At 29.6% G+C, this 72089-nt stretch overlaps 3 protein-coding genes across 3 annotated transcripts; all 3 read left to right on the top strand.

Annotated features, from left to right (window-relative positions):
* The first annotated feature begins 583 nt into the window (after positions 1-583).
* On the top strand, positions 584-16569 carry LOC113511695 (protein yellow). The gene is made up of 8 exons (XM_026895391.3): positions 584-664; positions 8271-8707; positions 9075-9196; positions 10330-10556; positions 11965-12079; positions 12570-12650; positions 14368-14478; positions 15909-16569. Exons 2-8 carry the CDS (start codon positions 8278-8280, stop codon positions 16047-16049), a joined length of 1227 nt encoding a protein of 408 aa, XP_026751192.1. The 5' UTR covers positions 584-664; positions 8271-8277; the 3' UTR covers positions 16050-16569.
* A 2816-nt stretch (positions 16570-19385) lies between these two features.
* LOC113511731 (lambda-crystallin) lies at positions 19386-26872 on the top strand. Its single transcript, XM_026895439.2, has 6 exons — positions 19386-19892; positions 22991-23178; positions 24721-24911; positions 25316-25491; positions 26224-26388; positions 26615-26872. Exons 1-6 carry the CDS (start codon positions 19849-19851, stop codon positions 26817-26819), a joined length of 969 nt encoding a protein of 322 aa, XP_026751240.1. The 5' UTR covers positions 19386-19848; the 3' UTR covers positions 26820-26872.
* Positions 26873-29258: 2386 nt separating this feature from the next.
* Positions 29259-40970, top strand: LOC113511600 (serine/threonine-protein kinase STK11). Its single transcript, XM_026895251.3, has 6 exons — positions 29259-30052; positions 30756-30941; positions 31521-31657; positions 32491-32679; positions 34481-34641; positions 37233-40970. The coding sequence occupies exons 1-6, from the start codon at positions 29507-29509 to the stop codon at positions 37352-37354; spliced, it is 1341 nt and encodes a 446-aa protein (XP_026751052.2). The 5' UTR covers positions 29259-29506; the 3' UTR covers positions 37355-40970.
* Positions 40971-72089: the final 31119 nt, after the last annotated feature.

Below are 72089 nucleotides of genomic sequence, written 5' to 3' on the forward strand. Positions count from 1 at the left end.
GAAAAATTGAAGGCCTGTTATTAATTCAGTAGACATCAAAGCCATAACTAGAGGTGAAAGACGAGTTTTTATACAATTTAGATTGTCAAACGTTATAACAATTTAATGGTTTGATATCAAATTTGAAAATTTGAACTGAATACCTATTACTTATTGTCAGCACTCAATATGTAGTATTAATGTAAATTTAAGTAAGTAAATAGTAAAATAGAATAGAAGTGCCTATCCTAATAAAAGTTATTAACATTAATTAAAAAAAAAACCACAAGAGACATTTAGGCAATCTTTATAAAAGTCATCACTATCAGGTAATTGATATTAATAGAATATTATTTAATTGAAAGTAACAAACTTCAATCATTAATGCAACTAAGTAGATTCATGAATATAACAGTGTCTTGTATAATCCGTTGACTGTACAAATAAATTTGGTTTTGATCTGTGACAAACAGATAGATAATTTTTTTTGACAATTTATATAGTCTATATATATTTAGTATTTTGTTTTTCTGTGAATTTAGGCAAAAGCGGGCACGCAACGCGTTTTTTCAAAGTATTATGTATACACATATAAAAGCTGCCAAGACCTCGAACTGTTTAGTCTGAGAGCGCGGCCCCGTAGAACCGGTCGCCCGATCCATTGGTTGACTCTCAATCACTGCACGTAAGTCGTAACTTATGTAGTGCATGCATTAAACCTCGCTTTCAACACCTAGGAGCGTCCATTCAATAGAACTTGTGATTACAAAACTTTTTAAACGTGATGAAGGTGATTCACGTCACTTATCTTTATATTTATGTCAATCTTTTCAATCGTGACAGAGTGTAGAGTCGATTGCAATCGATAAATTGTCCTTTGTGATTATTTCATTGTAATATACATTTGTACGGAGGCTTTTATCGCCTTTAGTTCCGTTATGTACTCCATAATTACAGGTTTTTACTGTTTGATTATCGATTAGTTTAATAGTCGTATAAATGTATATAAAATAATATATTTTAATTAAATAATGTGTTTCCTGTGTTGATGTTTATATAACTAATTGGGTACCCTTGTCCTTGAATGGGCTTCTTGTGACTATAATAATAACTTTTGCAGTAAATATCCTTGAAAATATATTTATAGAAATTGCATAAATTTTGTTTTGGTCAATGTCTCTGTAATTAATCGTGAATGAACAGAGAGAAATATTATATGGTTCAGGTATTAATTTTATATTTGCATGATTGTCAATGATAACGGTAGACGAGAAATCTAGCAATCAGACAAAAAGTCTTGTCGCCAATCTGATCACTATAATACAAAAGTACGACATATTTTTATATCTACCAACATTGTGGTTTCATAAATTATCTTACCTTTAATAGTTTCAAGTTATTGAGGAAAACTTAACTTCTTTATTGTATGAGGCAAACCAAATTTTAAAAAAGAACAGTTTAACCGTTATCAACCAGTAAGATATTTATAGGAATGTCCTCGCCTGCACTTATTTATCAAAAAATTACGTGGGATGTTAAAAAAAAGACGGTCAAGTGCAACTCGGACTTGCACAATGAGGGTTTCGTACAAAATCATAGTTTTTTTTTTTGGGAAATAATTACTAATTAACTGTTTTCGGGCTTTTCCCATTGCTTGTGCTACATGATATTGTCTCTTGCCAAATTTCATGATTCTAGGTCAACGGGAAGTACCCTATAGGTTTTGATTCCTTTTGCGAATGTCAAAATATACGATAGAAATGGAACATAAACGATTATATTTTTTCATTGCTTTAAGATATTGCAGACTTAAGTATATGATATTAATTTCAACTCGATATCTTCACGCGTTCCTAAGAAAAAGGGTCTTCACAGACGGACGGACGGACAACGAAGTGATCCTATAAGGGTTCCGTTTTTTCTTTTGGAAGTCCGGAATCCTAAAAATACGCGGCACGAGTTGTATAAGTCCCTAAAGTATATAATAATTATTTTTTTAAAATAAATATAAACATTACAAAATAATTAAACAAATATATACAAACAACATTATAATAATTATTGATTTATTAGAGATTAATATATTACATACATAAAATGAGTAAGTAGATACAAATAGTTTGTTAAATTTATAATATTAACTAGTAGAAATATATAGTACAAATAACTAATTATATATCTAGATTAACTATCTCTTCTATTTAGATATTTATAGTTTATGATTATTATGCAATTAGTTCATATTAATTAAAAATTTATTGAGAAACATAGATGGAATTACATTGTTAAAATACTAAGTACATAAGTCCGTTTATTTTTAGTTTACTTTTATATTTTTATACTAAAAAAATATACTTTTAGATTCAACAAATTACTGTAAACCCAACAACAAATTACATCATACTATATTAAATAAATATAAATAACGTATTATTTATTTAAAAGTCTTTTTTAAATTACACTCTTCATGATCATTAAGTATATTGTTTTCTATCGATCCCATTTTTTGTCTATAGGTATCAAATAAATTTGAGACCTATGGGAGGATTTAATGTTTTCATGGCAAGACACATTTCATATAAAAAGCATGTATATCCAACAAAGTTTATTGTTATAAAAATAAGGATTGTCGGAACTCTAAAAAATGAGAAACGTACTACCTAGAAAATAAGTTGGTTCAACTGATTATCCAAATAAAGCTTTCGACGAATTCGTGCATGTCAATTTTTCTACGAATTTTATTAAGGATCATTCTCACACAGTCAATTGAAGTAAAGTAAATTTTTTGTTAGTACTTTATATATTTGTTTATACTGAATTGATATTGATGATTATTTTAGACGAGAAGATATACACCGGTACTGTATAACTTTTCGACAAAATCTTAAATTTTTGTCTTGATGTTGTATTTTTAGGTATATTGTAACGCAAAAGATGTATTAATTACTGTAGAAAGAGAATAAAACATCTGTTTAATCTGACTCACTTACGATATAGGTATTTATAACAATTAGCTCAATATTTGTTTTCTTGTAGGTAACAGTAAAGTAAATGTATTAAATACCAGTTAAATATGTAGTCTATAATGTTGTAATATATCCCCTAGCTTAATATTAGGTTTAAAGATAGCAATATATATTTGTGCACGCTCTTTAAACATTATTTACTTCATTTATTTGCACTTATAGTAAGTAATCCAGATTTTACATTAAACACATTGATAAACAAACTTATTAAAATCTATAATTTTAATTTAGTAAATAAAAGTTACATTTATAAGTTTAGGTATTAATCTCTAATATTATTTATTGAATGAAAAATTTGAATTGGGTGGGAATTAAACCGCTTGAGTATTGGCTTATTTAAGAGAATTTTCTAGGAGTGGGGTGGGAGATTTATGAATAGATACGTATGTATATGTAATAGACATTTAGACATGTCTTTCTGACTTGTCTGAAAGCTCCGCTCCTGATTCTGATTCCTCGTGAGCACGACCAGCATTCCCCTCTTTATATCTATGCGGTTGAACTATTATTTCATCGACAAAACCGAGTAATTTTATTAATTTATTTAATATATAATTAAGATATTTGTGTATTTATCCTTAGATTCAATTACAATAGGTATTTCAATGCTCAGAATTTTTACTTACAGTTTAAGTAATTATTTTTAATAAAGACATCCAGTAGGTACATCTCGTGATGTTGTAACATGGTAATGACAGTATTGTGAAGCAGAGTATCTCAAACTGCATTATAATAGTTTGCTCACGTTTTTGCGGATGACTTGTGATCTTTTTATGGAGAAACAGGCTGGGGTGCAGCTCAAAGATAGTAGCTAGTAACAAACTCTTCCTTATCTCAGATCAGACTCGTTATGCAGGTACTCGGATTGCTTGGGAACTATGACAATGAATGTTATACAACACATTACAATTATTAAAGGCCGTTTGTAAGTCAAAGCAGAGATTTCATGCCTAATTTAAAATAAACACTCAGTCCAGTTTTTAATTTTAAAACCGATTACTAATCACTGTCCAAAGGTCTTTGAGTGTCTTACCTTTAAAAATTGACAACATTTACCTACTTATTTGCTCTTTTAATATTTTTGGGTCATATTATGATCAAAAGAAAGATACTTTTAGTAAAGCATAAATATAGCTAGATTACTAAAACGTGTATCATTATCATTACTTTTAAAAGAAAAATGAGATTAGTAAAATAGGCACACAAGTGATTACATAGATTTTATTGAATGTGTTCATTTTTTATTCAAAGTGAATGGTAAGCAAGGACTCGTTTAGTCTCGAATTAAATTTGATTTCTCCTTCACATACCTACTTGTAACTATTTTCTATTAACAATACATTTAATTAATAATAGTAACTTTTATTAAATTATATTTTTAAAAATTTAATTTGACGATGTATAAAACCATTTCGTTGTAACCTTTAATTTACTTATCGGATTGCAATAAAACTTAACCATTATTGTTTTGTATATGGAGCATGTCTAAAATATTTTGTTTTGTTTTCATAGTGTTAATAGGTAGTTAAACTATGCGTATGATATTGCCTTAAATTTTTTTATACATATGTATATGTTCGATAACCACACTAAAACAATTTGAATAAAAAAAATATAATCGATCTATAATTATCGTGATAATAGCATTTTAATTACAACTTACTGTATAAACTATTCATTGTTAATTTTAGTTTTAAAATAGTGTAGTGAGCGTATTAGCTATATTAATTAATGAGCGATTCTTAAATAATGAATGACTAGATAAAGAATAGGTGTGATTTTTTTTTCAATTTTCGAAATTATTTGGTCATTTTCTTTTAATTTTAAGAACAATATCAAATATTAGGTGTACTCTATCTTTAGGTATTCTATATTTAGGTATTTATTTCAACTGTTTTTAGTCATTTTTAGGTTATTAATCTTAATAAATTTCTAAAGTTATTACTGACCACTTTTTTGCCCGCTACTTCGTACACACTTTTTAATGAATTTATATTACAATGAATTAACATGAATAGATACAAAAAGTGACAAAATATTATTGAAAATGTATATGTTATTATGATGGAATTATTTTAATTTTTTGTTTAATAAGGATTAATATTTGCACGCCTACAGCGTGGCAGAATAAAATTGGACTATTTGTCTTGTAAAGCTAACAATTTTTTTCTAAACCTATAAAAATGTACCTTATTCCAGCAAATAAATGATTTCAATTTCAATTTCACATTAAAAGTAAAAAAAAATAATGAAATATACCACTTCTAGAAGATATATCAAGATAAATTATATCACTTTTTAAATTAGAACTTCAGGAATACAATTACCAGAGTGGGAGTGGCAGTGAATTTACAGTGTACAGAGGAATAACACCTTAGTCCTCAGCAATGGCAATGCATTGGAGCATCATGAGAGAAATAGTATACTCTGTTATGTCCATAGTACTGCTCATGTCTATAGGCGACGGTTACCACTTTCTTTAGATGGGTCGTCAGCTTACTTGACATTCTAAGGTGCATAAAAAAAAAATACAACTGTGAACTGCATTCAATTTCGTGCAGTAGTCGTTGCATAATGTCTTGAACAGATACATAGACAGACAAACAATATTTCTAAAAAATATTGATTTGGCTTCTATTGTTCTTTTTAAGACTCCTTAGACCATTTTTTCTTAAACATCTTTCATATACAGACATCGTCTAGTTACAATTTTATTACATTAGTAAAATACACAGCTAAAAATAATTTTAATTAACCTACTATTAAACAAAAATACCCATTAGTATTGTAGGATCGATCTATTCGATTTAGAAGTACAAACGTTATATAAATAAACATGGAACAAAAAATTGATGACCTCCTTATTGTTTTTTTTTTGTGGTCGTTTAACTACGGCATCGTGAGAAGTAAATCTTAAAAGACAAATTTGTTCTAATAATCAACCTGATATCCGTATATACAATACTTGTAAGTACATTATTGAATTAGGTATATATTTTCAAGGATAATTATAAACATGAGTAACATTGCATGACAACACAAAATAATGTGACGCCTATGGTACTCTTTATGCTTTTTCATTTTTGAAGATCAAAGTTTTATAAGCTTCTATATGACCCATTCATTTAATTGCTAGAAAGCAGTAGATCTAAACCTATTTCTCAACCTAATATTTAATTTGATAGTTTCGTGAAATTACTGTTTTATGGATAGTCATAAACTAAATTTATAACAATTTTGGTTTAAATATATTAAAAATTTAGTTCGTTATAAAATTGAAATTTTAAGTTTAGAGATTGATTTAGAAAAGAAAGAAATAGCGATCTATAGCCGAATTCAACGTTTGGCGGTAAAAATACAAATGTAAAAGAAGTGCCTAATTCAAAGCTTTATAACAATATAAGTATAAATATGAAAGTGTTCTGTCTGTTTGACTTTTATTTTTATGCATAAAATTTTAGAAAAAAGTTATTTACATATAAAGGATTTGGTTCGTCAGTACGCCAAATTAAATTATATCTGTTATATAAGCTTTTGAAATTTTATTTCTGAATAAAAGGAAATTTCGCAAAAGCATACTAATTGATGAGTTACGTGTATTATTAACAATTATTATATATAAACTCTTATCTTGTTTACCTCGAAATGACTCTAAAATCAATGTACTCTATAGTACGCAGAAATACTTGTACTTATATTAAACATTGTTTCTGAAAAAGAATAGTAATTACTTTTTTAATTCTCTATAAAGTTGTTGCAATAATTAGCTATGTGCAAAAGTATTCAAAATTTTTTATTATTGTGTATATTTATTCACATTTTATTGCCGACATTAATTTATAAATTAGGTACTCAATTTATAATTAAAAAGTTACAAAACAGCACCGAAGTTTTTAGGCGTAACGAAAACAATTTATTCAGGTACTTAACAAATTTTGTAATACAAAATTTTATTTTATATCTAATTGAATGAAAGTAAAAATGTTAATTAAATGCATCCGAAGTGTGTAGAGCGGCAAGGGTAGAGACTGTGGCAAGTCACGAGTTATGCCGCAATTCAAGGCCCCCCGGTATTGAAATGTGTCAATTCGTAGATCTTATAGTAAATACTCTATTAATAATCCCAGTATCCCAATGAGAATTTCAAGAATTTAAAATTAGCATATTTTACATATACATTAGGTATCTTTGCTGCTACTTAATGGAACCGTTACGTTTCGACTTTATTCTATTCTGCGCTATGTCTTGAATTAACTAGTAACGTTATCGATTTGAAATTTAGAGCAGTTTTAGTATTATTATTTATTACAAAAGACTGCAGTAAAGAAAGGAGTCTTTCTTGCAAAAGAAATAATATATATATATATATATATATATATATATATATATATATATATATATATATATATATATATATATATATATATATATATATATTCGAAATTTCAAAATAGGCCTCCGAGTGGGCTCTTTAAGTGGATATGCATTCAGCAACGTTTAAAAATGTATTTAAGTAATATTTACTAATCTGTATAAAGATTCTATTTCTAGAAGTAACTTAACGTGACAAAAAACAAGACATTAGTATTTTAATTAACCAGTCAGTTATTATTATTATTGCATAAATATAGTTAGCCTTTGTTGACAAAAAAATCTAAGTTTGAAATAGTGCCTATTTATCTTTGGGTTTTCCTAAATAGTTTCTGATTTGATAGAAGCCCGAAATTAGCCAGGCAATCTTGAATATAAATACATGAATAAAGCTGATATAAAATTACTATAATTTGGAATGATTCACTCATGTAGGTTTAATACGGTTTGAAATAACGTCACACTTCAGTAATAGGTTTCTTAATAAACTTTACTTGGAGAATCACTATAGGTACTAGGAGAATTATAACCATACTTATACTACAAGTACCACGCGAGCTAATGGGCTCAGATCAGAAGGGAGAAGGAATCATTAGTTTATTAACAATTCAACAAACATCCTATCAGGTTGACCTCCACGCGGTTCCTCCTGGAAACCGTCATGATTAATTATTTTTGAATTCGTTACGTTGCGCTAACTGACCTGCTTTTATCTTTAGCTATTATCCTTCACTGATACTTCGCCAGTGTGTTATCATTCCATTATCACCTATAATTTTTATTTTTTTCTCCTGCTCTGCATTATGCCTCTAAACTCGATTCTTGTGAAATCCATTATGCCACGGATAATATCTCATCTTTAGATTTTATTATAATTCAATATTTTTATTTTAGATTCGAAATGAGGGCATTAAGTGTTATCGTCGTCCTTGCATTGGCATCAGTATGTAAAGCAGCTCTTCCACAACTGCGATTTGCATGGAAACAAGTAGATTACGCTTGGGAAACGCCCGCCGATCGTGATAAAGCTATTAAAGATGGCACATTCGTACAGTACAACAACTTTCCAGTAGGGTTAGCCCGTTGGAAAAACAAGCTGTTCATTACAGTTCCAAGATGGAAGAATGGTGTAGCTTCTTCCTTAAACTATGTAGATCTGGACGGCCCCACAGACCAGCCGCTGAAGCCATATCCATCGTTCAAAGATAATTTGGTTCCTGACAATGCAAAGATGCTGCCATCGAATAGTTCCGTGATCTCAGTATTCAGAGTGCATGTAGATCCGTGCGATAGACTTTGGGTTATGGATACAGGACTTGCCGAAATAGCAGGTGAGAGAGATATATAAATTTTGTATAACATTTGTCGAAGTATTTATACGAAAAGGTTATACATACTGAATGTATAACCTTTTCGTATATTTACTACTCCTCTTGTTCTAGCCAGAAAATAAAAACAAAAAACTCACATAAAAAATAAAATCTTTTATTTTGTTGTTTTTATTGTTTTCTTAATGCTTTGCTAAATTTACCTAAAATGCAAAAAAAAATAGTCTATAATATAAGCTAAGTGTTTTAAAATTAGTGTGAAACTTTAGTATCCTATCATATCGTTTTGTGGCTTGAACCCACATGTTCGTAATTTCTACGCCATAAAATGAAATAGTGATTTCAAATAATAATAACTATTATTTTTTAGGTTCAGCAAATCAGATTGTCGGACCATCTATCATGATATTCGATTTGAACACTGATCAACTGCTACATCGGTACTTCCTCAAGTTGTCTGATATGAAAGAGGATACCTTTTTTGCCAATATTGTAAGTACATAATTCTATTTTAATATGAAAACTAATTATAAGTTTATTTATTTTTATTTATGTACTTTTTAGTGCGCCAATTAAAGAACAATACAAAGATATATATATATATATATAGAGGTTTTGGTAATAATTATTATATTAATAGAGGTAGTGATATAAATATGTATCTCTACTTACATCGCATTTAACGTTTATGGTGCAGTTTATATTTAAATATTAACGGTTACCACTTTATATCAGGTGAGCGGTCAGTATGTAGCCATTTAATACTGCTCAAAAAACTTGATTTCACCCTTTGCTAATTGTTTTGTTAGTTAAGACAGTTATGTAAGAATATATCTAGATATTTATAAAACGTTCTAATAGCATTATGTATAAAATAATTAAATTCATAGAACGTGCAATCCAATTTGCTGGATAAGTACATAAATTTAAGACATTGCCTGTCCAACATAAATTGTAATTATAATTAAAATATTTATCGCATAACATTGTTCTTCCAATATTACATTACTCTACGGTCTATATATTAACATTACTCTACGGTCCAAGTAACGTAAGACTGATTTAAATGCCATATAAGCAAATAACTTTGGGCCAAATATTTTTTGTCATGTTTTTACTTTAATTTCTAATTTTTTATGTCATGTTTTTACTTTAATTTTAATTCATTATATTATAGTTACATTCGTTTTATTATTACATTAAAAAGTTATATATCTATAAAAAAAATTTAGATTTTTCTCTATAAACTTAAAATAAAAAATAGGAACCATTTACCAATCTTAAGACATAGTAAATGTTAAAGATTAATGTGATTTTTATTATTTTAATTATTATGATTCTATTTATTAAAAATTACTGTTTAGTAATTATAATAAAGATAAATAAAAACTTTATTTCAAGAAGTCGTCCGAGAAAGGACAGACAAAAATGTATATGGACATATATAAAATTAATATACATAGGTATCTATAAATGTATTAATTTTATAGATGGCCATAATTTTTTATTTATATATATATACTATATGTAATATACTAATTTTAGCAGTTTGATTTAACAAAATGACCAGTTATTAAATATTTAGTGTAATACCTTAGAAAAAACAACTTATTTTCTATTTTCAGGTTGTAGACGTAGACAAAGATACGTGTGACAATGCATTCGCATATTTGTCTGACTTGGGAGGTTACGGAGTGGTCGTCTACAGTCTGAAACAGGATGACTCATGGCGTGTGTCCCATCATTACTTCTTCTTCGAGCCATTATTTGGTTCTTATAATGTAGCTGGCATCAAGTTCCATTGGACCGATGGTGTGTTTAGTGTGGCATTGTCAGAACCTAGGGAGAACGGGTGAGTGAACGAATGACCTTAGTTACTCAGCCTTTATTAGAACACGTACGATCGGAGATAAAAAATAACTGTGGGCTTGCAAAAACGTACATTTAGTCGATTTGAGCTATTATTATAACGGGCCTTCTATTTTATTATAGGTATCAAACTATAACATAATATTTAATGTGGGAGTCGTAGTTATTTCTTTGAAATGATAAAACTTACCTACTACAACCTCTGGCCATATTTTAAACTTATTACCGTATATAACTTTTCCTGAAGGGTGTTGTAGCATAAAGAGTATTGAAATATAGATTTATTACTACAAAGAAAAAATAATAGACGTACTTACCTTATTATATAGTAAAATCATAGCTCTCTAATCTGTTTCGTTAACGGTCAAATAATTTGTAATCATATATTTACATATTACATTATTGGAATATTAAATAGAGTTTAACCTAATAGACTTGGCAAGAGCTATATTATTATGATGAAGCTAACGAAATTATATAAACAAGAAATATTCATTGACCCACAAACAAGACGACGTCGTGAGTGAACATTCATCCTCCTTAAAGTTCCAACATGATTTTTAACTTACTTTATTATGATTATTATATTTACATATAAAAGAAATAATATTTTTTTTTTATTTCGCGAGTTATTAGTGTTCTGGCATGGATAGTACCATTCATTTACTTTTAACTTTTAAGAACAATGACAGATTGATAAACTGTATTACAGAAACTTGGGGGTTTGCGACAATTATATAATCTTGTTGCATCATAGTAGAATAATAATATGTCACGTTCGATTTTTATACAGACTGAGATGTAGCTATATTCATCAATAAAAGTTAATTGCGACATAGCGTTCCTAAAATTTAATTGATTTTTAATATTATATAAATAATAAAAAAAATATTAAATATTTACATAGTAATTTATGGAAAAATAATCTTAAAATTTTGCTCTACACTTTGTTATACGAATAGCACAAATCGGTTAAATGTTTGAACTTCAATTAACCAGAATTATTAAATTTGCTTATTATTTTCATTCAAATAATTATTTTAAGCGGGAATATGAATATTTTTTACAACCATATACAGATTCACGGAAAATGTTGTTAGTAGACAATCGCATTTTCAAGGATTTTAGATCACTCGAAAGGTAACGAATACGGCTACTACCTATATAACGATATAAATGTATTAATAGCTCAAGTCAACCTTCTACAGTATAGATTAAGGATAGTACTCTCCCTTATATGGTGACCTATGTATATATTTTTGATAGCAATCCATTGAATGTTATTTTACCCTGTTAATTAATGTCAAAAATCCAATTTAAATTGGATTGAGCTTAGATATTGTTGTAAATATTTGATTGAGTATAATTACAGGTTTCAATTTACATTACAGATATAGAACAGCATTCTTCCATGCAATGTCCAGTACAAAAGAATTCTGCGTATCCACAGAGTTGTTACGGAATTATACAAAACTAGACAAGACTGAGGCATTCCATGATTTCAAGGTTCGTTCAATACACTCCCTTGATAATATTGAGACTGATTTATTTGAACTATGCAATTATCGTAGATCTTGCAATTAATTATCTATCAGAGAAGTACTGTGATCACAAAATAAAAAGTAAAATGCAAAAAGTAGATTTTTCCAAAAACTATGAAAGCCTGCGATTTGTCAATGTACACTATTATATTAAATAACCAAGCGTATCCGAATTTAAAATATTTTTATTTATAATTTACCTTTAATTTTTGGTACACAATTAAACATGGTGAGACATTAGTGCTCTTCGTATTGACATTAGTTGTACAAATAATATAACTAAATCAACAAAAATATCTATTTTATAAAAGCAGTTTATGCAATCAAATATACAACATATAAATAATTTCTTAAAACTACTTTATTATGGCATGAAGTCACTTTACGTTTGTATTACAAATTATGCTTATATTACAAGTTAAATTATTAATAGGTATGATTTTATGTGTTTTCAGCTGTTGGGTGACCGAGGAGATAACACGCAATCTTCTGCTAGTTCTTATGACGAAAAAACAAAAGTGCTTTTTTATACACAGGTATGTATTAGTAAGTGAAAAATGAACACATAATTATGTAATAAGTACATTGACAGTTAAATTAATCCTTCTAACATTATGAACATTAAAGTGTATTTGGATTTTAGATTTAAGTATAATATTTAGGGTGGAGAAGGATATAAAAGCAACATGTATCCTGGTCAGTCATTATCATCATAATATCAGCCATTAACTGTCCACTACTAAAATAGGTCTCCCTTTATTTTGGGTTTGCCAGTAATTGCCATACTTGGTGGGCGGGTTGGCTATTGCAGTTAGCCTTTGATGATATTTTAAGATGGTCTCTGCTTACCATTCTTAAACTATTATGTTCCCTTAATCGCTTCTTATGACATACACGAAAAAGGAAGGGATAACCCATTCTAAGCTGGGATATCTATCAATTAATATAATATCAATCAATACGGATCAATCAATAAAATATTCGGAAACGAAGGCGAAATTGCAGCAATAATATCAATAAATTAGACTGATATTATATTTGTCGATAATTAGAAATAAATACTAGAAAATTGTTATTAATTTAGTTTTAGTTTATTAGTTGCCATCATTCAATTCATTTTAATTATATTATATTCGCTGTTCATAATTTTCATATAACAATGTTTATGTAATTGTCATGAAGTGAACGGTATATTTACTTGTTCTTGTATGTTCGGTTTCTTAATGATATTTAACCTTCAATCCAACGTTGCCGATGACAATCTGATGAATTAATATGTACATAATTAATGACTAAAACTATAACACAATAGACTTTACGAGTTTAGAATAACTAGATATTTTTTAGAGATACGCATCTGTAATTATTGTAGGACTAGCTAATTATAACTACCTACATGTAGACATTTATGTTAAATAAAACAAAATCGTGACATGTATACCTTCTATATTTATATACACATATTTTACAGTAACTTATTAAATAGAAAGCTTCCTTCGATAGCTGTACGTTTCCTATCTTGATCAGTTGTACTTAATTGGATTTAGATTGCACACTAACATATTCAATTGTATTTATTTATTTTAAATTAAATTTTAAATGAAAATAACTATTTAAAAATGTCAAACACTATTATCAATCCTATTAGTAACATAGCTGTAGTGTAGTTGACCGACGTAAGATTTAAATTAGCTTGATGAAATATGGCTAAATTGTTTTGTTAATTATAGACAACTGGTTTTCTACGAGGAAAAAATGTATTTAATTATTCTGTTATAAAATGGAAAAATCATTTTCTTTATAGAAAACTATTGGTAGTTACTTACCACGGAAAAAATATAACCAATTGTAAAAAAAGAATGTAAAAATGACATAGTTAACCAACAGAAAATAACTGAGAAAACAGACAAAGTAACCCCCTATACAATTAGTACAGTAATAGTCATATTACAAAAAGTATTAGCATTTTTATTTTTATTAATTATATTATTAATAAAAATAAGTCTCGTATGTTTTGTCAGTGACAATATTTTAACAAAATAAAAATTTAACTTTTATTTAAAAATTCAACAATAATCGGTTTAGTTCGTATTAAAGTATTACCTTTTTAATAAAATTTTAATTTGAAAAATAATATCTAATTTGATTAATATTTTTTTTTACATAAACTTCAAATTTTAAAAACGAAGTTAGTAATTAATTCACAAAGCTAATAAATTAAAGAGATAAATGGAAATAAACATATTTTTACAGGTTAATCGCGACGGCGTTGCTTGTTGGAACTCGAACAAGCCATATACTCCTGAAAATAATCCTTTAGTGATCACCGATCCCAAACTCTTTGAATTTACTAATGATATAAAGGTGAGTTCTTATTAGCTATTTCAAATGGAAAACCGATGTATTAGGTCGACCTTCACGTGGTTGCCCCTGGAAACCATCATAAACAAGTCTTGTTGAATTCGTCACGATGGGCAACTGACCTGCTTCATTCTCACCTATCATCCATCACTGGTGCTCCGCCAGCATATCCCGATAGCACAGGCGGGGTTACCATTCCATTATCACTCATTAAAAAAACCCTTTTTAATTAATTAATAGTTCTCGCCTACCTACTTTATTATATGGAATTCTTGTATAAAATATCTGTTATTCCTTAATAGGTCGAATCGATTTCTGGGTGCTACTCTATCAAAAATTAATTAATTACAGTAATAAAATTAGTTTCAGGAAACTATTATATATTTTATATTTTTATATTATATATTACGTGTCAGCGAGAAATAATATATAAAGTAGTTCTAACTCAATTCTAACTAAATTTAATTGATATTGAATATTTAATTTATCTTGGAATAAATATTTTGCTGTATATTATATCAGATTGATTTTTTTTAAGAAATAGTGAATTGCGTTTCCGTATCTATCTCTGTTAAATATTTACTAAGGAGTTTATTTTAGATAATTAAGATTAGATTATAAAATGGTAATTTATTAAAATAGTAGAATACAAACAGGACAACGAAATTAATAATTTATTTTTATGCAGACAATTCTAGACAAATAGTGAAAGCAGTTATAGTAGTCCGAATATTTAGTATGTTACATATATATTTACAAACGATTATAAAAGCTGAAGGTGAAATCTTGAGTACATAACAAACTTTTAATCTTTACAGTCTCAAGCCTATGTATATTTTTATATCTGAATACATTGCTCTCTTTGTGAGAAAAATGAACGTTTGTGTCATTTGAGATCAAAGGAGAGTATTCAGTCTTAATAGCATTTATTAGGTGCATTCATAATTATATTTATCGCAATATGTTGAAGGAATAATTATATATATTTAGTATCTAAAGATATATATCAACAGTTCAAATTAGTTGCTTGGTGTATGTTTTTTTTAATGAGTGAAAATGTAATGGTAACCCCACCTGCGCTATCGGTATACCCTGGGAGGACACCAGTAAGAGATGATACGTGAGGATGCAATACAAATCAGTTGGCCCACCACGACGAATTCGACAAGAATTAACCACGATAGTTTTCAGGGGAAACCACGTGAAGGTCGACCTGATAAAGTATATTGCTAGCAATGAGGCTGTTGTGCTTCATTGTTAATAATCTCTTTCTTCCCGATACTCTGTGTTGTGAGGTACCCTAAAACAAATATATGGAGGCGGGAGGGGGATCTAACCATACTACTTATTAGGAAAAATTCGTTTAAACCTTGAATACGGGACGATTTATAGATATTGATGTAACAAAGTTTATTTTCTCTATTACTTTTCAGGTGGATAATGAAAACAATTTGTGGATGCTGTCTGACAAAATGCCTCGGTTTATTTATTCTGAGTTGGACGTGAACGATATTAACTTTAGGATATTCAGTATTAGTACGTCAGAAGCAATTGCGGGCACTACCTGCCAATAATTCGACATCTCAAGTTGTACACGTATACCTACTTATCTATGAAATAATCTGTAATTATAGCTTTGATATTGTTATCCATTTGTAACAGACTGTTTTAGTTATTTTGTCATTGTAAAAAAATATTGATTTCTATTTGACTTAGTTCAAATAATCTGCATCTGAATCTTTAGGAATTCCTGTCATTTGAAGAATTTTTTCATATATGAGATGGCGATAATCCAAAATTCATAGTAAGTACAAAATTTATAGTATCTACAATATGTGCAAAAACATCTCTTAGTGTTAATTAAGTGACGTAAGATACTTATGAAATTTAGATAAATTAGTGTTATATACAACTATATTTATAAGAACGAATAAATTACTTATTTATATGTATCATTTAGATATGCTGCTAGAAGAGTACAAAGTAAAAATATGGTAAATTATTAATGTACCTATAGATAATGACTTATGTAATACCAGCGTGCTGTTGCCAATAACAATGAATTAAAACAACATAATAGTTTATATAATATAACGGTGTTCATATTTTCGTGTACCTATTTAACTATCTATAACTCCAGGCTGTCAGGCTTTGTATGAGATAAACAGATATGAGATAGCATATGAGCCTTTCGCCCACTTACATAATTCGTTTTATACCTGCATACGGATTCGATATAATTTAACTTTGTATTCCACGAATAAAACCGACTACAATTGTGACAAAACCAGTTATTTTAATTTAAAAATTAAACAACTGACCTGAATTAGATAAAATTTCTGTGAAACTAATGTGAAAGTATATCTTTTCATATAAAAAAAGAATTTTCCAAATCGGTTTATATTTACTGACGAAATTTTCAAGTGACAAATACAAGCGAATTATGAACCTCCTTTTTTGAAGTCGGTTGAAAAGATTTTTAATTCCTCATTCGAAAATTCTACAATTTGCTTTAGCACGTACTGTGTCACACTTATGCATTATGTATTTATCCTATCCGATAGTATGAAACCATCATCCTTACGTTCTTTACACATTTTTATTTCTTATTTTTAAGCGTTTTTTTTAAACACAGGAGGCATACAAGTGTGCGGTTCACCAGATGGTAAGCATCTACCGTCACCCATGATCACCCACAACACCAAAGGCATGGCAGGTGTGCTGCCGGCCTTTTAAAAAAGAATACGCTCTTTGCTTGAAGGTTGCGATATCATATCGCTTCGGAAATACTGCTGCTAGGAGTTGATTCCAAAGCATTTACCCAGATGTTCCCAATTTTATTCCTTTTTTTAACATTTGCATAAAAAACTATATAGTGTAATGAATATCCGCCAATTGTAACCGTATTTTTTTTTTTACAACTTAGAATGACGAACAAGCTGACGACCCATCTGATGGAAAGTGGTAACTATCGCTTATAGGCATGAACAGTACCATGGACATAACAGTGTATACTGTATCGCTCATGACATCCTTCTTGCGTTATCATTCCTGAGGACTACGGTGTTATACCTTTGTACATTTCATTGCCATATCCTACTTCTCAAATCGAAACATCACCATGCAAACACAATTGTTTCACGGCAGAAACACGAATGCCATAGAGTTATTACAAAGCAGACGACTTTTGTACAAAGTCTCATTCTGGTTCTTTTTGCAAACGGTAAGGTTTAGTCCCATGTTAATCTCATATTAATATTGTCTGAATTCATGTAATTGTCTTTTGTTGTAATTAATGTAAGATTATTAAATAGACAACATAGATATGTTTAACAAAATATAATCACATCGGTATATGAAGTTGTCTACTACTAAAAATGGAAAACAAACCTGTTGATCTAAAATTAACAATTATTTTCCTAGTAAAAAAAATATTGTGTGTCGGCTTTACAAATGACTACTTTTTAGTGAAATATGATCTATCTGGTGGCTCATTTAGTCTAAAGGAATAAGTGTTACTTATAAAAGTTAGGGATACCATGAATTTTAGAGCATAGGTATTTTTCTTATCGGGCTACCTTCGGCACTCACCTCTGTACGTGTCCGTTGAAGCGATAAAGGCCATCTGCGGCCAACAATACTTTGGGTATAGGTAGGTACTGAGGTATTTATAATATATTGTTATAGTAATAACATTGATTGCCATTTTTGAGGAATAACCTATTATAATTAACTGTAATCTCAAACTTACTTTTAGTTACATACTTCAAGGTAATTTTTGTAGACTACCTAAGACAATGGTATCCACCCACTCCTACCTGGATCCTTACTGGACATTTTTTTTATACGATTTAGAATGGCAAACAAGCTTACGGCCCACCTGATGGAAAGTGGTAACCGTCGACTATAGACATGAGCAATACCATGGACATAACAGTACACACACATACTGTTTCGCCAATGATACCCCCTCTGCGGTGCCATTCCTGAGGACTCAGGTGTTATTCCTCTGTACCCTGTAAATTCACGCCATATCCCACCCTTCAAACCGAAACATAGCCATGCAAATACAACTGCTTCACGGTAGAAACACGAATGGGACAGAGGTACCCAAGCAATCGACTTTTGTACAAAGTCGCCCTCTGGTAATACAAGTATATCCAACATGAAACATTACAAATATTTGTGGGTGTCATAAATGTATACATACAGATTTTTTTTCATGCATCAACATCAACATAATCAACTTAATAATACCTTAGTATTGATTTAATAAACTGAAACCAGCAAGTTTTAAACTAAATAAGTGTAATAGGTCAGTATCTAATAATTAATACATACAAAAAGTAACAGTATAAATAATAAATGTTCCAAAATCCAATAAAATATTTTTAAAACTTCAGAATCAGCCTAATTGTTTTCTAAACGTAACCTGTATTTTATTTGTATTATAAACATCATACTAGTGATTTAAAACCATGATTTGTATTATAACTAATTGAGTAACTGAGTAAATGACAAATTATAATAACAAATTATACATTTATTCAGTTACTCCATCCAGAATAAGAGATATGTTTCTTTCTAAAGAAGAATTCTATTTACTTGTGTTCTCTTAAATATTTTTACCTTTGCCTATATCAATTCATCTTGGGATATGCCTTGCATATGAATACATTTGAATGCGAAATATACGAATAAATTAATAATTTCAGAACTTGTAGTTTACGTATAAAATATTTGAAAGATTTTTCTTTTTTTACCAAAAACAGAAAATGTATCAAAATTAATTATACACAAATTACATTATGTCATTTAAGCACAAAAATAATTAAATAATAAGTAAGTAAATTACAAAGCGTTTTAAGATGAGTAAAAGGCACTTCTTTTAAGCTAATATGTATTGATGAACGCGAAAATAGTTTTTATTCATTGAAATGTACTTAGGTAGGTAGGTAGTTACACCTAAATAAACAGTCTGTTTATTATGACAATATATATTAGTCAAGTCAATGAGTATTCTCTAATACTCAGAAAATAAAACCACATTAAAACATCGCCATATAATATGTGTGCGAGTTATTTATTCATCCCTATTTTACATTACTTTCCACTTTGATAACGTGCAGGAAGTTTAAAAACAATTTAACAAAGATAGCCTTATTTATAATATTTGCTCAAAGGAAAATAAGCCGTGGTTCCTTCGCTTTAAACTTCATATTTTATTATCTAATAAGAAACTGATCAGTCACAGCCATACACTCTGTGGCGATAACTAGTTAAACGCGATATTTATAAGAGGAGCAGGTTGAATCTGTGCCACTTAGTGCTTTTGTATTGCAAGCAACGCACGTTAGTATAGACTTTCTCGTAATGGCTCCTAAATATAAAACTGAAAAAGTCGGCATCGTCGGGAGGTATGTACCTTTATAAATATTTTTTAATTAACTTATAATTTTTACACAATTACTTAATGCATTATCGACATTAAAATTAAAACGACTATCTTTTTCAAATACAGGGGGTATAAGAAGATGAATAAGTTTGGTTTAGATGAATCGTTTTATATCTTTTTCGAGTGATTAATAAATAAATGAAGCTTGCAATATCTTTTATATATCTAATTATGTTAATTAAATTAATATTAAAAATTTAAAAACTCGTACAAATATTGAATAAGATTTCAAATGTATGTGTAAATAAAATTATTTATGCTAAACTAGTAAATTTGACTATAAATAGTAAAATAAGTTAAATTTATATAATTATAAGTCCACGTTACTCCTGTTTCTCATTGCGATTTTTTAGATAAAGGTCATAATTATCTATATAATAAAAATGCTTAATTTTAATTCTCCCAAAATACAAATTTCAATGAATAAAATTTAAATGATTCTACAGTACATTTCCTAGTTTTAAATATGTATTTTTTAATTTTATATGAATAAATAATTGTCTGTATTATTATCTGTCTTATTATTTACTTAAAAAAAATACAGTAAATATTAAGTATAATAGAACGGACAAAGTGAGTTCAAAAAAAATAACGTAGCAAGGTTCTCGTGGTCTAATGAATGTTCAATGTCAATATTTATGTATACTTATTACTTAAATTGGACGAGTTTTAAAAGTTTACTGTTATAAAAGACTACCGTAATTATACAAGGAAACTATCACAAAATTCATTTATATTTATTCCTCCATATTTATATTTCCATCATTTGCCTTATAATTTAGAAGCTAATTATTAAGTTATACGTATTTAAGAATGGTTAGAAGAGTCAGTTGAAAAATGTTATTATTTGCTTATTATTTAAGGGCTAACACCCACATTATGAGACAGTATACGCTAGCGGGGCACTAGTGCGGGGTAATAGGTGACGATGAAAGCAAGCCAGTTAGCACATCGTGATGAATTGCGCTAGAATTAACCACGATGGTTTCCAGGGAAACCACGTGGAGGTCGACCTGATAGGATATATTGCAATGGGACAGTTAGACCCACTTACTAACAATCCCTTTCCCCCATAAGGTAATATTGAGAATTACCTATTCAAAGGAGCCTCAATAATCGTATTTTTAGTATATCCTTATTTATTATTTTGAGGAAACTGTATTGAGGTTGAGTGAAATTAGAAATTTAATACCCAAAAAAATTTACAGTTGCATACAATAATAAAGCAAGTAACAGTTGCATAGTAAACAGTATTGGTAGGCCTCTATTATTAATAAAACTCATGTTTAAAACTAGCGGTAGTAACATGTTCACCATTGTTCCTTTGCGTAGGTAATAGCGTCTTCGGAATTCAGTATCATCGTAGAATTTCATTGGATTTTTTTGTTAATCCAGATAATTTATTAATTATTTATTTGTATAGTATTCAATCATTATAAGAATTATAATAAATGCTAGAATATTCATAAGATAAACACAATATTTTTTACATTTTAAACTTGTACTGAAAAAATGTTCTCTTACTAATAAAAGGTAGTTTCGATGTACCTTGAGATCGACAGTTCTTACCTCACACATTCCTCACCTCGAGTGAGGAAAGCACTCAAGTCGTGGAATATTTTTCCAACTGATTACCGATTTCAACGAATGAGGATGAGACGAGTCGAATAAGGTTTAAGAAATCGTTGTAGAACACGGGTGTAAAGAATATACACGTTAGATGCCCTTACAAAGACATGTATATAAGTATACTCTTGTTCATATCCATAGAGAGATAATTTAAATACTGGACGCGTAAAATTTGACATTTTTCAGACAAAATAATTTAAGAGTATTTATTCACAACCGACTTTAACTGTATAAAATGAATATGTATTAAAAGTATCAATAAAAAAAATATCAAAATGAATACAAAAATAGGTCAGATTTCTACATCAGAAAAAAGACAGTCCAATTGGAATCTCCCTAATTTTTAAAGCCTGTTGAAAATCTTTGTTTAAATTCTTACAGATATGGCTTAATTCAATTAAAAAGTTGTATTTTGTAATACATATATTGCAAAAATTTTTAATGACAGCTTAATCAAATTAAAATTAAAATAAGTAGGTATGGGTTCGAGTAAATTAAACAATAAGATATTCTTTTATTCACCAGCAGATAATATTATCTGGGCGTCACGAGAGGTTAATATATAAACAATAAATATTACATATTCTTACATAATTTGGAATGATAATGTTTTTACTTGCAGTGTAAACAGCGGAACTTTTAATGATTTTTGATATCTTTAATGTAGAACTTTGTTTTTTTATATATATATATATATATATATTGCAGTTTTTACAGTTTTTATTAGATTCTGCGCTATTATTATTTATATTATGCACTCATATTATCTTTAAGTCTTCATGACACCATATTACTTTATAATAATGTGACTATCATTTCACATCATTTTGCAATAATAATTTTCAGATATCCCTGAATGGTCAGTTTTATAACGGCGTGGGTTAGTTTTATAAAGTAGTTTTTTTTTTTTATTAGCTTATATCTTAATGATATAGTAGTAGATATCTAAAACATAGTTAGACTACATCCTCACATCTTCGTTGGCAGGGTCCGTGTTTCCATATAAATATAATTTAATAATGCAATTGAGAACATGGATCTCTCCTAATAACAGGAGGATATCTCGTATAGCGCTGACCAGACAGCTTAGTTTTATTTAGAGTTCTCTTAGTGTCTCTTATGATATCACGGGGATGAAGAGAAGTGAAAACATCGTATTGCTAGAAATATTAGTAATATTTTAAATACTATTGAAGTATATCAAACCTTAACAATTTGGAAATAAAAAAAAAACAATATATTTTTTTTTATTTCACATAGGTAATTTTTTTGTAATTTTTAAATTCTGTCAACAAATGTTTGCATTTATTCTAATGATGAAGTTTAGCAGACCCCATCTTAAAGTATTTAAGTAATCTATTTATCTTCATTTAAATAATAATCTCTTAATACTTAGTATTTAAAAAAAATATTTTGAATTCTATGTTCCAGTGGTTTGATCGGAAGGTCATGGTCGATGCTATTTGCCTCCGTGGGTTATCAAGTGACATTGTTTGACATTGTGCCCAAGCAAGTTGACAACGCCCTTGAAGACATCAAGCAACAGCTCTTAACATTACAAAATGACAATTTATTGAGAGGCGAACTGAACGCTACTGAGCAATTTCAATGTATAAAAGGTAAGTAATTTATCCTTACAAAAAATGAGTAGCCTGTGTCCTTTTCCATTCCATATAGTACGTGTACCTGTACACCTGTACTAAATTTCAGTGATTGGTTAAACCATTAAGGCGCTATAAAATAACAAACAAACAAACTCACTTTCACATTTATAATATTAGTGAGTATTATAGACCCTATACCGGTAAATTATAGCCATATGATTATTTGCCAACTTAATTTAAATAAATTATTGTAACAAGTATCCATTTACGACAAAATTGTATTTGAAAATGTTAGTGTTTATTGTTAGTTTGTGACCTTCCAGATGCTCCTTATCAGAAATTCTAAAAATTGGTATTTATACTTGTATGAACCCTTTATTCTTGAACATATAGATACTTGTATTTCGTTATGTAAGTTATGAATAGTGTGTCTGTTCTTTATCTTGGTGTAACATTATTTCATAAACCCATTCATTATATATTATTTAATTACTAACCTAATACCTATTTTAAATAACCTTTACGTATATCAATAAGTATGTACTATCTAATATAGATATGGTAAACAGTAGTTCAATTATAGTATGGTATATTTATATATATATATATATATATATATATATATATATATATATATATATATATATATATATATATATATAAATTACTAAATTTTCTACTTTATGACCACTGATTAATATTTTTTTATTATAGTTTCAAAATATTGATTAACCGACATAAAAGATCACTTATGATCTTCCCCATCACAAATACTACATGAACCTATACCAAATTTCATGACAATTGATTAAGCTGTTACAGCACAAATAAATAACAATAATAAACTCAATGAAAATGAGTTTATTATTGTTATTTAATATAATATTAGTAAAGATAAAAACACATTCGATACTGCTCAACTACAAAAATAAATGATGCTTTACATTAATATATCTTCTTTTTTTTAAAGTATATGTATTAGGTATAAAGGTCTTCTTAATCCTCTGGAATGGCAACACGTGAGAGTTAACATGGGTACTACAGTGTGAATATTGTGCTATTCATGTTTATATGAGATGATTATTACTTTCCATCAAGTGAGCTGTCAACTGGTGTGCCATTCCGAATTGCATGAACAATACTTACAATAATAATAAAGTTCATGAAGATGTTTAAATTTTTGTTGCTCAATAACACTTAAATAGTTGAACGGTTTTAACTAAAAGTTTCGTCAAATATCTTAGCAAATTATAAGTAGGTAGATACTTGTAATCTTGCGATATTCTATAAAATAAATATATTGTAATAAATATTTAAGTTTCATTGTTAACTTTCGTAATTACACATTATATTTTAATATAATCATTAATTATAATAAATAATCGAAAAAACTCAGCTAGTTTAGAGATTATCTGGGATCCTTAGTCATGAGCGACTGTGACGCGAGCGCAAATCTGACTAAAAGTCCCGGATGGTCCAGAAACTAGTCTATTTTTTTCCATTAAAATACACGTAAGTTAAACTGGTAGTTATTATATAAAAATACAAATATTTCAGGTTCATCTGACCTAGCTAGTACTGTCAGGGGTGCTATATTTGTTCAAGAATGTGTACCAGAAGATTTAGCTCTCAAGAAAAAGCTATATAAAGAATTGGACGCGATTGTAGACGACAGGACAATACTCTCCAGTTCGACTAGTTGCATTCTGCCGTCTCGATTTTCTGAAGATCTGAAGCACAGATCACAGGTAAATAATAATAAACTCTTTATTGTGCTCAAAAGAGATGTATACAAGAAGTATTTATACAGAATGTGCATATACAAATGGCGGCCTTGTTGCTAAAAATAATCTCTTACAGACAATCTGGGATAGATCTGGGATAAATAAATAAATAAATAAATCCTATCCAGACAAATATTGGTTTTTCGTTAATATTATGCATTCATGTAAATTTATAATCAAAATGACAATGTTTAACTCTGGTCCAGAGACCTTAAAACCGAATCCCAGTTTAAATCTTTGAAATTATCAAATTCACATTTACATCATTTAAACATGATGATAACTTGTTTAATAAAGCCGCCACCCGATATGTCACGTCGATAATTAATTAATAGATGGTCACAAATTAAACGTCTCACTTTTTTTAGGTTATAGTTTCGCATCCGGTGAATCCACCTTACTATGTGCCATTAGTGGAGATCGTGCCTGCACCTTGGACAAGACCAGAAGTGGCAGCGAAGACCAGAGAAATAATGTCAGAAATTGGACAGGCACCTGTTTCCCTTTCGAAAGAAATTGATGGATTTGTGTTAAATAGAATTCAGTAAGTCTTACATCATGTAGCTACCTGTATCTAAGAAAATTAAATAAAAATAGATACATATATATATTTAAACTTCCGTATATAATTGATGTCATCATAATAAGAACTGGTTCAGTCTAGGAATGCTGCAGTGCATTTTTTTATGACAGTACGGTTGAGTCACTAATTACTTGAACGTAATATACATTGTTATTTGTCATGCAGATATGGTTCGATCTGCATTTCTATATGTACCGCATTTACCAATTTTTTTGATAAAGACATAATTTCAGCAGATTTACTCAACATAATTGGTATTTTCATACCAACTATACCTCCATATTTTCAAGTGTTTTAAATAAAATCATATAATTAAATATAGTTCAGTAATTATCTATATAATGAAGTTTTATGATGAAATAACGACACAAAGAGTGAATTTGATCTTTTCGTTATTGTCATACTTTAAACCATAAGGGCGTTGCCGCGTTGTCCCGACATAGAATAGGCCACTCCTTCTTTTCCCGTGGGTGCCATAAGAAGCAACTGAGGAAACTTAACGACGAGAGATAGCCATTACTGGCATAGCCTCGCTAATGCGTGCGGCTATCCATATTTGATATTAGAGACATTCGATGTAGACTGATTACTATGTGTATACGTAGATGGTAAACAACTACATGAACTACCACAAAATAATACATAATGAGTATATAATGTAGGTAAGAGATTTGTAGTAATATATTTTTACAGGTATGCTATACTGAATGAAGTTTGGCGTCTAGTTGAGGACAAAGTTGTGGATGTCAAAGATATCGACGCCGTCATGTCTGAAGGCCTGGGTATGCGTTATGCTTTCCTCGGCGCTTTTGAGACTGCGCACTTGAATGCAGAAGGAATGAAAAATTATATTGAGAGGTCAGTATTATAATCACTGTCGTAAAAAATAAGCCCCCCCCCCCCCTATATTTGTACGTAAGTATCATAGATCTATCTTGCTTGACAATATTAACGGTATTAATTAAATTAACGAACGACAATCGATGGTCGTAACTATGACTGGAATCTGTAGGTGTTTTAAATATAAATAAGTAAATCTTAAAACTATACTAAAGTATTTTTTAATTTTTATTTTTAATTACAGATATGGGGAAACTATTTACAATGTAACTCAAACATTCGGCGAGGCTCCGCGGATGACACAAAACAGCAGTGCACCCACGATTTGTAATCAACTAAATAGAATGGTGCCTCTAGAGAGGTTGCCTGAGAGACGCGCCTGGCGTGACGCCTGCCTAACTCGTCTATCTATACTTAAAAAGGAAATGAATAAAAATTATAAGCAATAAATGCATGCATATAAATTTAAGCATTGATAACAAATAAAACTCTTTTTTGTGAATCTTAGAACTTAATTCTTTTACATATATACTTGTATCTTGTGTTCCGGTTCAAAAGATGAAAATTATGGTAATGGAACTTCATTAAACACCTAAATAAGTTCCTGACGAGACTCAAGAACATTTCTAATAAAAATGCATCAAAATGCATTTTCAAGAATGATTCCGCATGAAGAGTATCATGGGTGCCAAAATACACTCTGTTATGTCCATGACTCTGTTCATATCTATAGGCGACGATTACCTCTTTCCATCAGGTTGGTCGTCAGCTTTATTTTTCATTCCAAATTGCAAAAAAATCTATGTGACAGAAACTAAACAACTTTGTCTAGGGATCATAACCAATTAAATCCTCAAAATATTATGTATTTTAAATCATTCATCCAAATTACGTGGCCACGTCGTCAATTTAGTATGAAAGGTTAGAAAGTTTTCAGAATATCAAATTTGCTTGGCTTTGGAAGCTGTATATCAAGACTAAATAATAATGTTAATAGCGGAGGCAGAGGTTTTTTTTTTTAAATGTAATGTTTACTTCAACTGCTCTAACGGTATACGTTTGCAGAGCACCAGCGATGGATGATGGTAAGAATGAAAATGCAAGTCAGTTAGCTCATCGTAATGAATTCAGCACGATGGTTTCCAGGGGGACCACGTGGAGGTCTACCTATTAGCGTATATTGCTATCAATGGGACAGGTAGTTCGCAGTAGTAACGATCTCTTTCAAATCCGCGCAGGCGGGGATTTTTTAAACTGTGAAAATGAAATGGTTGCCCCACCTACGCTATCGGTATACGCTGGTAGGGCACCAGTGATAGATGATAGATGAGGATGAAAGTAGGTCACACGGCCCATCGTGAAGAATTCGACAAGAAGTAACCACGAAGATTCCATTGATAGCAATAGGGCTGTTAGAATCCATTACGAACAAATCCTTTCCCCCGTGCAGGCGGGAGACCAGTGAGATCTGTTAGATGAGGATGAATACAGGTCAGTTAACCCATGGTGACTTTTTCAACAAGAATTAATTACGATGATTTAATAGTGTATATAGTAATGGGACACTAGTTTCCATTTCTGACAAGCCCTTATCCCAGTTCATAATAGTAATTTTAGTTCTTAAGTAATGAAATAACTTTAGTTCTTTATTTGGAGTATAATTAATTTTAACCTAATTCATAAATATAAATAGCGTATGTTATTTTATTAAAATAATAAAATTGTAATTCTACGACGTCTATACACATGAAATATTAAAAACAAAAATAATGAGAGTTATCAATAAACGCAATAGATTCTAAACAATAATCTATAGAAATTTTGTCTATCTGTATGTTAATTTGAGCATTACGTAAAAAATACTGCACCAAACTGAATGGGTTTCGTAGTTGTGTTTGTGAACTTAAAATTTAGTGTATGTTTTATATTGTTGCGACATCCCATACATACAGAAAAAAAATCTCACCATATCTTTCAAAAAATAAAATTTCCAATACTTATTACATAGACTGAGGATAATAACTACCGACCTATCATTTTTATGTATAATTATATGATATCTGTGTATATATATTTTTAGCAAAGAATCCAAATACATCCAAAAATACTCAGATTATATAGATAGTCTTCATAGAAATGCTTCGAGAAAAACTAATCAATTTTTTTATACAATTTTGCGTGGTAAATAGTTATGACTGACTCCTTCATAACTTTTATGTTTATTTTGTCTTATAAATTCTGCATCTTTTTAATGCATAAATATTCATTTAATTTATTAAATAATACGTCAAGATACATCTTATGCGTAAATATTTAAAATACTGATAGTCATAGAAAAAAGGAGTCAGCTAATTTGTCAATTAGCTGACAAAAAGTTGACCCATTTTTGAGGTTCAATGGTCTATCTATATAACCTTAGCACAAATATTAAAACTTCTCAGTAACCCTCTTAAAATAGCTCCTTTTCAAATAAATTCCAAAATCTTTGGATGAATTAAATATAGAGTATAGATATTATTATTATTATACTTTGTAAACTGTTAAGTGGCTTGATATAAACACGTATGTTCTGTCACGTATAGAACAGAGATGGATGGAGTTATTCCGTGTTCACATAGATAAGTTCTTGCGATCCTCGGTTTATTTGTAATTAAAATATACATAGTATGAGAATAATACTTGTGGCTGGTATAACATGAATTGATAATATTGATTTTGATTTTATTTATAAAAAGAGTATTATCCTTAAATCTATGGTAGAAGACTTGAAAGACAACATAAATTTGAATTCTTATTATTTTTAATATATGATTCCATCTTTGCCACTTTCTATAATCTGTGGTTGTGTTTCCTATATTAGTTATCTATTCCATATCTAATCTATGTTCTGTTTGCTCTGCTGTCTTCAACTGTCTTCTGGTTGTTGCGCGATTGCTTATTTTATTCTTTCATATTTTTCTACAGGAATGTTTTAATTTTATAAAAAAATGTATATATTGGTTGGACCACGTAAATTTTAATAAACGTGTTGTTAATTTAAAACATTAATGTGATATTGCCGACAAAATCTCATGTCAAAAGGCCTTGCAACTCGCATAGATCGGACAATTTTCCAAATGTTTTGTTTTGATAGATAATGGATCCAAGAATGTGCAGAAAAATCAGTAGTAGTGAAAGTCTTCCAGATGCTGATAATGTGGAATATGAAGTATCAAACATCATTGCACCGCAAGAGAGCGAGGAGAACTTTTTAATAGAAGGTAGTCCAGAGCCTAACTCTGTTACTTGGCTGGACGATGATCAAATTGATGAGTTAGATCTTAATTTAGACCAAACTAACCTATTTTTTCATAGAGTTGATAGTGCAGATATAATTTACCGAAGTAAAAAGAAAAAATGTAAAATGGTAGGAAAATATGTGATGGGGGATGTTTTAGGAGAAGGTTCATATGGTAAAGTGAAGGAGATGTTGGATTCAGAGTCTCTCTGCCGACGGGCTGTGAAAATATTAAAAAAAAGAAAGCTTAGGAGAATACCAAATGGTGAACAGAATGTACAGAGAGAGATCCAATTGCTCCGTATATTAAGACATAAAAATGTGATAGAACTAGTCGACGTTATGTATAATGATGAAAAACAAAAAATGTACCTTGTTATGGAATTTTGTGTTGGAGTTCTGCAGGTAAAGAAACACTTGTTTTTGGTAATATATCTAATGTAAATATTTCTTTGTGTTAGAATTTTTTTCATATGTTATTTACATAGAATCTATATAATTTATCAAGATATTATGAAAAACAGAGATTCCCTATCTTTTTAGAATTTACAACACACATTGTTTTCTGATTGTATGAATTAAAAAGTTGTGACTGGGACAAACTTTAGGTCTTAAATGGAGAAGATCTCAGAAGAGCTAATAAATACTAATCACCTTATTCACAAAAATTTAAACCTTTTATAATCCTATTTTAACTACTAGAGTGTTTTATTACTTTTTCTCCAATAGGGAATTTGTAGCAACATCACATAAAAATAGGTTCGTGAGATGTTTGACATTTTTATGAATAAGGGACTAATATTTTTTTCTGGCCTATTTTAATATTTTATAATCATTATCTGTGTACATATGTATACTAGTTTACTTTTACAAAAGTAGTTTTTTTTTTATATTTAACTTCAAATGTGTTTTTGTAGTTTCTTCTAATAAAGTTATAGTTTAAACAATTGGAGTTTAAGTTTGACTCTATTTTCTCATTTTACATGTAGTATTGTTTATGAAATTTTAATTGTAATGTTATGTAATTTTTGAAAGTTAGTAATATTTGATTGGTTGTCAACAAAAGTATCACTATTGTACTTATCATGTTAATAAATTGTTACTTCAGGATATGTTAGAGTCAAGCCCTGGTAAAAAGTTTCCTCAGAGGCAAGCACATGACTATTTTACTCAATTGCTGGATGGCTTGGAGTACCTGCATGGACAAGGTGTAGTACATAAAGATATCAAACCAGGAAATCTTCTTTTGACACTGGATCAAACATTAAAAATCACAGATTTTGGAGTGGCCGAGGTAAATTTAACAGATATAGTGGTAGTTATCATTACAATTTCTTACTAACCCAGTTATTTTGAAAATAGAAACTTACTACATAAAAATTTTTAAACTGTTTTTTTAACAAGCAAATTTACTTAATTCTTACAGACTTCATTTTCATAAATTAGATGTAAATATTAAAATGTGTTTATATGTAGGTACATCGACTATTGATGTACCTACATATAAACTTAATAATAGTAAATTGGACATTAAATATATGAATTTCTTGACTTTAGTTATGATATTATGCAGTAAGAATCTTCATTAAAAACTCATTATTACATTCATCGCAATATTGAGTGAGAACTCAAAAGCTTTCAGGACTTGGCAATCTTATTTTTATACCATAAATATGATAAATAGGTTTATTTATTTTAAAAATCATTTAAGTATATTTATAAATAAAGTATATAATATGAACAAACCAAATCTAGAAACATAAAAAATTCAGTATAAATTTGAACAAAAATATTAATTTATATTTCAGAATCGGTAAATTAATTCATTTATCTGTTTTAGCTTTAGCTATATTATTTTATTGTTTAATTTTAGGAATTGAACATGTTTTCTCCGGAGGATACCTGTTATACAGGACAGGGCTCTCCAGCGTTCCAGCCTCCAGAGATTGCAAATGGTGCTGAACAATTCTCGGGTATAAAAGTTGATATATGGAGCAGTGGTGTCACATTGTAAGTGCTACTTATCTTTACTTTGATATAATTTATGACAAGGTGACAAACACTACTATTTTTATCTAGAGCCATTGTGAATAGTGAATACATCCTTGTGTCTATACATAGGTACTTATTGTATTCTTTATATAAACAGTTTCAGTTATCTATATTAACATTATAAAGAGGAAAGGTTTGTTTTTATGTACGACTTTTGTACAAAGTCTTCCTCTGGTAAATGTAGTATTAAATGGTCTTAATGGTCAAGGAATGGGTAGCAGCATCCTTCGTAAAACATCATCAAAAGCCTATCTGTAGTTGCCAACCCACTTGCCAAGCTTGGCAACTATTGGCAAAACTGTACAAGGATTTATGTTGTTAAAGTATTAACATTAAAGTAGTAATGAGGATAAAATTGCAAATAAATTACCTTTAAAGTAAGCTCATTGGATTATTGTCATTGACTCATTTATTAAAGACTAAATCAATCTAATGTTATTTATTGCGCTTTAAACATTTATATTTGTTTCATATAATTAACTATTATTATAATTGTAGAACTGTGGAATGACTTCTAATATTATAAATGTGAAAGTTTGTAAATTGTGCTTATTATTCAAACAAGCTGAAATAGCTGAATGGATTTGAATAGAATTAGGTATATGGGTAGGTTTTATTCTACTACTATCTACTTAATACATAGAATATTTTATATATTGATTCATGTAAACAAAGTCGAGGAAAATGCCTAGCCATTGATAAATCATCATTTCATAGTAATGAAAAACAACAAAATTAAGAGATATCTGTGTTGCAAATACATGTTATTTTTCAGTTGTCACTTTTTTCAGGTACAATATGACAACAGGACGGTATCCTTTTGAAGGTGACAATGTGTATCGGTTATTGGAGGCGATTGGTCGCGGGGAGCCGGCACCACCACCAGCCTCGCTAGGACCTACTCTTGGGGCGTTACTCACGCATATGTTGAAGAGAGACCCTGACTTGAGGCCTACAGTGCAACAAATTAGGAGACATGCGTATGTATAGCGTGAATAAATAATTAAGCATGTTCATTGCATATTTTTCAATTAGAATTTGTACTTATACTTTTATTTTAAAAACTGAGGAATAACTACATGGGACAGATAAAGGAAACACTAGGTGTCATGTTGTATAGGGAGGTCAAAGATATGGCGTGAGATAGAGCTGACTGGAAGAAAATGCATGAATTAGTAGCACTGACAAAAATGAAATGAAAAGAGAGACTTATACTTTAATTTTTTTGGTTAATTTAAAAAATCATGGATTTTTTAAATTTTTTTTTTTTGTATTTGTATTTATTGGAACAACACAAAATTACAAATGTCGTGGCTGTCAACGCCCACCTCCTCAAGGCAGAGGCGCTGGCGTTCCAGTAGAATAAATAAAACTGTTAATTAAACAAAGAAAAAGCATGTACATGTAGCACACATATATGTGCCCAACATACATATAGACATTTAGTTTTACATTATATTAATATATTTTATTTTTATTACTGAAGTACCACAATATCACGCAAGGAGTATACTTACTACATTTTGTTTGTCTACTATGATATCACAATGGCTATTTAGTGACGAAAAATTCCTGAATTAACATATGAGTACATAAATGAGGAATGACGCAGAAAAATGATAAGATCTAAATAGCTAATTTAGATTGCGTAGCGTTTTAGGATTAGGTTTTCATATATTGAAATATAATAAATAGATACGGTCCATCCACTTGCATTATTGTTTCCATGAAATTCATTATAAAAATATTAATTTTTTTAGAAATGATAAAAATAAAAGTTTCCATTTATTAGTTTTTTCGTAATTTTAATTTGTATATCGCATTATAACTTTGTGTTACCATTACAGAGCAGATAATATACAAGTATATAAATATATTTCCTCATTATTAATTTTTAAATGTTGATAAAAATAAATCAAAATCTGCTCAGTATTTTTCTATCTTTGTTCTTTCTAATAGAGCTGAAGGTGGGATGACTATGCTTTATATAGATATAAATCTTGTTAAACATATATATGTAGCTGTTATGTTAAATTATGTGCAGAGAACAGTCTGTAGTATGTTTAGGTGTACTGTCAATGTTATTACACTGTGTGCATGTGTTAAAAAGTGACTTTATCTATATGTCTACTCTATTATGTCTACAGTAACAGGCGTCTTTTTTCTAGATATGTTAATTTGATCTATTGTTATGTTTATTTGAATCTTGAATACAATTATTAGTTAATAAAAAATTAATTTAAAAAAGTAGGCCATATTTTTACTACAGAGTTGTTATCTTCGAGAGTGGATACTTTTTTGAATAATACTTGCATTGTGTTTCAAAATTCTGTTGTTTCCTTTAGCAAGTAAAACCAGAAACAAATATAAATTTGTACCTCATTCTTAACAGTTTTGAGAATAAAAATCGTTTGTACAGACACAAAAAATCTTTTTCCATGTAGTCCAGTATGTTTGTATATTTAAACAGTTGCAGAATTAACCCAAACTTTTCGTTCTTTTTATTAACTGTAATATAATATATGTACTGTATTATGATGTTTTTCACATATAAGTAAGATTAGGTAGGTAATATAATTACCTACCTAATCTTACTTATATGTGAATTTTGTTCATGTGTATAGGTGACGGATACTACTTGCAACTGAGCTATTATTTTTAATAGTTTAAAAAAAAAAAATGTGCCCATTTTAAGGGATGCGCATACAATTGACAAATTAAATTATATATCTAATTACAATCTAAAATTGAAATTTCATTATTAAATAATTGATTCAACAGTTGGGTACAAGCCCAGCCGCCACTGGAGGCTGGCGAGCGGCTAGTGAGTCCGCGCTCTCGCCGCTCGGACGAGCTCCACAACTCCACTGTCATACCGTACCTGGTTGAGAGGCATTACGCCTCTGCACAGGAGTACTTTACTGAAAGGGACCTTAGGCATGGTGAGTATATTTACGGGATAATATTTATTCTTGTATAAATATGGAACTTCACCAATAGTTTACATAGTCTGTTTCAGTAGAATTTGATGAAAATGTAAATAAACGTATAATTGACATAACTATAATACAGTCTACTGATATCCAATAGTACATATAAATAAGAATCTATTAAATGATTGAATATTTCGATTTATTACTATTTACTATTATAAATTCATTTTGATAGTGTTTCTGTCAAAACTTGGTTCTCTTTTCATTCACTTGTATTGAAAGGAAATTTTCTAAGAGCATTGTTTACTGATTTGTGTGCATTCATGAAAAATATTGTTCTTTTTACATTCTTCTATTACTCTTCCTAATTCTACTAGATATATTCTAGTTCTTGCTTTGTTCCGGATCTTGTACATTTTTCTTTATTCTTTTAGTTGAATTTCATATTAACATATCTGTAATGAAATCATTTCTAAACTATTATTACGATCTTAGTCATTTAAACAATATGCTTTTTCGTCCTATCTGCATATCCTCTACATCTTTCCATAAAAACACACCAAATTCTAAATATCCTCTATAAAGCTTGTAGCCTATTAGGTACTCATCTTGTTAACTTGTTGTTAGTTTAAAACATTTGTTTTCTTTTTATTTGTAAATATATGTATTTGTATTTCATGAAATATATAAATGATGATAATGATTATATAAATTTAATGAATCATTATGTATTTTGATTTGTGATAGGTATGCTATTTTAGTATATCATTACATTATTGTACATCAAAAATTCTCCAAAATTTTCAAAAGTTGCCATATTTTTGTGTCATATTTTTAAATATTATGGTAGTTTGTTTTTATGTCTCAAGAATGTGACATCCTGGAATTTTAATTATAGGGTAAGGAAGGACTTGAAAGTAGTCCTCTCAATTTTACAGAATCTGATGAAGTGCGTGTAGCCGGCACGATACGCGCTCGTATTTGCTCTCTGAGTTAGGTTTGTTGCATGAGAGTGTCAATGTTGATACCAAACATAATGTCATCGACAGCTCATCAATCTGGTGCATGGGACTCCCTCGTGAGAGTGCAGAGTTTACGGGTGGTATCACGTTAGCGGGGTATGTATAGTGGAACGGGCAGAGGATGGGATTGCCAGTAACAGGGCCTTATAATCAATCTCATTGTTGGCAAAGGTTGACTTGGAAATCATCGTTTTTATAATTTATAATGAATTGGTTATGACAGACCAACAGACCTACCTTCATCTTCTTCTCTTATCACTCACTGGTACCCCGCCAATGTATACCGATGGCACAGACAGATTAAGTTGAAAAGCTATAATACTTTCTAAAAATTTATTTAATTTTGGATCGTCCTTGAGTGGATTCCGGCAAATAATACCAATTTCTGAATAATTGAAAGTGGTAATTAACACATTTGATTAACATATTAACTAATTTCATACTAGACATTCTTCGTCGATAGATAGCGATGCATGATTGTGATGATTATAGAAAATCCTCATAGCATGATTTTAGTGTTTATTGTTATTTGTTTATTTTGTATAGTGGAAAATATGGGGCTTTCTACAGATCATTATTTTTTTTGGTGAAATAGAAACTAGAATCTAGAAAATTAATTAATATAAACATAGGAGACTTTAAACGTGTTCTTTGCCGTAGGTACTTGAATATTTTACTTTCACCCATTTCTATTTCACCGGAATAAAGTAAGCAAGCAGCTTGTATCATCATTCAACCTGCTTGCATTTTGTCTTCCTGTTTGAGAGCTGAGATATGGCAATGCAACTACTTCATAATGTGATTAGACACTAACTAGACAAGTGATATCTCTTGCATTGAAAGTGTTCATAGGCTGCAGGGCTGCGGTAGTCAATTTCTATCATGCATTTTACAAAATAAAGTATTAATAATAGAATAAATATTAAACTTATATATAGAAGTGATCTGTAAAATATATAGAAAACGTTTCTTATAATGTTTCTGAACAAATTGCATAATTTCTTTATATTACTGAAAATGACAAACAAACTGATAGTCCATTTGATGGAAAATACGTATTACTACGAGTGAAGATCAAATATTTGCATTTGTTGCATTATTAGATATTAATGATAACATTAATTTATTTTATTTGATGTACGGTAAAATCAGTGTGTTCAGGTTAATACCAGCATCTGAATGTCATGACCGTATAATTCTCCATATGCTAAAGTTATATCCCTACCATTTGGATGAGTAGCGGTCCTGCTATAACTATAGAACCAAAAATATAAATTGGATTTCTACCTCCACGCTACGTCTCTCATTTGGGTTCATTGTGTATGGAACCAATTTCCAGCAAAAGTATTTCTGAATAGATACGACATAAAAACTGTACCAAGAGTATATTCCTTCCTAAAAGACTGGTATCACACCTGCAATTTCTCTGATGCTACGGATGCCTATAGGCGACGGTAATCGCTTAGCATCAGCTGAACCACACATACGTTTGCCCGCTATGTTGTAAAAAAAAGTGATGATTGAAAAGAGCTTTGTAAAAAGTCTATTTAATAAAGTTTATTTCTATTTAATTTTCAGAGCTGGGTGACGGTGGCTCTCGAACACTGTCGACCGCCGAGTTATCGGACGCGGAGTCGTCTCGCCGCAAACACCGGTGGCATTCTTCTTGCGGACGCCTCCCTTCTTGCCGTCTCACGTGATCTCCACAATGATATTGTACAAAGAGCTACCGCACTCTTTAAACAAATCCGTTATACTCCAAAATTACCAGTAATAGCACACTAAAAAGATTCATATTTGCAATTAATGAAATTCACTGTTTTTATGAGACAAAATGGGCCTGTTATTAATAAATTTATTTATTATATATACTTAGAAAAAGATTACAAATAAAAAAATATATTAAAAATTTTACCGGTTTCAACTTTATTTTTTTAAACGTTTAAACGACGAATTTTTCACGTATAACTTAAAAGCCAATAACTGTATATCTATTTATTCATGGTGTGACTTGCAAGCAGACTTTTAAGCGCTCAAATTCTATTCAGGGTTTCACTTCGCGGGTTCTCATATAATCAGTCAATAATTTATTGTTATTTACAAGTTGGAATTGTTAATATGAATAATTTTAGAACTTAATTACTAACCACTAAAATGACTATTTTAGATCTTCATGGATCATATACGATCACATTTCTAAGTGCGTTTAAAATTCAGCCAAAGTATAATTTTCTCTATATTTTACGGCTAGAATCTGTTTACAATTCGCATGGTGTGTGACCAGATGATGCCACATATGCCGTTTCTTTTTTCTCCATGCGTATGGTAACGTAAACGTATTTAGAAATATAATTGTCCGTCTGGACCTCCAGATATTGTTACTCGATTTGTTTTGTTTGTTACGTAAAAAAATTTTAAAACAAATCGTGCGAACGATTATTTTCCAAAGGCACTTCTTGTTCCCTAGGAAATCTATTTTTTTTTCGACACATTAATCAATGTAAGGATTTTTGAAACCACATTATCCTCGTCTGGATATTTTGTCTTGCTGTGTGTAGCTCCTGCACTATGCCGCGTACTTTACCAATATATTGTAATAATTACACGTATGTTTTGATGTTTCTTGTTTTGTTAGTTTAATTTACTATATCTTAGATTTATAATTAAAATTGTGTCTTGATATTTTCAATGATCTTTATGGCACTTGTTATTAAAATATTTCAGTTTAATTGTCATTAGATTAAATTTTTTGAAAGATCTTTATGTACCAGTGTTCACCAACATTTCTAGCCGTGTATTCGTTACATTAATTGCTGTTTGGTGTAAACAAAAAAGAAAGTGAATTACATATTCACATATGTATAAGCGGACATTTTACTATGGACTGTAATATACGAATAATATACGAATCATATTCCGGGATTGATGCTTTTCATTATTTTTTATTACGTGTATAATTTTTATTGTTAAAGATTTTGTAAGCACACATTATATTTTAATGTAACAATTAGGCGCGCGGTCAAGCTCGCGTTACAGCCGCTCATGATTATGGGTTAAGAATTGATCCCGAAACTAGTCGAGCTTTCTCGATCTAATTACCCGTAAGATAAACCGGTAGTTATTACGTATTAATAGTGACATTGATATATGAAAGGCTACGTGACGGAGGGGAGGGGCTAGTTCAGTAAAACATTTCAAACCTGATCTAACGGATTAAAAAAATACTCTACCATATTAACACATCGCGTTCAGTTATTTAGTTATAAGGGTTCCCAAACTTATTTTGTCTCGGCCCATTTTGAGATTAAATTATTTTTTAGCGCCCCCATTTTTTTCACCTACTTAAAAACCACTATTACTTCAAGATCAACAAATCACCCTCCAAGCCTCCTCTTTTTTTCTGGGTCTCTTACCGCCCCCCTTTAGGCTTGCAGCACCCACAAGGGGGCGTTATTGCCCCCTTTGAGAAAGGCTGTTATAAAATATTATATATTTTTGTTGTGTTCCGACCTATATTTTTTTGGAGAAAATGTTCATCATTGATAGAACACTCCATAAAACGATGGCAATGAATTCACTGTCACTCTTTAATAAAAAAAAAAAAATGTTACAACAGGAAAAATATATAACATTCATGTGGAAAGAAAGTGACTGTGAGATATTATTTATGTTCATCTCATAGTCACATACGATTCTATTACAAAATATGATGAGAGATATTAACTTTATTACAACCCATAGTAAATGGCCAGCTTTAGAACTAATGATCATGAGATTTAATGATTTGTTTATTTCAAAATGATAACTACTCGATTACTATTTTGTTTTGTTTCGACGATGAATGATTTTGAGTTTTTACGTTATTATTTTCTTGAATGCTTGATTAACTTATTTCTTCTCATATAGAGAATTCTCGCAACTGAATCTTAAGAAGTGGCAATAAAGACATATATTTTTATATTGGTAAATATATAGTAGTGAATTCTAAATTTATAATGAAGGATTTATATCACTTCATAATATATAGATGCCATTTCTTCTCTATTTCATATAACGTTATTAGTAAATTGTATGAATGGGGCAATTATTTTCGTTGAGTATTATCTATTGATGTTTGAGATGATATGATTCTGTTGAGAGTTCTTATTTTGATTGAAAGTACAAGTTGCAATGGCTGAATGTGGTTTTTTTTTGTCTCAAATGGGTACCTACATTGGCCATAGAATAACAAAACCCACTGTATCAAGTTGTCATTGTACCTCATGTCAGCACGGACCTCACTCTTTATATTATTATTTGATGAAATATTGTTAATTTAGGTAGGTCAAAATAAAACTAGTGTATAATTTTGCTAATACTGAAGTAGCTTCTTATTTTCAGTCTGTTAATATTATGTAAAGAATAAGTATTTTAAAAGTGGCAGAATGTTAAAATTTTTAAAACATTACATGAGCAAATAAGTAGTGCAATATAAAATTTCGTTTTCTGTCATATTTGTATATTAAGATTGGAAACAAATTAACTTGGATTGTATCAATTTGGTTATCTAAGGTGTTTAACAATAAATGGAATACGTAATGATTAATTAAAAGTTCCATACATTGTTAACATCCTCCATTGTGTGCCCACATTCATAGTTGTACCTATATTTACGTGTTTGTTAATTTTTTATTTTAACGTCTAGGTGATAAGACCCAAATTTGTATTGTATGTAACTGTGTACCTGCTAGGCACGTTCAGATTACCTCTATAGTGTAATCTCAGTCATCAAATGGTTTATTCTCATTGTTTTCTTCTGCTGTATTTATAACGATGGAAAATTGGACACATTCTGCACATGTATTTATTTATTAAAATTTCGATCAAATATTAAGAAAATTCAGAACAAATCATGAAGAAATATGAGAAATAAAACATTAGTATAATCATAGGACGTAGAATTTACATTTTCTTTCCAAATAACATTTCTGCGCTAATTTAACACGTGTTGTTTTGTTGTGCAATAACTGTAGTTGGATGGATGCTATACTAGTTAGTAGTTAGGTTAACCGTTTTACTAAGCCATATGTTAATGAGATTATTGCGCAGATGATCTCGTATCGCCAAAGGCGTTTCTTTGCAAAAGTATTTGTAGCAGTAGTCTTTCATTCATTATTTTTCACTAATTTAAAAAGAAGTGAGGTCTTACATATTACTGTTAAATATTATATGTTTACGCTTAAAACAGATGTATGTACAGTGCCTGAACTGATGAAGCTGCACGAAAGTGGAGAAAAAGAGAATATTAATATATTGTAAATAAAAAGTAGAAAATTATTTGAATATTATTTATTAAAAGCCCTGTACACACCCCATCAGGAGTCAAAATTAATAGAAAGAGGTGTAATGTGTAATCTAAAAAAAATACTTAACCGATTATAAAAATTGTATATTCGAAAAATTAGAAGCTCTACCTATCTGTGCGAAGCCGAAGCGGGTAGCTATGTACGTACATATATATAGCTATATCACAATGTCTTTAAGAGCAGCAAGTTGATAATTTTAAGTTATTATTATAAATTCACACCTTATTCATACATTAATTCTTGTCTTTTAATTGGAGTAGGAAATATGCTAACCGTTGCTACCTAACAATTGACATCAGATAATATTAAGCTATCCATAGTTCACGCATGGTTTTGCTCCTAAAAACTGACTTGTGACTTTTTTTTAATGATTGATAAAGAAATGGTAACCCCGCCTGCGATAACGGTATATGCTGGTAGGGCACCAGTGAGAGATGATAGATGAGGATGAAAGAGCTGGTCAGTTAGCCCACCGTGATAAATACGCCTGGAATTTAGCACGATGATTTCCAAGGGGAACCACGTGGAGGTAGATAGGATATATCCATAGCCCGCTGAGTAATTTGAAGCTTTTGCATACAGGCAATCATGTAGGACCATATTTCAGTTACATAAGTTATCACTATGACCTCACAATTTCATAATATATTATACCTTCGTTACCATCTTCGAAAAATTTCTTTGCGGTTTTTGTTGTTACAGACACAATTAAGTAAAGTGAAGTTCTGTAGTCATCTAGAAGACAATATCAAGGTGGCGTCCTAAAAGCTGAATACAGCGAGATATTATGAAATGAAGGATACAGCGAGATTCAAAAAGAAAGAAATTTCTAATTCGATTATTTTTTTTATGTTTCTTACCTTATAACTCAGTTCTAAACTGATTTGGTAAATTATTTTTATCTGAAAGAATATACTTACAGATTGTTCCCATAGATATTTTATCAAAAATCGGTTAAGTAGTTTAGTTTTTAGATCAAAATAACTGGTTTTGTCATAATTGAAGTTGGTTTTCTTTGTTGGACGCAATAATTTAATTATTGTGATGTATCATAGAAACAATTTTATTTTTACAGTAGGTAAATATTCGACTAATATTATCTTACGAAATACACTTTTTGTATTTTCTACAAATAGCGGATTTTATAAAATTTAGAAATTAAAAATGTTAAAGTGTAACATTTTATGAGTATGTGAATTATCGTTAACATATAGACACAGAATAAGTTACGTTTCCCGAATTACAGGACAGTAGTCCATAAATACGTCTGTTTAGATACACCAATAAAGATTATAGTCTAAAGCATATTTATTTGTTGTATGTTAATATTGGATTTTTGTAAGTTAATAGTTACTGCAGAATAAGCTAATGTAAGCAGGTACCTAAGCGCGGTGTGAGTATGTCGTAAGTCCCGTCGGCCCGGTTCACAGCCACAATGCGCGGAAGTGCGGCCGCTGGTGTAACCAACGCCTTCCGCTATATCAGGTCTTACTACAATTAGACCACTATGCCACTTGTGAACAATATAGACGATTATGCATCTCATTCCGAATTAGTTTGTCCTGGCGTCAAGCAAAAACTGCTGCATCAAATTATGATGAGATTATCAAAGCTGTGTTCCTGAACGTCCAAAGTAAAATCTGATGTATATTTTATTTTAATATGCTATTTGTTTTATTGGTTTTTATAAAAAAATATAAGTTAGATACGTAACTGGTTTTGTCTGCGAAATAGATCGCATGGATTTTATTATTTCTTATGGGGGATTGACTATTGTTGATATATTATGTTCGTAATTATGTTAAATTATATAAGTTATTTTAAATTATTTAATATTTTCTTAAAATTGTTTATAAGTTTATTGCTATGTATGCAACGTACTTCATAGTGGAATGGTGTCATCGTTGTTTCGTAGCTAACGAAGTGAAGGGTTGTCGATGGTATGCCATTATTGTTTTTATAAAAAGTTCAAGGCTTCCATTTATTACCGCTATCAACTTCAAACATTACTCACATGTTTTCGATTAGCTAGTATCTAATATCATAATATTAAGTGTATTAATAAATTTGAGATCCAATACTTTTTCACAAATAGTCAAAAGATCTTTTCATCTATGATGTGAAGAAGACCTTGGTAGTATAACAGTTTAATACACTACCTGATGGTTATGGACTCGATTAGTGCACAATAAAAACTTTTGAATTTTTCTGAGTTGGTATGTCTACTTGCATTTGCGTTTTGAGTGATTTCTATATGTTTTAAGTACATTATTATTATTTAAAGAAGAGCTTTTTCCAAAATCCTAAGACATTGCGACTTTTCCAAAAGGTTTTGTGCTCGCCCTTTTTAAAAAATTTGCTGCTAATTCCTGTCAGTGATAGGAATTTTAAGATGTTTTTTGCAGCAATGTTTTTTAACTCTTTAGGATGTAAAGTGTATTTTCCAAAGGAGATTATACTATTTATGTATGAGTCGACTTTTTTTAAGTATATATGCATTTATGTATTTCTTATTACGTATCTAATACAGATCCACTTCCCATAGTACAAGCTCTGCTTAGTTTGTAACTAGATGTCGCTGTATGATATGATATGTGCTTAAATTTTTCTTTATATAATAAGCTATAGTATCCATAATTCTAGTTTCTTTAAAGTTTTCTTAACGGGGTTATTTAAAAAAATCCTCTTCTTACTCCTGCTAGTTACACCATTATATTATGTAAAAAAAGGCGTTATCTGGTTATATGCTTCAGAATTCTATGTATTTAGATAGGTATAAGGATTTTGTAAATTTTTAGCTTTTAACTTATATTGTCATTAAAATAAAACTATAAATAAAAATAAAGAATCAAAAATTTAAACAGGAAACAACGCCATGTTGATTAAGTATATTTATTATATTAAGTAGATTTAGCTTCTTGACGTACGGTTTAAAGTATGTTTTAATAGCGTGACTGAGCATTCTTTATTACTAAATTCAGATTTTAAAACAATATCCTCGCTACTATTTTTAGATTTTTTGTTATGTATTATAACAAAAAGTAAACATATATTATTTGTTAAAAGGATTAGAAAATAAACGCCGTCATTAATTATAAAGATCTATTTAAATTTTTTCTGCATCTTCCCCTGTTTAATACGTAATATCAATTCCGGATTTTAATGAATATGTGTGTGAAAAGCTTAGATTAATCTATTTGGAACTAAAATAACCGGACGGATTTGCATGAAATATGGCACAAACATCGATCAAATTCTAGATTCATATATAAATTATTTTTTATCTTTATTCATATGAACAAGGATGCGACATGTAGCCAGCAATTATTAAATATTAAACTCAGTTGCATCTGTACTTTAGTAGGTCGTGAAAGGATATAAGAAGATTGCCAGCCGCTTATAAGTCCTTGAAGCATATGAAGTAAATAAACAGTGTAGGTACTAAGCATTAAACTATCAATGTAATGTACACATTTACCTAATGATTATATCAATGCGAACAACATTTGGATTTGCTGTATTTAGCATTGACACTATTTTTACTTATTTAAGACGATATCATTTGCTCGTTTGACCTCAGTAATTGTACACGGGAAAATTCGTAAAGATACCTACGTTTTACAAGAAACAATTTAAGAATAACAAACGAACAGTCTCATAATCTTGTTTAGACCTCGCTCCTAATTGTTTTATTTCACTGGCATCATTAACAAGCTATGGACGCTTTTATAATTATTTGTAGCATAACATTAAAAGATTTTATCATCACATTAGTAAATAATAAGTGGAAAGTTAAATGAAAGCGTTTGTAATGAGATGTTTTTTTAAGTTATTTTAAAAAGGCCTCCCATTTTTGCATTCCAACATACTTTTATGAATTGTATCTATACGATATCTTTACCAGTTCTGAACTGATTTATGTATTATATACCTTATATGCTATCTGAACTGTATGAAACGAATCCACTATTATTTATTAGTATTTATTTTTTGTTTTTTTATCCTCTAAATACACTAATTGTAATTACCTATTACTTTCGACGATTATTTTTGACGATATGTTTACGCTTTATATACAAACCCTATAGTTATTTTCTCCTTTTAGATTCTCAAAGTTGACTGGAGAAAAATTCCTTCAAGGGATAAAGTCGCCTATGTATTTCATAATTTTTATTCCTCTTTATTACCTGTTATTTTTTTTTAACATGTATGTACAATAAAGCTTATCCATAAAAACAAACAATATTTATGGAATGATTTTATTCGTAATCTTTTTTATTTTATTTATTGCCCTTTAATTTAAAATTTAGATGTCGCAGTATATAAAGGAAAATTAGTTTTTACAGGAAACTATTCATCGTATTCTGAAGTATGTACGTAATTGAATTTTTATGTCTTTCTGAGTACGTATATTGTTACGTAGACAACAGTGTTTATGGTTATTCTTAATTACGTAGTACTATTAACTCAAACAATTATGTTGGTTGTGTATACGTTAATAAAATCATATCCACGAAATATTACAACGCCGACTAGGGTGTTGTGTCATCTGCCAATTGATACACCTACATATTTTCCCAAGACATTCCGTGAAGAGGTCAAACATTAAATGCCAGATTCAAGGTATGCGGAACCTGCCATCAATATCAATTTAGGTACCTACTCATTAATTTCTAATGACTGATATCAAGCAAATTCGATATGAAATGTATTGTATATATTATATAAAACAAATAAAATATTTTGTATGTTTTAGTTCAAATTTGAGTCTAACATTATCTTAGACATTATAATATATGGCAACATATATATCTTAGACATTATAAATACATGGCAACACCGACTGCACTAGCGGTATAATCTAGTTCATGTATATTTTATTAATAAAAATAGAAAATTTAGAATATACCTAAATTACACGTGATTAAACTGTGTGTTAGTGATTAAATATCCTGTGTTCGTGTTTGTAATAAAAATTATTCAGCCAAACTGAAGAAAACATATAATTAAAATTTAAGTTCGATCTGGTTGTTATAAAAATCAAGTAATGATTGTAAACCACATTAATAAAAATCAACAATAATAAGATGACAACAGTGCAATGAATATATTCTTACTAACAACAATACAAGCGATATTGAAGAGAACTATTAATAAATATTCCATATATAGTAATAACAAGTGCAAGTGACGGTTGAAGGTCAAAGCGGATAAGCAATAAATTCAAACACCTCCAATAATTTAAGATTTTTATGAACATCAACTGTCAATTAGCAAAGATTATAATTGAATGTTTCACACTAAGACGCAACAAGTTACTTGGTCTGGCGGCAACGCTGAACGACTTGTGCCCCGAAGGTTGATGTTTCAAATCTCAGGCGAACATAAATTTTATTTTTCGTTCTTTTTTTTTTTTTTTTTATAATAAATTAGAGTGTGGATTAATATTATTATTTAATTCTAGAAGACATAGATAAACATTTTATGACATTTTTTTTAAGGAAGATCATTTTTAGTGAAGAGCAGAAACTTTTATTTAATTTTGACATTTTATTATTTAATTGTATTTTTTTTTAATTGATTTATTGCCCGATTTTATATAAAGAAGACAATGGCATATGAAAATGTAACTTACCGAAAACCGACACGATCGAGTTCATTGCATAATATTTCAGACTCTCATTCCTCTATATTTAATTCAACTATGATGAGTTTACCTAATAACACATCATTCAGTGAGAGTCAAATTCATGCAGAATTAACACAAGAAATAAAAGACCTTACAAGTGAATTAGAGATCGCTCACCAAGAAATAGAAAATTTAAATACTGAAAATTTTAAATTAAAATCAGACCTCGACAAAAGCTGCAAATTAGTAGAATCTTTAGTGCATTTATCTCCGGCAACTCCTTTATCAGGACGAAAGAAAAGAAATCCTATTAAAAACAAACCGGCCACTCTAGCAAAGTCATTATTATTAAGTAGTTCTACTTTAGATCAAAGTCCACAATCTAAGAATTTAAATAAAGATCAACAGATGTTTATACCTGACCACCCAGAACAAGCTATTGAAGACAAAATGAATTCACAACTAACATTAATAAATGTAGAAAAAGAAGAAAAACCAAATGACAGCCAGAAATACAGAATTGAAGCGAAAGAACATAATTTGAAAAGGAAAATTATTGTTATAGCAGATGATCAAGGAAGGAATGTACAGAAACATCTTCAAAAATTAGTCGGAAAGGAGTATATTGTTAGTTGTTTCTGAGCTAAACTACAAGAGGTTCTCTTGTCGGAAAAAAAGTCTATTGGCGAGTTGAATAAAAATGATTTTGTGATAGTACTTGGTGGAACTAATGACAGAAATCCCTACGAGTTTCAAATGTATATAAATAAGTGGATTGAATCTATATCTAATACTAACATTTTGATTTCCGAAATACCATATAATTATTATTTAAACGAAAGAAAAATAAATTACGAGCTAAAGTTTATATGTACTAAATATGACAACACTACTTTTGTTGATATGCACTATCATTATGAAAGACCTAGACGCAGTTCTTTTGCACTACACCTATGTCAATTAATGCTCAGAGAAGTCTTACGCATAGACCATAAAATAAAATATTCCAAATATAGAAATCAAGTATTGAATTCAAAAATAATTTCCTCAAATTTATTAGAAAAAGGTACTTTTTCGTGAACTATAAAACTAAAGCCCCTGACAAAATTAGTAATTTCACATTATTACATCAAAATATAGCGGGCGTTTTAAATAAATCGGAACTATTAGAAATAGCCTTGACGGACTTAACAAAAAATGAAAGGTTGGATGTTGATGTAGTGTGTCTTAGTGAAACATTTATTAGAAAGGGCACTGAAAATTTATTAAAGATCCCCAACTATAAATTAGCGTCTTCGTTTTCTCGAGATACCAAACGAGGAGGTAGCTGTATTTTGATAAAAAAAGGACTAGAATTTAAACAAATTTCTGCTTTAGGACAATTATCACAAAAATTTCTATTTGAGTGTTCCGGGATTGATATGTAATGTAACATAATTGTCATTTGTATTTATAGAATACCAGGAAGGGATACGTCAATATTTATGAATAGATTAGAAGAATTATTAGATTTAGTAACAAAAAAATATAAAAATAGAAAAATTATTCTTTGTGGGGACTGGAACATTGACACCTTAAAAAAAAAAATAAAACATCTAACGAATTAATAAGTGTACTAAAAAGTTATAATTTTGAAATACATATAAAATATCCAACAAGACAACAATCCTGTATTGACCAAATCGCAAGCAACATAAAAAATGTGAATGCTAAGCTTTATACTTAGGGTTATCTGATCACGAAACTGCACAAACTATCACACTAAAAATAAATAAAAGAAAAAGTAGCACGTCCTGGACAGAATATCGTAGGGATTATAGTAAACTGAATATTAATAAATTTTGTGAAAGCATGAGGCAATTGAGCTTCAGTGAATTGTACGAGCAAGTTACTGTGAATAAAGCATTCGATGCATTTCATAATCTGCTATTGTTATTTTATAATTTGTGCTTTCCGATAATTAAAATTAAATTAAAATCTAATAATCAGAAATCTATATGGTTATCTAAAGGAATAAAAAAGAGTTGTCTCAAAAAGAGAATATACTATTTAAAATTTAAACATGCTAATCACAATAAAAAAGTAAATGCGAAAATTTATAAGACCTATAGTAAAATTTTACAAAAATGTATTAATACTTCACAACAAATACAATGCAACAAATATATAGAAAAAAGCAAAAATAAAGGAAAAGCTATATGGAAATTAATTAATAATAACATTAATAATGAAGCTGAAAATAGACAAATTGATATGATTAAAATAGATAATATAATACATAATGATCCAAATATAATATGCAATCTATTCAATGATTATTTCGTAAATTCAATAAATAAAAAATCGACATTAAAATCTAATTATACCCATAATATCAGTATGAATGATAATGCCAAAACAATATTTTTGACACCTAGTAGCGATATAGAAGTTATGGATATTATAAAGACATTAAAAAATACAAACTCAGTAGGTTATGATTCAATTAGCACAAAAATTTTAAAAACATGCTCTATTCACTTGTGTAAACCATTATCCTACATTATTAATATGTCGTTTGAACAAGGCTGTTTTCCAGATAGTCTAAAAATGTCTATAATAAAGCCATTACATATGTAAGTGATATGAGTAATTATAGGCCTATTGCACTTATCCCAGTAATTTCTAAAATATTTGAGAGAGCTATGTTAAAAAGGCTCAATGACTTTATGACTAAAAATAATATCTTAAAACAAGAACAATATGGATTTAGGAAAAATAGCTCAACATCTTTGGCTTGTTTCGATTTAATAAAATCTGTAACGGAGGGATTGAATAATAGGGAGCACGTAGCTGCAATATTTTTGGATATGACTAAAGCTTTTGACTGTTTAGATCATAATATAGCATTAAACAAATTATATAAATACGGAATAAGAGGAAATGCACATAGTTGGCTAAAAAGCTATTTACAAGATCGCAAACAATGTACCGAGACGTTTAAAATTATTAATGGCTATAAAAAAATCTATAGATCTATCCCAAAATTAAATAAAGTAGGAATTCCTCAAGGAAGCATTCTTGGACCATATATTTTTTTGACTTATATAAATGATTTGCCTAATATAATCACACATAAATGTATACTATATGCTGACGATACAACTATATTAATAAAATGTAAAAATAAAGATGACTTAGAAACACAAATTAATGACACATTACAAAATGTTATAAAATGGTTAACAGAAAATAATTTAAAAGTTAATTTAAATAAAACCAAAATAATACATTTTGGCACACATCATTCAAAATCTGTAAAAATAAATATAAATTACCAAAATCAATCAGTGGAATTAGTGGATAGTACCAGATTCTTAGGCATAATTATAGATAGAAATTGTAACTGGAAGGCCCATATAGAGGCCTTGTGTAACAATCTCCATAGATTCGTGCATGCGATACGAAAATTAAGATTGTCAGTATCAGAACAGGCTGCACTGAGTGCTTATCATGGATACGTATCCTCCATACTTTCATATGGATTACTAATATGGGGAAACTCTGCAGAAATTTCCAGAGCATTTGTTGTGCAAAAGAGGTGTGTTAAAGCTATATGTGGTGCAAAAATTAGAGAAAGTTGTCGCCCTCTTTTTAAGAAATTAAATATTCTTCCACTGCCATGTATGTACATTAGAGATTTGTGTATATTTGTAAGGGAACATGCTGGCTTTTTCAAAAGAATATCGGACTCGAGAACACGTACAACTAGACCAAACGACAAATTATATGTACCAAAGTGCAGGTTAGATTTACATAAAAGAAACGCATACTGTATGGCTATTAAAGTTTACAACCATCTACCAAATAACATTAGAGAAGTAACAGCTCATACAGTGTTTAAACGTAAACTTAAAAATTGGCTGTTATGTAACGGGTTTTATACCATTAATGAATATTTCGCTAAAAAAACAAATGCACTTCACAACCTACACTAGAAATACAGTTGTTAAAATATTTTATTAATTTGGACAACTATTGTATAGGCTTTTATTTTTTCTGTTTACTGTAATAAATAATAATAATGTATTGTATGACTAAGGAAAGGAAATATAATGTAGAATATATATATAAATTTATTATATTGTTAAAAATTTGCACGCCGACATAGAGGCAGAATGTACACGGGAAATATAAACCTCTATCATCTAAAATTACCTGCATTCTAGCAAAATAAATTCATTTCATTTCATTTCATTTCATTTCATTTCATTTCATTTCATTTCAATAAAATGTATTTAAAGAACTATACTATAGAATTTATACTTTTTTAAGTTTTTGGTGTTAAATATCTATTACGACAAGTCAAGGTATCCATCATACATCATCCTATTCCACTTAGCATTTCTTCTATAGAAGATTTTGAAATTTTTTAACGAAATATGAATATGTAATGTGCTTTACCATTTATTTTGAACTGATTTTGATAAATGATGCATTTTGCTATCCTCGCCTATGAGAAGTTAGATTACATAAAATGCAGCCATTGATAGTAAATTTGCTTTTAAAGTCTTTGATAGAAGTCTTACAATGCTTGTCTGGCACAGGTAATTGATGGGGTCAATATCTCAGACGAATAAATGATGCTCAATAGGTGACGAGAGCAAGGCGCAGTGAAAGTCGACACCGCGCGAGCAATTCTATTGTGGGCCTGATTGATTTGCAAGATTGACGATAACTGAGTGTGACGTCGGCACACCATTGTTCTTTTCCGGATTTAGTATTCAAATACATGAGAAACTTGTCTTTATCTTGTGTAAATAATATTTTCAGCCATGTATAAAATATACAATTCGCGGAAGCTTGTTCTCCAATGTTTAACATAAGTGTTTAGGTCAAACATAAGTACACAGAGTTGTACTGATTGTATGAGGTTGAACTGTTCAAGTTATATTTGACAAAACTATGAAGAAGTGACGTTAAATAACGATTTTTAGGGTTTCGTAGCCGTATGGCATAAACGGAACCTTAATTATTATCGGCATGTCTGCAATGTAACTGTTTGTTAACTCTAGTAAATTCATAATATAAATAAATTGTAATATAATTGTATATAGTATCTTTAAAAAATATTTCTTCTCATATAAATAAATTATAGTAGTAAAAAATCAGAATTAAGTCAAGTTAGTTTTCGGTAGATAAATACTAGGTACAATAATAAATGATTTTAGTATATAATATTCGTTTTGATTTAAATTTTAATAAAATATAACTAGATAAATAATATTTTTAAAAGTTTTCTCTCTTTAACTCTCTTTCTAACTCTTTTTCAGTAAATATATGATAAATAAAGGACTAAACACTTTATATGGAAACTTAGAATGTCTGGTTTTTATCGTAAATTTACTCTGGTAGCGACAAGAGCAAAGTAGTGTCTAAATTCTTCATGGAATTATACCTAATTTCATTTCCAAAAATTAATATAAAATAGCAACACGAAATAGAACGTGAAGTCTAGGTATAATCAATAAGTTTGGTAACTATTCTTTCGATAAAAATCTTTATATCTATTTTTAACCTTTTTTGTTAGTTATTATCGACAAATTTACTATAAAATACGTATGTCTGTAAGAGATAGATAGGTGTAACAATCTGCAGAGGGCAGCTATCGGAACATATGAACTTCTAGAGAATTATTACATAATGACAGTTGCTATGGAAATGCTTGAACCATGTAGGTCGGTCACTACACGGGTCAAATATACATATGTATGTAGATACTTGACCCTCATAAACAAAAATAAATATACTTTACTCGTGTGAATTTACTATAAAAAGATTATTATTATTATATTATGTAGTACAATAAAAAGCTTATTATTATATATTATGTAGCACGTAATATATAATCTAGGATGTGGTTTGTCAAATTTCCTTCAAACTCGTTCTATCTTTTAGGCACGATTGGGTAACAAACAACCAATCATCTGTTTAAATTTTACACGGAGATTAATTTCAGCGGAGTGATTATTTCATAACATTTTTGTTATATATAATACCTATGTGCAAATGAAAAAGTTTATCTCGCTTTCTTAATCAATAAAGGTAAGTAACGTATAGCAAACGGTTGGTTATGTCTTGTTTATTTAGCTATAAAATTGTTGTGCAAACGGGTGATGAAAATCATGTTTGCGTTGACTCTTCTTTAGCTCATCACGAGAGCGCTGCACCACGAGTGAACTTCGTGTTCTATAAATTTAGAATGAATTAAGTAATTATTTACACATGTGTACGCAACTTAGCACCTGCTACATGTTATGAGTAAATACAACTTTTGTTTGATGTGCTATTTTGTTGGGCATTACTGGATTTTTATTGATTTAACGAATAATACTTTCCATCGAATATGCACGCAGATATATAAACGCAACGTTGATTTGAATTTCCTGTTTAGTGTAAAAATTCTATTTGAATGAATATTTTTATTAGTAGGCGTATGATAAGTAAACCTACCTGTCTTTTACTTATATAATTATTTTATCTTCAATCTACGGGGTATAATAGGTATTTTTTTATAACACAGGAGCAAACGAGCATCCGTCTTCCCTGACAGTACAACGCAATACTGGAGAAATTACAGGCGTGCTATCGCACTTTTAACAAAGAATATGATTTTTTCTTGAAGGTTACGATGTATCCTATGTAAGTAACCTATCTTTAGTATTTTGACTATTCGGATAATTATTACCAGGAAATTATGTTTTATTACATGATATATTCATCTTAATTAATATAAGGTATTGTTATAATAAGTAAAGGCATAAAAATCATAGAGAAAATTACAGAAATACATGGATAAACAAAATGAGTTGAATATAAAAAGTGTGACTTTTTAATTTAGGTATTTAGGACTACTTATGTTTAATGCGTGATTTATGTCATTGTATAAAATAAGAAGACGTATAATTATATACCATTAATCAGAATCGACAGGCACCGAGTTACGAATTATGCAACTAATGTGTTTTATGCGAATACCTATGGCGTGTTGTGGGAACATTACTTCGTGGTTGAAATAACACTGCCGTTTCAAATGTTTTTTAATACAAAACTTGTTAGTTTATTGGTGTTATTCAATAATTGCATATGTATATATATTTCACCATTTGCTGTCATAATATTTTATTAAGATTATAAAACAATTAAATATATCTATAGATGTTAACCGTTTATGAGTTTTCTTAAAATAAAAAAAAAAAACACTATTTAAATAATTTTAGTGTCCGTCTAAAGTAAAATAATACAATAAAATAACCATAGATGAAGTGTAACGTATTTACGTAAAATAATCAGCTTTACTTGCAGAATTTAAGCATGCATCAAATCTTTATTTGCAATTACATTGGTACTTTTGAATATATAAGCTATTAAATTAATTTAGAAAATTTACAGTTTACCTATTTTTTTTTCAGTTTTTATATTATCAATAACACTCCTACAATTATAAACCCAGTTATACGTCGTGGATGTTGGCACCCAAAATTCAGATGTGAATAAATATCTAATTTATATTGTTTATTTTTTAATGGACAATAATGGAATGGTAACTCCACCTGCGCTAACGGTATATATACGCTGACGTAATACCAGTGAAGGATGATAAGAGAGAATGAAAAGACATATCAGTTAGCCCATCGTGATAAATACACTTGGAATTCGACACTGTTGTTTCCAGGGAAGACCACGTGGAGCCCGACTTGACTGGGTATATTGTTAGCAATGGGACTGGTAGTCTACAGTGTTATCAATCCCTTCTCCCTATATTACGTATTAGTATTTTAAGTATAACTTACTAGAAAAAAAGAATGCGTATAACTGATTATATACTTAATATGTATTATCAGTCGTATCATATGTATTCTCTAAACTTAAGCAGTCATATCCGGCAGGACTCATAGGAAGTATTATGCGCCATGCAACGCGTCTCGATACGATCGCGTATATGCGTGTCATTACGACTATAAAAGGCAAAAACGCAACGCAATCATCCAAGAAAATTCCTTATCTATTTGTATTGTTCCGTTTAAAACATTTTCATGCTATTAGTAAAGAAAGACTGAGTTCATACAAATATTTACTGAATTTTATTAACATAATAATATTTATTGCAAGATTGAGAAAAAAATAAGATACAAAAAATATATAAAACGTGATCACTATTTTTAAGAATCAAATAATTTAGAAATATGTATATTTATTGTATAACTGTACACGTTGTGTCAAAATCTTAGATTTATACGGCTATTTACGTTTCAGTTACCACGCTACTGTTTAAGTTTCACTGTGTAAGATTATACACTAGACAAATTATTATATAACAGATGCATCCATCTCACATCACAAAAGATATTCATCTAAAATGTTACCATAACTGGTAATGTTCTTAATGACATTTTATTTCCTATCTTATAACGCTGTACAGGTAATATATTGCATTAATAAAACTGCGACCTCAATAATATCTTCAACGAACTTTGACGATTGTGTCATAGCAAATTTACTATTATCGCCATTAATTTCAAGTTGTAATGTACTTGACATTTGTTAGCAAGATACTTATCTGTTTGATGCTTCATAGACAATTGACCCCAAATACCTTTTAAGTGTGTTTAGATGACTTCAGATCTTATAACTGCATCTGTTGTAGTGCAATGATTAAAAGAAATATAAGTTTATGCTCAGAATTCAGTGTATATATGTACGAATATACATATTAGTAAGTATAATCAAATTAAATCTTTTTTATTAGTTTATAAATTTTCGAATTCTTTAAAGTGATGTTGAATAGCTATTTTGTTAGCAAGCGCGTTCAATGTAGTCTTTGCCGTCATTTCCCATCAGGTGAGTCCAAGCGGGATTCGATGATGTAATAAAAAAAAATATTGGTGAAAATATGCCTCCCACATATTGTGTTCATTAGATTTAGTAGCAGAGATCATGCGACCTGAAAATCTCAATATGTTATGTGGGCTGCAGGTCAAAGTTCAGGTGCATTGCAGCGATGCGATGCTTGCGGAAGCATCTGTTCGGGTGGGGGCCGCGAACTCGTGATTTACCGTAGGTGAAAGCGCGCTCTGACTGAATGGTACAATCGAGTTCTAATATATATCAACATTTTAATATTTAACACTTTATGTTCTATTCAGATATTATAAGGGAAATATACAGCTGTATCGAATACCAAAAAATAGTGGTTATTTTTTTTTATACAGAGAAATGTTCGACATAAAATATTATTGTTTTCTAAAGAAAAAAAAACCTCGATTTTCTTATGGTATTTAAATAAAAACATTAAATAGTGCTACATAAAATTACTTGTATCTTGGGCTAAATTACTATTTTTTATTTGATCCATTCAAACAAAAATTAGTAAAGTATATCAACCGTAGTAATTAATATCATACGAGTATCAAGCGAAATGACATTAATTATTGGTGTATTTGTACGTATCCGTATTATTCAGAATAGAAATGTACTAAGGTATTTTAATTCATAAAACCCTTGTCTCTCACAATGTCATATGCCTATTTTAGGAATGTGTGCTTATTCTTCATTCATAGTAAGTTATGTTGTATTTACCATTTAACTTTTAATACATTTATTTTGAACTAAACTGACTCCGGCTGTACGTTATCTAACCAGCCCGAGGGGACAAGTTGGGTGGCATTACGTTAATGCAGTGAATCTCGATCGACTTTTAATAAGTTCTCGTAATGTACTTTATAGGTTTTTATCTCTCAAGCCTGGAAGAGGCATTAGTTTATGTCATGTATATGAGATAAATAACTATGAATTATTTTAGGTATTGCAATACTATTATTTACTCTGTGATTCACGATTATCTATAAAATTTTACATACATTTTTAGAGTTCTATGTCAGAAAGATATAGAAGGATGACTTTCATACAAAAGTATAAAGATAGCGGTGTCGTTTGAAAATTAAAACGATAATATAAACATGAAGTTAAAAAATTATGTTCCAAGTGGTTATTCAATCTTGAGACATTTATTAAAATATGTTCAATATTTAGATTTTAGTGTATTAATTTTTATATATATGACAGCAGATTAAATAATTTATGAGATCTTATATTGATTGATATTATGGTCTTTAATTTAAATCAATTATAAAATTACCATATATTTTATGACATGTAATCTACGTAATCATAAAAAATATCATAACTTAATTTAAATTTTCAAATCACCCTGAATTTCGCCACTATAAATGTCTAGTTATCTTGGTCGATATCTAATAATAATAAAATCATCTTTAAGTTTAAGCAATCACAAAAGTAATTAATACTAACCATTCAATTAATTATTCTCATACACAGAACGCACATTAGAATCGCCTTGCGTAAGATAAGTTAAATCTATATGACGGCCATCATCACCCAAAGGTAATTTATGCAAGTAATAAATGATTAATAGGTTTTATACCTATATCTCACTTGACCAATATACCTAGTTAATACGAGGAAATTTATAATGGAGAATTTTGTTATTGTTGTAAAATAATTAGATATATGAGAAATTATAGTTACACTATATATATTAGAAATTACAGTAACATTATAAGTTGAAAAAATGTTTGAATAACCCTTAAACGGTTAAATGTTTATATTTTCTGTAATTGTTTGTAATTCTATCATACTGTTAAACTGTGTTTTCCGTAATTATAGTATAATACAATTTTATATTAATAAAAATCAATTACTGAATGTATGTAAGTTTTTTTTTATACAAGTTAGAATGGCAAACAAGCTGACGGTCCACCTGAAGTAGTAACCGTCGCCTATAGACATGAGCAGTACCATGGACATAACAGAGTATACTGTTTCACCCATGATATTCCTCATGCGTTGCCATTCCCGAGGACTCAGATGTTATTCCTCTATACCCAGTAAATTCACGCCATATCCCACCCTTCAAACCGCAACACAGCCATGCTAACACAGCTGCTTCAAGGTTGAAACACGAATAGGACAGAGGTACCCAAGCAACCGACTTTTGTACAGTCTCCCTCTGGTAAGTGCATTACATCCGAACGGCTGAATCTTTATGGTTTATATGAAAGAAAAATTTTAAAAAATCGGTGGTAAAAATTATAAAAAACACCTATTTGAAGCCAGAGCGGGCAGTTAAATAATGATAAATCTACTTTTTGTAAAATATATTTATTTAATAAATATAAATGAGATGCTTGTCGTAAATGTCAGAATAAGAATACCGTTTAGAATTGAGGGAAAATATGGAATAAAGAATTTCTCGCATGTATAGTAGTCGTGTAATCGGTGATTATAATAATGTGCCGTAATAAAGTGTTGCAGATGAGGGCACTAAGTGCTTAAATTTTTTGCAACGTTACAGTTGGAGCGTGACGTCCCATGTTTATGTCTGCGATCTCACCATTACTGACACGAATTTTAGACAAAAATACAATATCATACATTGTAGAGCTTTCTAAATCACGTTACAATTTCATTAAAGATGTAGTTTGTGTGGTAATAGGGTAAAAATAAAATGAGGTTCCTTTTCGTATCAAGAATCATGTAAAAGGCGACTTAAAGAATACAAAGCGTGATACAATAGTTATTTCATTATTTCAGCCTTTAACTGTCCACTTTTGAACATAAGCTTGGGGGGTTTTGTCAGTAGTTGCCATGCTTGGCAGGCAGTTTGGCAACCGCAGTTAGGCTGCTGCCAACCCCTCGTCTTCCCTAAGTCGCCTTTTACGACACCCGCGGGAAAGGAAAAGATGGCCCATTCCATGCTAGGGCACACACGGCTTAATACAATAGTGCAAGGGGGAAAATACTGGAACTAAAACTTTATTCTGAACCACCAAACTTATTTGGTATGATATTGTAAGTTGAGATAACATAGCATTTTATTTTTATTTTATATGCATTGTACTGGTATACAGTCTATGGTATTAATAAGAAATTATTGGAAACTTTGGCTTGGTTGAAAAATAATTTCATTCGCGTAGGTATTTTAAACTAAGTGTTTTATTTATGTCATATTTGCGAATAAGGAATATGGATTGTTTTAACAAGTTGTAGAATTTAAATTATATTGCAATAAACAAACGTCATTCATTTTACTTAGCTTTTATTATTCAATTTGTTATATTGTAAACGAAAACAATATTGTAATAAAAAGCATTCAAGCATAAGTTCAAGCGGAAAATAATAGTATAGATTACTTATTCCTACGATTGGGTAACATTTTGAATTATACTTTCAAATTTAATAAATAATATTACGACCACGTTACTATTACTATATTATAGTCAGAGGTGAACCCAACTAACCTATATCAAGCCACTGACCCATGAAATCACTCTCATTTAATCACAGTTAAAATATGATTACAAGAATTATGTAAATATTTTAAACGTAGCTTGTAAAAGTTTATGGAAAATCAGTAAGTACTTTTAAAACCTGCACGGTAAGGTGTGACTAAAAATATAAATTAAGGAAGCAGATAACATAAACAGAATTATCCAATTATTAATATTTTTATTTTTTTGAAATCGTAATTTAAAAGAAACCAAATAAAAATTTTAATATAGCTAACATTTCGTGATTTTAAAGGTGAACTATGATATTCGACAGTAGATTCGATCAACACATTTTCAATTAAATAGAGAAGAGCAGATCATCTAAATGTGAATAAAGACGTTATATCTCATCACAGATTTGTCATGTCAAAGTTCACCTGTAATTTTCGGCCAAATATATTTATATATGTATTTGCCGCGGTCCCTCGTTAAGTAGTATGCCTCGGGGCGCCAAAGTTATGAAATCAAATTATTTAGCGTGTTGTAAGAACAAAGTTATCCACGACCTTCGGCAGCCGTGAGAAGCTTCGGCGAGCCGGCGTGCGACTAACATTGTCTCCTGTAGTTAAATAATAATCGACAACAAACACTAACATGTCGCAATATGGCCGAAAACAATGTTTTTTCGGATAGTCGCGTGCATCAATAGCTCGTAAATTGTCTGAAAAGTGTTTAAAAGACCTTTATTAAAATGGTAACTTTAGAATTACATACATGCTGGTAGGTGCAATTTTATGGCGTCGGTTGCGTTCTGATATCGGTGTAAATCTTCGTGGACAGACAATATTTCTTCAGTATTTTGTGCATACATGTAATTTATTTACTCGTATTATAAGCAGAAATGTAAACTGACTTTCGCATAAGGGAATAATACTTGAATAGTTAGATTTATTCGAGTACTACTGGTACTTATATTTATATCTTATCAATTCTTGTTCTATATATATGTAGATGACAAAAATGTATACAGCCCATCTGAAGGTAAATCGTCGCTGTAGCCTAAGTATGCCAAAGTGCGCGTTGTCAATCCTAAAAAAACCTTAATATGCCCTTCTTGAAACACCCCACACTGTAGTCTGAAAATTTCGGTAGGAAGCTCACTCCACAGCTTGAATGTTCGAAGAAGAAAATTCTTTTAAAAACGACACTGTACGCAACCACTTAGGTTCTAGTGTATAAGAATGAATTCCCTATCGATGGCGAGCGATGCGATGATAAAACGTAATTTACATTTAAGGGTTCGATATGATTATGATATGATACATAATTTTTTTTAATTTTCCTGAATATATGTATTTATAACAATATTTTATTGATTAAACTTAACATTTACTAGGCTTATCGTAAGAATTTAATAAGTAGGTGTACGTATTACTACGTTAAACAGTTGAGTGAATTCCAAACCATTTTACGCACTCATCATCTCTAATAATATTGCCTTAAATTGTAGGTGTCTATGGACTTTGAAATATTACGTACAGAATTGTATACGTCAACAGGTTAATAACATGGCCTTTTTAACTGTTTTGTAACATAAAATTATTATTTTCTGCGATATAATATAAAAAATTATGAATTATATAGATAAACTATATGTATGTATATTACAACACGTAGCTTCGTGTAAATGAGGTCCCAGTCCCCTAAATATTTATATTATAAAATAGCGATGCTGTGGTATTAATACAGTAAGTAGGTATAAACATTTTTTGTAGTGCATTGCCTTTTTTACACTATTGAATCATGTTTTAGTTGTATATACACAGCTGCATTTTTTTAGTAGTATCGTTGGTGATTAGTTCGATTGTGAATTAATTATGAAACATTTTTTTATAAAATGTTTTTATTGTTTGTGTGTTCTGAATAGTTCTACAGTACCCTTAGTTGTATGTATTATGGTTTACCATAACACAGGGGTTTCTAATTTTAGAACCAGTCAATTAATTGTATAGATACGATTCTCATTGTGAATACAAACTAAAAAATGTGCAAAGCAAAATACATAATGTTTTTACATGCACCTAATTGACTTGAAAAGGCAAATATTCATGCATACAAAACAACAAATTACAACAGTGTATTTTTACAACTTCCTTTTATAAATTTACACAGAAATAGTGTAAATATGTAATAATGTATTATAATAATGTATGTATGCTATTTTCTTTCTGTCTAGATTACAAATACGAGGTAAAAGCGGGTATTGTAGTTTCTTGCTAATCAAGTCGATTGTTACTTACGTAAATAATTATGTTTTTGCACCTTTCTAATTAATAACCGCGTAAGTAAAGATATTAAATTTAATGCTTATATTTCTAAATAATGTAATGGCAAATATAAACCTTATTGAGAAATATTATTGTGAAAACTCATGAGTTATTATATATTATTCACATGAATTATGAATTAATTGTCGTGACAGATATATCCTTTTTGGAACTTTTTATTTTCAATTTATTTATATTTTATGGGTTTTACGATATTATGAATATTTAAATATATTACTAATTTTTTATTTACTATATACCTACAGACAAAATTAATTTCAAAGTATTGATTTTATTAGACAACAAAAACGTTTATTTTAAATATATTTGTTTATTGTTAAACAAATGTCCGTAATGCTTTATTCTTATGGATGCCATGTTTTAAGTTTTCATGACTGTGTATTTAGTTATATCAAGCGTAATACTAAGATATGTATAGTTGCGTCAGTGCCGCGAGTGATGTTGTCTGGCTAGAAGATGGGCTGGGGTTATCTCGCGTGACCGTCCACGAACTCGTCCGCTGATGGACCCTATTTGATGCGCTGGATAAGTAATCGCTTAAATTGGCATGTCTTACACAATTCTTGGTTTGGGGTGACGCAGATGTGGCAAAAGGTATGCATGTAAGGTCAGAGTACCTTATGGAATAAAAAAATGTCATATTTTACTCACGAAAGTAGCTAATTGGATAAATACAGGCGTTTGTCGACTATTGTATTGTGTTGAATGAATAATTTAAAATGTCCACATTTCGCCAAATACGTTTGAAAAATATGCATAGATATAATTTTGAAGAATATGTAGTTTTCGAAGTACATACATATTTTCTTGATAAGATTATAAACTTTTTATAAATAGTTTCAGTATATCTAAAAAAATGTTTAATTTTATATAATACTATAAAACTTAGAAATAGTTACATACCATAAAAAAATTTTGATTTAATTTAATTTTCACAATAACATATGGTAAATTAGATTTTACAGAAAAATTCAACAAAAAGCTACAAAAGAGACAATTGTTAAACTACAAATAATAAAAACTATTAAAGTAATTTATTATATTTAGGAAAAATTAAAAAAATTTAATTGTATAAAAAACTACAAAAGTCAGATTAAATTAGTAAATGATTTAGTATACAATGGCGGACTTAATAAAATTACAGTCAATTTGAAAACTTTTTAATCTGTACAATTAAAGATAAACTAAATATATAGTAAAAAAAAAAATTGAATATATAACACAATGCTCCATATACCTACATATGTAAATAATAAAAGTAAATTAATAATAATATAAATTAATAAATATAATACACATACATATATACACATATACACACATACATATACATATACATATATATATATACATATATATACATACATACACATACATATATACACTCCTACATACACATACATGTATACATAATAAATACATATATTCACAATTGGCTCAATGAGAGATTTTCAAAATAAAATTTTATGATACCTGCTTTAAAAGATTTTGTATCAGTGGGTGCAGCATGTACAGTAAATTAAATAAAATTAAAACAAGGCAAATCTATAATGAAGTCATTACTGCATCTCAGGCGAACATCAATGAAATTTGAATCTTTCCTGAAGGTAATGTGGACATGTTGGATTAAAAAGGATATTGAAAAAAAGTAAGAATTAAACATTTGAGTTGACTGCGATAACTAGATATGTGGTTTTAGAGTGATTTTGCAGTCGCTCAAGTTTATCAACAAGCTCCTGTGTCACGTCTAGAAGAGGAAGAAGAAGAGATAGTAATATTAGTTTATACAATTTACCTTCTACCCCATGACAGTGTCTGGTCTATAACAATTCCCAAATTTTTAACAGTAGTGGAATATGGGATTATTTTTCCGTCATAAATAACGTTGGGAACTGTTAAATACCGAAGTTTAGCAATAAAATGAGAACTACCCATAATGACCGCTTGAGATTTATCTGCGTTAACTAAAAGCCCAAAATCCTCGTTTGTACGTTCAAATCATTATTTACATCTACAGCATTAGTAAGGTTGTAGATGGGAGCAGCAGTATATAATTGCATGTCGTCTGCATACAAATGAGACGTAATTCCGTTGATGAAAATTGAGAAAAGTACAGGCGAAAGAACTCTATTTAATATAAGAAATTAAAACTAATGTAATATATGTAATATTACATAAATTTTGACCTTTAATCATTGTAGGATGCTATTTAAATAAAACATTCCGAATCTTGAACGTATGATGTAGTATTTAAAAGACCATTAAACTTTTAGCAGTTCACGCTATAGTAATATTGTTATACAATTTACCCAATAATTGTTGTTTGTATGAGCATCTTCATTTTGTCGTTACCTTTAATGAATATTCTTATACAGTTGTCTAGGTTTATATATGATTGTTTTATTAAAAATATGTCATTTTTATTTGATTTTATTTCTATCAACTTTAATTACATAATTAATTTAATTAATAAAGAATGTTTAAAAACTCTTATGATTAATAAGAGTATTTGACCGTAGGTATTTCTATAGTCAAATCGTCAATATCATAAGTATCAAATACTAAAAGCACTATTCATTATATAGGCGTTAGAATACTCAGTCGGATATAGTTTTTCTTTAGACTTATGGATACGATACTGCAAGTGAGTTTGAGATCGTTGACATTTTTCAAAGAGCATCATGAAAATGAGGCGAAAGCTTCAATTTGATACCCAGATTTCATGCAAAGAATGACTGCATTAAATAATTAATACATCCAGATATTTATGCAAATAGGTGATAAAAGTTGTTACATATGATGACAAACTGGCGATTTATAGACTAATGGTAAATAATTTCATTCAATGTATAGTAGGTGTAACTTCGCTTTATTAACTATATTGAGCATTTTAGGTGACAGATTAGTGAAGGTCGAGGTAAGTACGGAACCGAGCGGCTAATATCTATATATTACAAAGATATAATGACATAAATATACGTTACGATTATGTCAATAATTTGTATTAAAATTTGAATAAATCTGTAGCGGATGCTTTCGGAAACTCAGAATTCCATACAAACTTATCCTCATAAATATGAAAGCGATCGTATTGTAAATTTTTGTATAATTCCTAGACACTTTGTACGTCACTAAATTAAATAATATATGTTATACTACGACTAATATTAAATTGATTCCATGTTTAGTTCAATCTGAATAGTCATCTTTTTATTGTAGGAGACGAGACTGTTAAATATTTATGTCATTGATCATAACATAAAATAATATTAATTGAATGAATGAAAATTTATTTCAATAAAGTGGAATAAAGAACACAAAATTTATGTATATTAAAATAGAGTAAATTTATTAAAGTAGAGCAAATATATTATGGATTCAGTTTATTTGATATACAAATATACATATTTATTATATATCCTCAGAGATTTATTATGAGTAGATACGTAATATTGTTATAGTGAATCACGATGAATATAACAATTAAGAATGTTTCTAATTTGTTTAGTTTCCTTTTTAATCTCTATGGTAAGATGCTTATTATATAAGCAGTAGATATATTATCTACAAAAAAGGAATCGTTTTCTATGAAATATGTTGACGGAAGCCAAGCCTTTCCATATTGATTAAGATTTAACTGCTACGATGGTTTGCTTGCGAAATACGAATGTGCAGTTTTGAAATCCATAACGTCATAAAACTATACAACTATTTGCGTCGTTTTCCTTTTACGGCAAACGTTATGGTAATTATAAATATATTTTTTCATGGCCAAGAATATTTCCTTATTGTTAAAATGTTTATAAAATGCATTTAAGCTAACAAATTTTGATCTATTTAATGTGAGCATGCATAATGAAGGCCTTTTTCTTTAGAATTTACTCATCGTTACCTTGGCAGGTGGATTATCACAAATTTATAAGTTATTTTTTTATTTTTTACGTATGAAGCATTAAAAATATAATTTTCATATATCTACTTATTTCTAAATTGTACTTTATTATTATATAAATAATGTATTTATTAAATATGGTCATTCTATTATTTTAAATTGTGCAAAGTTACTATGTTTATTTCATCTATGAAAAAGATATAGTAATACATTCAAATCAGCAATAAATTATATATTTTCAGTTGACATAACATAGCTATGGCATGTACATGGATATAATATTTATAATAAATAATTGATAAATTAACTTTGTAGTATTTTGTTTTACTTCTCATCATCTGAATATTAACTAATTTATTCTAATGATCTATCAAGTTAATATTATTATAAAATTATTAGTAAGCCGTAATGCTAATTTAAAACTATCTATTCACAGAAAATCATACTTTGTAACGACCTTTGTAAGTCAACCTTTCCAATTTCAAGGAACATACATTAGAGCACATATTCGTAAATCAATTTCAGTATTAGCTCTAGATATGGACTTTTCCCACACTTGACTCGATACTAATTAGTGCGCATCATAAATCATCTTTCTATAAATTAAGATTAACATCCGGTGCTCAATAATGAAGATGAACGTGCGTGTACGTATACAAGGTCACTGACTGAAGACCATACCGCTCTCTTCCATTGTGTTCATATATACTATAATATGAGTGGTATTTATTTACAAATTTGGCTATTGTACCCGTATAATACAATAATTGATTGATAGCTTAGGCAACAGTCGAATCGGTATTCATTCCGATGATTGTAATTTCATGCCTATTGAATGACTTAATTGTCAAGAGTGTATACAGAAAAAGTGCATTAATTAAATCTTGCGTAAATGTTTTTGTTAGATCTACGAATTCTTTAAATGAAATTTACGATCACTTAAAATTCTAGATGGAGAGCCGAGTTGTCGAGTCACGATCTCCTTATGGCTTTTTCTTAAATCCTTAATTGAACTATTATGAATATTAAAAATAAATTCTAAAACAGTTCAGCCATTATCAAATAACTATAAGTATTTTTTAATACAGTGAGGGTGATACTCAAATATAAGGCTCGCTTATTAGTAAGTAACCATTACAATTCATTAAACAAAACTAGATACCTAATTACTCACGATTGCCTTCTATTATTTTTACTTACATACTTACATTTACATAATAACTTTACTGATGTCATCATATCAGCCATTGACTGTTCACTGCTGAACATGTTCCTCTATTAGTGGATTTTACCAGTAGTTGTCACGCTGTGCAGGCGAGTTGGCCAACTCAGTTAGCTTTTGATGATGTTTAAAGAGGGACGCCGCCATCTATTTCTCGACCATTAAGTTCCTTCAGTTACCTTTTATAACCCACGGAAAAAGAAGGAGTAGTTTATTCTATATACCGGGAATACTGATTACTGATGTACTTATTATAACTGTAATATATCGAACAAATGTTTAACAAAAACTTGACGAGAATCAATAAGTAAGATAGAGGTACTTCTGCAGACCTTCTTGTATAAAGTGCCTCTCTGACATGTTTTCTACATAACAGCTTTGTTAATTTTTTGTGAAATCATTTTTTATATAATTCGTTCTTTCACACTAATCAAAAAAACAACTCCAAAATGACATAATCTGAACTAAACTTACTTATGTCGACACCATGGTTATATAAGTGAACTTTAACCCGCCGTAACTATATTCTCGACCTGTCGCCCAGTTTTTTGTAATTCTATAGATTACTCTCAAACAATAGCTGTCATTTTGAATTTACAATACCACCAGGTATGATGTTATCGATAGGAAATTTTATTATATGCAAATCGCGAATTGCCGTGATCCGCCCAATTCCCGCCCATTCAATCATGCAATATAAATAATGTACAGGTGTTATATTGTAACTATGTGTAATCATAATTCTGCATTTGAGATGACTCATTACCATTTTTAGGCCCACGTCTAATCTTCAGTACCTTTAAATAGCACATATCTGTTATTAAAGGTATAATAAAAAGATTGGTAGTGTAAACAAAATATAACTGAAGTTACCAACGTTCTTACATAACTAATGTTAAGTAAGTAACGAAGACTTAACGTTGTATTTATAAAATCTATTAGTATTATCTGATACAAGAATTTTGTTGCAGTTCATAAAAGGTTTATTCTTTTAGTAAATAGACATTAAAAATTAATTATCACTTAAAAGATTGCTTATATTCTTTTTCTATTTTAATTATTGTTTATTTTTCAAAAACTGTTTATTTGTATTGTAAATTAATTTAAATGTTAATTGTATAACCATTTATTTTATCTTATATTTGATTTAAAGTATATACAATTTATTCCTTCGGTACCTTTGAATAATTTTGTAATCATAAATCAGAGGAAAACCACCCATGTCATTTTCTTTATTGTCTTAAAACACTGTTGTAACTAACGCGACGTGAGAAGAATATAAACCTGTACTATAATGTACTTGTACCAAAGAACCATAAATTAAACAGCACTGATCTACGATAAACGTAGCCTCGTGGAAACTAGGCAATAAACATTCATAGAAGGATCAATTACAACAATAGCAACTGTAGATATAAGTTTATTTAAAATTTTACACAAAAACAAAACAAAAAATGAGTAGGTACAAGATACAATAATATTCATGCGTTAAGAAAGCTTATAAAATAGACAAGTTCTAGATGGCGTTTCAAAATAAAACATACACCAGTTTTGAAGTTAGACCTTCAGAAATACAACTGTGAAAATCGAATTTAATTTGGTGCTATAGTTTTTGCGTGATGCTAAAAAATACATACAGACAAATTTTCTAAAAAATATTCTTTTGGCCTCTACTGCTCCTATTGAAACCCCTTAAATCAGTTTTTTTTTAATATCTTCCATGTACAGACATCGTCCAATTACATTTTTTTATATTAACAAGAGTAATAAATAACTTTCCTATATTATTATAGGAAGCAATCGAACTTGCTGATCACCTAATGTTTACTTGTATTATTTGCATTTTAATTAAAAAAATAACTTAAATATTTTGTTCCAGATAAAACAGCGATTACAATCATAAGGAATTTGTATATAATTCTATATATATATATATGAAAGAATATATTTGTCATTTAAGAATACAGAAATGTTTAGAATTTAACATGTAATATTAAAATTATTGAGTAATTTGCTCTCTGGTGTATTATTCAGTGATATGTAAATAACTATGCCTTATGTTCATCAGAATCAGCAACTAATACTTTACGTTTCTAAAAATATAAAAAAAAAATTAGATTATACTTTATCATTATAGAACCGAAAAGAAATCTAGAACTTCCGCCCATTAAAATAATTCCTACATTAGAATTATTTAAATGGAAATGGGGAAATAATGTAATCAGTTGAATATTAATATAAAAAAAATCTGTTTTAACGTAGATTTCGTGAAATCTTGTTGTTATATAATATTACTAAAATACGATTACTAAATAAAGTTAGGTACTATGTTTTATGTCAAGATTATTCTAATAGGTATATAATATCTATCTTACTTACGAGTCAACTTAAAACGCATCTTAATAATAAAAATGATTGTTAATTTAGTAAAGAAAAAAATTAATGCAAACATATTCTAAACTTTGACCCAACTTTCATCAAAAAAGGCTTAAGATTCTACCAGTAAATCATATCAAATACAGAGACTGCGGAATACTAATTCCTTTACCATACCAATGTGGGTAATGTTTATACATAAATTATCAGAAATGCATAATAATCGACAAATTAACACCGGAATTAAAATGTGTCTGGCGTTGTCTTTGTAATAGGAAATAGATGACGCAGGTCAAAGAAGATAGCAAACTCAATTCACACGCGTAACCATTATTTCATTTAATCTTAATGACTTATACGTCATAGTTATACTATCTGTTATATAATTTTCTACTTGAAATATTTTTATTACGTTTTGTTAATTCCGTTTTATTAATTTCATTTACTCTAGCGGAACGAGTTCCTTCCGCTAATTTACGAAGTCTGCGCTTCCTTTGCCACTGAAGCAGTGATAAGTGGCGATGATTTAATCCATCGACAATTATGTAAATACGAATTGATATACACAAATACAACTGTACTCAATAATTCAACCAGTTGGTTAATAAACTGAATTTTTTAATTATATTGTGTCGCCGTGTGTGCCCCGGCATAGAATGGGCCGCCCCTAACTTTCCCGTGGGTGTTGTAAGAGGCGACTAAGGAAGGGCGGAGGATAGGCAGCAGCGTCACTCGTAAAACATCTCTGAAAGCCTAACTGCAGTTGCCAACCCGCCTGCCAAGCGTGGCAACTATTGGCAAAACCCACTAAAAGAGGAACATATTCAGCAGTAATAATTGTATTGTATCAGCTGTTACCTGTCCACTGCAGGACAATGCCTCCTTCATAAGGGGCATTTTCCCAGTAGTTGCCACGCTTGGTAGACAGGTTGGTAACTGCAATTTAGTTTTTGGTGATCTTTTAAGAGAGACGCTGCTGCCTATCCCTCGACCGTAAGCTCCCTTAGTCGCCTCTTACGACACCCATGGGACAAGAAGAAGCGGCCTATTCTATTTCCGGGACCCGCACGGCTACTATATATAGAATTATTTAATACTCTAGTAATTACATCAACTGTCTACTGTTAAAACGTAATTTTTCATTTTATAATATTATATCTATATACAAAGGATATTTGTTATATTCCAATATTCGGCATTTCTCAAGTTCCAAATATACCCAAAGTTATTATTTTCAATATAATTTTGTGTCAAAATAATTTCAGAAAAGTCTTATGGACTTATCATACAGACTTATTTAGTTATTATTTACTTTAATGTAGCATACGGACTATACTTATTTATTTACTTTTATTAATTAATTATAAAATATTTTATTACTTTACTTAATTATTTATAAAATATTTCTTGAATAAAGTCTTTTTATCACAAAATTCATAACGCACTGAAAATTTTATTTTAATATACAATGTGTTAGACAAAAATAAGTAATTTTATTACATTGATTTAAAAACAATAACTAACGAGGGTTTTGTTGGTTTAACGTAACAGATAACCTTTCAGAGCCAGTGGAATTACATTTGACATTGTAACTTATGAGTGCTTGTTAACAAGTCTATTTGAATAAAGAACTTTGACTTAGACTTTAACAATCAATAACAAAAGTTAGTTCCATTCACAACTAAAAAATATAGGTATATTTGAGACAAATGTTACGTTATTTCATTCTGGAACATAATCGAAAAAATATCTCATGACGTGTTGCTTAAACTTTTAGATACTATTGATTAAAAAAATGTTATTAAGACGTCATTGGTTTATTATTATTTTTTTTTTAGTAAAAATTATAATTTCTAATACCTACTTGAAATGCCAAACAAATTGATGGCTTACTGTTTTCAAAAGAAAGTGATAATCATCGCAATAATAACATAAGGACTCAATAACTTTGTTAATATACCTAACTCTTTACAGCGGAATATTGACGTACCTAGGGCAGGCACGAATTTATATAATATTTTCTCCTGGTAGACAGATATGTTTAATAATGTTTTTATTTAATATGTATAAACATAATTAACAATGAATTGATTTTACAATTTAAAACACCAAAAATTAATTTTCTATTTTATTATGAAACAGTACATTTCGTTTTACAGAAAAAACGATGTAAACACATACACATAAACGAATAATGAGCCCGTACGTACGTTAATGAAATTAACGCATTACAAAAAAAATATGAAAATTTGTTTCAAATTGGTTTTTTTTACAACAGGGGGCAAACGAGCATGCGGCTCACCTGATGGTAAGTGACTACCGCCGCCCATGATCACCCACAACACCAACGGCACTGCAGGTGTGCTGCCGGCCTTTTAAAAAGGAACATGCTCTTTTCTTGAAGGTTATGATGTCGTATCGGTTCAGAATTACTGTTGCTGGAAGTTGATTCCAAAGAGTGATTGTGCGTGGAAGAAAGTGCCTTGAAAAACGCACGGTGGAAATGGTGGAAGACCGCCACTCGTCCAGATGGTTGGGATGAAACTTTAGTTTATGGCGGGTTGTAATGTGGTGAAAATCAGCAGCAGGTATCAATCCGAACAATTCCATGATAAATTCGATAAAAGATGCAACAATCTCTGCGCAGTTTCAGTGGGTCGAGTCGGACAGTAAGGCATTGACTATCAACAATTCGAGGCTCCCGACTTTGAATGCGCTCTAACGGAAGGAGTTGGTACCGTCTCACTCTATTGAGTACTCTTAACTTTTTGGAAGCTATCTTAGCCTTTTCCTCCAGATGACTGCAAAACTGGACGTCGCTAAATATGTCAACGCCAAGAACTCCTAAACTCGATTTTTTATCGAGGGAAATTCCCTGAAAGTGAGGAGACGTCAAACGGCGTCTTTTTTGCGGTGAACGCGCAGACTTGTGTCTTCTTAGGGTTAAATTGGACAAGATTTTGTTTACCCTAGATCGAAACTTGATCGAGTGAAGATTCGATTTCAGACACAAGTCTATTCCGGCACTTTGACGTAAAGTTTGGCAATTGTTGACGTAAGTATTTACTTAGACGTAAAAAAATTAAGACAAATCGAGAAGTTTCCTTTTAAAACTCCATATTAAACATAGTAAAAAAAAAACTCAATGGAAAATAAAATGGAAGTAGGAAAATGTAGGATGCGACAAATCATTATTTGAAAAGGAATATCGCCGACTTCGATGTATCTGTGGCCGTGAACTAAAAACTCTTCACGGTATGTGATCGGGGACTGCAGACAGAGTAAACAAACGGA

The sequence above is a fragment of the Galleria mellonella genome, unplaced genomic scaffold (assembly GCF_026898425.1).
Source record: "Galleria mellonella isolate WM207_F2 unplaced genomic scaffold, CSIRO_AGI_GalMel_v1 utg213, whole genome shotgun sequence".
NCBI lineage: Eukaryota > Metazoa > Arthropoda > Insecta > Lepidoptera > Pyralidae > Galleria > Galleria mellonella.

Coding starts and splice junctions, on each gene's coding strand:
- LOC113511695 (XM_026895391.3), top strand. CDS start 8,278: ATGAGGGCATTAAGTGTTATCGTCGTCCTTGCATTGGCATCAGTATGT. Junction 8,708..9,074: donor AGGACTTGCCGAAATAGCAG/GTGAGAGAGATA, acceptor ATTATTTTTTAG/GTTCAGCAAATCAGATTGTC. Junction 12,080..12,569: donor AGGCATTCCATGATTTCAAG/GTTCGTTCAATA, acceptor ATGTGTTTTCAG/CTGTTGGGTGACCGAGGAGA.
- LOC113511731 (XM_026895439.2), top strand. CDS start 19,849: ATGGCTCCTAAATATAAAACTGAAAAAGTCGGCATCGTCGGGAG. Junction 19,893..22,990: donor AAAGTCGGCATCGTCGGGAG/GTATGTACCTTT, acceptor TCTATGTTCCAG/TGGTTTGATCGGAAGGTCAT. Junction 23,179..24,720: donor GCAATTTCAATGTATAAAAG/GTAAGTAATTTA, acceptor CAAATATTTCAG/GTTCATCTGACCTAGCTAGT.
- LOC113511600 (XM_026895251.3), top strand. CDS start 29,507: ATGGATCCAAGAATGTGCAGAAAAATCAGTAGTAGTGAAAGTCTTCCA. Junction 30,942..31,520: donor CAGATTTTGGAGTGGCCGAG/GTAAATTTAACA, acceptor GTTTAATTTTAG/GAATTGAACATGTTTTCTCC. Junction 32,680..34,480: donor CAACAAATTAGGAGACATGC/GTATGTATAGCG, acceptor TTGATTCAACAG/TTGGGTACAAGCCCAGCCGC.